Below are 72,089 nucleotides of genomic sequence, written 5' to 3'. Positions count from 1 at the left end.
TCTTTCTGCCATTCATGAGCTCTGAAGACTATTGATGAGCGGATAATTTATACGCATTTTGGCATTGTTTCTACTTAGTTTTTAGTATGATTTAGTTGGTTTTTAGTATAATTTTGTTAGTTTTTAATTAAAAATCACATTTCTGGACTTTACTATGAGTTTGTGTATTTTTCTGTGATTTCAGGTATTTTCTGGCTGAAATTGAGGTAGCTGAGCAAAAATCTGATTCAGGCTGCAAAAGGACTGCTGATGCTGTTGGATTCTGACCTCCCTGCACTCAAAGTGGATTTTTTGGAGCTACAGAACTTTAATTGACACGCTCTCAATTGGGTTGGAAAGTAGACATCCAGGGCTTTCCAGCAATATATAATACTCCATACTTTGCGCAAAGATAGACGATGTAAACTGGCGTTCAACGCCAGTTCCATGTTGCAGTTTGGCGTCCAGCGCCAGAAACAGGTTACAAGTTGGAGTTCAACGCCCAAAACACGTTACAACCTGGCGTTCAACTCCAGAAACAGCCCAAGCACGTGAGAGGCTTAAGTCACAGCCCCAGCACACACCAAGTGGGCCCCAAAAGTGGAATTCTGCACCAATTATCTTAGTTTACTCATTTTCTGTAAACCTAGGTTACTAGTTTACTATTTAAACAACTTTTAGAGACTTATTTTGTATCTCATGACATATTTAGATCTGAATTTTATACACTTTGATGGCATGAATCTCTAAACTCCATTGTTGGGGGTGAGGAGCTCTGCAGCATCTCGATGAATTACTGCAATTGTTTCTATCTCTCCATTCAAACGTGTGTGTTCCTATCTAAGATGTTCATTCGCGCTTAATTATGAAGGAGGTGATGATCCGTGACACTCATCACCTTCCTCAATTCATGAACGTGTGCCTGACAACCACCTCCGTTCTACATTAGATTGAATGAGTATCTCTTAGATTCCTTCATCAAAATCTTCGTGGTATAAGCTAGATTGATGGCGGCATTCAAGAGAATCCGGAAAGTCTAAACCTTGTCTGTGGTATTCCGAGTAGGATTCAAGGATTGAATGACTGTGACGAGCTTCAAACTCGCGATTGCTGGGCGTGATGACAAACGCAAAAGGATCAATGGATCCTATTCCAACATGATCGAGAACCAACAGCTGATTAGCCGTGTTGTGACAGAGCATCTGGACCGTTTTCACTGAGAGGATGGGAGGTAGCCACTGACAATGGTGACACCCTACATACAGCTTGCCATGGAAGGAACTTTGCACTTTGGAATTGAGTTGAATATTACATTACAGGAATTCAGAAGACAAAGCATCTCCAAAACTCCAACATATTCTCCATTATTAAAGTAACAATTATTTATTTCACGCTCTTTTATTTTTCTAATAATTCCTACTGATAATTTCAATTGATATCATGACTAAGAATAATAAAATAAACATAGCTTGCTTCAAACCAATAATCTCCGTGGGATCGACCCTTACTCACATAAGGTATTACTTGGATGACCCAGTGCACTTGCTGGTTAGTTGTGCGGATTGCAAAAGTGTGATTGCAATTTCGTGCACCAAGTTTTTGGCGCCGTTGCCGGGGATTGTTCGAGTTTGAACAACTAAAGGTTTATTTTATTTCTTAGATTAGGAAGATTTTGGCAATTGGGTCAGAGTCTTTTATTTTCTTTTCAAAAATATTAATTTTCTTTATTAATTTTTAATTTTTCTTTGAGTCTAGTGTCTTGTTATAAGTTTGGTGTTAATTGCATATTTTATATTTTTCTTTTATATTTTCGAATTTCTTTTCTTTGATCTTTAAGTTGTTCTTGTTTATTTTTCTTGTTTGATTTTTAGTTTTTCTTGTTCTGTGCCTTTTCTTGTTTTTCTTGTTCTTTTCCAAAGCATTAGTCTTCCAAAAGGAATAATCCAAATATACCTATTCGAAACAAATGTTACATTTATAACTCAGTTGGTTAGAGCATTGGCTTATGTTCTTGGCAATTGGGTATCTTCTTTTTAAAATCTTTTTTAAAAATAATTTTTCTTGATTTAATCCTGTGCCAAACTTTAAGTTTGGTATTTTCTTGCTAATTTTGATATAATTTTCGAAAATTATTTTGATTTCTAAAAAATTTTTAAGTTTAGTGTTCTTCCTTTTGTTCTTGGTGTTCTTGTGAGTCTTCAAAGTGTTCTTGAGTCTTCTTTGTGTTTTGATCTTAAAATTTTTAAGTTTGGTGTTCCTTGGTGTTTTTCCTCCAAAATTTTCGAAAATAAGGAGCATTAGATCTAAAAATTTTAAGTCTTGTGTCTTTTATGTGTTTTTCTCTTTCATCATAAAATTCAAAATTCAAAAAAATATCTTTTCTAACTAATTTTAAACTATGTTTTCGAAATTTTTATATAAAAATTCAGATTTCAATTTCAAAATTTTTCAATTCTTATCTTTTTAAGTTTTTAAAAAAAAAGATATTTTTAATATATATTTTATTATCTTTTCCAAAAATATCCTAACCACTTTCTCTTTTTCCTCAAATTTTTTGAAAATCTTCATTAACTTTTTCAAATTTTTATAAATTTTAATTTTTAATTTTCTTTCTTTATTTATTTTATTTTTATTTCGGTTTTTGTTTTATTTTATTATTTTGAAAATTATTCTTATAATAAAATAGACAATATCAACATCCATACCATCTCCCTTGCTCCATCATGGAACTAAGTGGAAATGAACAGTCCAGGAGGACTCTGGGGTCATATGCTAACCCCACTACTGCTTCATATGGGAGTAGTATCTGTATACCCTCCATTGGAGTTAGTAGCTTTGAGTTGAATCCTCAGCTCATTATCATGGTGCAGCAAAGTTGCCAGTATTCTGGTCTTCCACATGAAGAACCTACAGAGTTTCTGGCACAATTTTTACAAATTGCTGACACATTGGTGGACGAAATTGTGATCCATGTTCTAACTATTTTGAGATGAAGGCTTCTTATGGCACTGGTTGAATTCACAACTCCGTTCAACTAACCAGCAAGTGTACTAGGTCGTCCAAGTAATAAACCTTACGTGAGTAAGGGTCGATCCCACAGAGATTGTTGGTATGAAGCAAGCTATGGTCACCTTGTAAATCTCAGTTAGGCAGATTAAAATTGTTTGTGGGTTCGAAAATAGAAATAATAAAATAGAAATAGATGATATAATAAAAAGGGATAGAATACTTATGTAGATTCATTGGTAGGAATTTCAGTTAAGTATATGAAGATGCTGTATGGCCCAAGGACGCCTGCTCTCCTACTGCTTCAACTCAATCCTTCTTAATCCTTTCCATGGCAAGCTGTGTATAGGGGTTCACCATCAACGGTGGTTACTTTCAATCCTCTCGGGAAAATGGTCCTCTGCGGCTGTCACTCGCATGGCTAATCGTCTGGAGGCATCACCCATGGTTGATGGCTACATCCCATCCTCGCAGTGAAAACTACGCTCACGCACTCTGTCACAGCACGGCTAATCACTGGTTGGTTCCTGCGCCTACTGGAATAGAATCCCTTGATTCTTTTGCGTCTGTCACTAACGCCCAGCACTTGCAAGTCTGAAGCACGTCACAGTCATTCATTACCGGAATCCTACTCGGAATACCACAGACAAGGTTAGACTTTCCGGATTCCCAGGATCCTACTCGGAATACCACAGACAAGGTGAGACTTTCCGGATCCTCATAAATGCCGCCATCTATCTAACTTATACCACGAAGATTCTGTTGGGGAATCTAAGAGATACACATTCAAGCTCGGTTGCATGTAGAACGGAAGTGGTTGTCAATCACGCACGTTCATAGGTGAGAATGATAATGATGGTTATCTAATCATCACATTCATCATGTTCTTGGGTGCGAATGAATATCTTGGAATAAGAATAAGAGAGAATTGAATAAAAGAAACTAGAATTGCATTAATACTTGAGGTACAGCAGAGCTCCACACCCTTAATCTATGGTGTGCAGAAACTCCACCGTTGAAAATACATAAGTAAGAGGTTCAGGCATGGCCGAGAGGCCAGCCCCCTAAAACGTGATCACTAGATTCAAAATACAATCCCGGATGAAACTATGATAGTAAAAAGTTCTATTTATAATAAACTAGCTCCTAGGGTTTACATGAGTAAGTAATTGATGCATAAATCCACTTTCGGGGCCCACTTGGTGTATGTTTGGGCTGAGCTTGTTCAATCCACGAGCTGAGGCTTCTCTTGGAGTTGAACTCCGAGTTATGACGTGTTTTGGGCGTTCAACTCCGGATCATGACGTTTTTCTGGCGTTTAACTCCAGACAGCAGCATGAACTTGGCGTTCAACGCCAAGTTACGTCGTCAATTTCCGAATAAAGTATGGACTATTATATATTGCTGAAAAGCTCTGGATGTCTACTTTCCAACGCCGTTGAGAGCGCGCCAATTGGAGTTCTGTAGCTCCAGAAAATCCATTTCGAGTGCAGGGAGGTCAGATTCCAACAGCATCAGCAGTCCTTTTGTCAGCCTTTTTTTTAGAGTTTTGCTCAAATCCCTCAATTTCAGCCAGAATTTACCTGAAATCACAGAAAAACACACAAACTCATAGTAAAGTCCAGAAATGTGAATTTATCATAAAAACTAATGAAAACATCCCTAAAAGTAGCTTGAACTTACTAAAAACTACCTAAAAACAATGCCAAAAAGCGTATAAATTATCCGCTCATCACACAGTACATGATAAAGAAGTAGATCAGGATGTCTACAGATTATTACTGTTTCCATTTGCTGTAAAAGATCAAGCTAAGAGGTGGTTAAATAACCAACCTAAGAACAGCATAAGGACATGGAAACAGCTGTCAGAAAAATTCCTGAATCACTATTTTCCTCAAAAACGGATGACACAGCTAAGGCTGAACATCCAAGGCTTCAAACAAGGAGACAATGAATCTCTTTATGATGCTTGGGAGAGATACAGAGAGATGCTGAGAAAATGCCCCTCTGAAATGTTTTCAAAGTGGGTGCAATTAGACATCTTCTACTATGGGCTTACAGAAAAAGCTCAGATTTCTCTAGATCACTCAGCTGGTGGATCTATACATATGAGAAAAACAATTGAAGAAGCTCAAGAGCTTATTGATACAGTTGCCAGAAATCAGCATCTGTACCTAAGTAGTGAATTTTCCATGAAAGAAGAAGCTAAAACAGTAACTGCTGAACTCAGTCCTGTAGATCAGGCTAATGAATTCAATCAGCAATTAGACTTTCTAACTCAGCAGCTAGCCGAATTCAAGGAAATACTACAAGAAATAAGAAAGGCTAACAGAAATATGGAAGTACAGTTAAAGCAAACAGAAAAGCAACTGTCAAAACAAATAACAGAAGAATGCCAAGCAGTTCAATTAAGAAGTGGAAAAACATTAAATACCTCACTTCAAAGCAGCAGGAAGCCAAGAAATGAACAAATGGCTACTCAAAATCCCCCTGAGGACAATCAGAGCCCAGAGAGGAATAATGCTGGCGCTGAACGCCCAAACCATGCTCATTCCTGGCGTTCAACGCCAGAAACAAGCAAGGATTTGGCGTTGAACGCCCAAAGGGAGCACAGTTCTGGCGTTCAGATGCCAGAAACAGATAAGGAGCTGGCGTCTAACGCCACTCCAGCTTCCACCCCTGGTATTCAAATGCCAGTGGGGGATCAGACACACACAAGTGCTGATAACAACCCTTCTAAAAAGGCTTCCCAATCCACATCTGTAGGCAATAAACCTGCAGCAACTAAGGTTGAGGAATATAAAGCCAAGATGCCTTATCCTCAAAAACTCCACCAAGCAGAACAGGATAAGCAATTTGCCCGATTTGCAGACTACCTCAGGACTCTTGAAATAAAGATTCCGTTTGCAGAGGCACTTGAGCAAATACCCTCTTATGCTAAGTTCATGAAAGAGATCTTAAGTCATAAGAAGGATTGGAGGGAAACTGAAAAAGTTTACCTCACTGAAGAATGCAGTGCACTCATTTTGAAAAGCTTCCCAGAAAAGCTTAAAGATCCCGGGAGCTTTATGATACCATGCATATTATAGGGTAACTGCACCAAGACAGCTCTATGTGATCTTGGGGCAAGCATCAACCTAATCCCTGCATCCACTATCAGAAAGCTTGGCTTGATTGAAGAAGTCAAACCAACCCGGATCTGTCTTCAACTTGCTGATGGCTCCATTAAATACCCATCAGGCATAATTGAGGACATGATTGTCAAGGTTGGACCATTTGCCTTCCCTACTGACTTTGTAGTGCTGGAAATGGAGGAGCACAAGAGTGCAACTCTCATTTTAGGAAGACCATTCCTAGCAACTGGACGAACCCTCATTGACGTCCAAAAAGGGGAGATAACCCTGAGAGTCAATGAGGATGAGTTTAAGTTGAATGTTGTCAAAGCTATGCAACATCCAGACATATCAGACGACTGCCTGGGCGTTGATATTATTGACTCCCTGGTGGAAGAGGTCCATATGACTGAGAGTCTCGAATCAGAGCTAAAGGACATTTTTAAAGATGTTCAGCCTGATCTGGAGGAACCAGAGGAAATAAAAGAACCTCTGAAAACTCCTCAGGAAGAGGAGAAACCTCCTAAACTCGAGCTCAAACCACTACCACCATCCCTGAAATATGCATTTCTGGGAGAAGGTGACACTTTTCCTGTAATCATAAGCTCTGCTTTAGGGCCACAGGAAGAGAAAGCACTAATTCAGGTGCTAAGGATACATAAGACAGCTCTTGGGTGGTCCATATGTGATCTTAAGGGCGTTAGCCCAGCCAGATGCATGCACAAGATCCTATTGGAGGATGATGCTAAGCCAGTGGTTCAACGACAGAGGCGGCTAAATCCCGCCATGAAGGAGGTGGTGCAGAAAGTGGTCACTAAGTTACTAGAGGCTGGGATTATCTATCCTATTTCTGATAGCCCCTGGGTGAGCCCTGTCCATGTTGTCCCTAAGAAGGGAGGAATGACAGTGGTTCATAATGAAAAGAATGAACTGGTTCCTACAAGAACAGTTACAGGGTGGCGTATGTGTATTGACTACAGAAGGCTCAATACAGCCACCAGGAAGGATCATTTTCCTTTACCATTCATAGACCAGATGCTAGAGAGACTAGCAGGTCATGAATATTACTGCTTTTTGGATGGCTATTCAGGTTACAACCAAATTGCAGTAGATCCTCAGGACCAAGAGAAAACAGCATTCACATGTCCTTCTGGAGTGTTTGCCTACAGAAGGATGCCTTTTGGTCTGTGCAATGCACCTGCAACCTTTCAGAGGTGCATGCTCTCTATCTTCTCTGATATGGTACAGAAGTTTCTGGAAGTCTTCATGGATGACTTTTCAGTATTTGGAGACTCATTCAGCTCTTGCCTTAACCATTTAGCACTTGTTCTGAAAAGATGCCAAGAGACCAACCTAGTTTTAAACTGGGAAAATGTCACTTTATGGTGACTGAAGGGATTGTCCTTGGGCATAAAATTTCAAACAAGGGAATAGAGGTGGATCAAGCTAAAGTTGAAGTAATTGAAAAATTACCACCACCTGCCAATGTTAAGGCAATCAGAAGCTTTCTGGGGCATGCAGGATTCTATAGGAGGTTTATAAAGGATTTTTCAAAAATTGCAAAACCTCTGAGCAATCTACTAGCTGCTGACACACCATTTGTGTTTGACACAAAGTGTCTGCAGGCGTTTGAGACCCTGAAAGCTAAGCTGGTCACAGCACCAGTTATTTCTGCACCAGACTGGACATTACCCTTTGAACTAATGTGTGATGCTAGTGACCATACCATTGGTGCAGTATTGGGACAGAGGCATAACAAGCTTCTGCATGTCATTTATTATGCTAGCAGTGTTTTAAATGATGCCCAGAAAAATTACACAACCATAGAAAAAGAATTACTTGCAGTGGTTTATGCCATTGACAAGTTTAGATCCTACTTACTAGGATCAAAAGTGATTGTGTACACTGACCATGCTGCTCTTAAATATCTACTCACAAAGCAGGATTCAAAGCCCAGGCTCATAAGATGGGTGTTGCTTCTGCAAGAGTTTGATATAGAAATAAGAGACAGAAAAGGAACAGAGAATCAAGTAGCTGATCACCTGTCCCGGATAGAACTAGTAGCAGGAGCATCCCTTCCTCCTACTGAGATCTCTGAAACCTTTCCGGATGAGCAATTGTTTGCTATTCAGGAAGCTCTGTGGTTTGCAGACATTGCAAACTATAAGACACAAGGTTTTCCTTCTGTAACCATGGAGAGGAAGCATGAAAAGCTTCTCTCACTGCAGAGTCAACCAAAGCCCCCACAGTCAAACTCTAAGTTTGGTATTGGGAGGCCACAACCAAACTCTAAGTTTGGTGTTGAACCCTCACATTCAAACTCTAAGTTTGATGTTGGGAGGTCCCAACCTTGCTCTGATTATCTGTGAGGCTCCATGAGAGCTCACTGTCAAGCTATTGACATTAAAGAAGCGCTTGTTGGGAGGCAACCCAATATTATTTAATTATATCTATTTATTTTCCATGGCTATTTTATGTTTTCTTTAGGTTGATGATCATGTGAAGTCACAAAAACAAATGGAAAATCAAAAACAGAATGAAAAATAGCATGAAAAATAGCACACCCTGGAGGAAGATCATTCTGGCGTTTAACGCCAGAAACAAGCATCAGTCTGGCGTTAAACGCCAGAAACAGGCTACATTTGGGTGTTTAACGCCAGAAACAGGCAGCAGTCTGGCGTTAAATGCCAGAAACAGGCTACATTTGGGCGTTTAACGCCAGAAACAGGCAGCAGTCTGGCGTTAAACGCCAGAAACAGGCTACATTTGGGCGTTTAACGCCAGAAACAGGCAGCAGTCTGGCGTTAAACGCCAGGATTGCACAGTAAGGGCATTTTGTACGCCTAATTGGAGCAGGGATGCTAAATCCTTGACCCCACTGGATCTGTGGACCCCACAGGATCCCAACCTACCTCACCATTCAAATTCAAACCATTTCCCTCCTAAACCCACCCATTCACACACTTCCATCTCCTCCATCTTCTCTACTTCTTTCTTCTTTTGCTCGAGGACGAGCAAACCTTTTAAGTTTGGTGTGGTAAAAGCATTGCTTTTGTTTTTCCATAATTCAGTGGTAGAGCAATTGACTGCAGATCAAAGAGCTTTGAGGAAAGAGCAACAAAGGCAAGGAAGAGACATAGAGGAGCTCAAAAGCACCATTGGTTCTTCAAGAAGAGGAAGACGCCACCCTCATTAAGGTGGACCCATTCCTTAATCTCCTTGTTCTTATTTTCCTGTTTTTCGTTTACTATGCTTCATGTTTAATTATGTTTGTGTCTTTACTATATGATCACTAGTATCTAAGTGTCTATGTCTTAAAGATATGAATGTCCTATGAATCCATCACCTTTCTTAAATGAAAATTGTTTTCTGAAAAAGAAAAAAAAGTACATGAATTTCGAATTTTAAAATAGTTTAATTATTTTGATGTGGTGGCAATACTTTTCATTTTCTGAATGAATGCTTGAACAGTGCATATGTCTTTTGAATTTGTTGCTCATGAATGTTAAAATTGTTGGCTCTTGAAAGAATGATGAAAAAGGAGAAATTTTATTTGATAATCTGAAAAATCATAAAAATGATTCTTGAAGCAAGAAAAAGCAGTGAAGAACAAAGCTTGCAGAAAAAAATGCGAAAAAAAGAGCAAGAAAAAGAAAAGCAAGCAGAAAAAGCCAAAGCTCTTTAAACCAAAAGGCAAGAGCAAAAAGCCAATAGCCCTTAAAACCAAAAGGCAAGGGTAATAAAAGGATCCAAGGCTTTGAGCATCATGGATAGGAGGGCCTAAAGGAATAAAATCCTGGCTTTAGCGGCTAAACCAAGCTGTCCCTAACCATGTGCTTGTGGCGTGAAGGTGTCAAGTGAAAACTTGAGACTGAGCGGTTAAAGTCGAGGTCCAAAGCAAAAAATAGAGTGTGCTTAAGAACCCTGGACACCTCTAATTGGGGACTTTAGCAAAGCTGAGTCACAATCTGAAAAGGTTCACCCAGTTATGTGTCTGTGGCATGTATGTATCCGGTGGTAATACTGGAAAACAGAGTGCTTAGGGCCACGGCCAAGACTCATAAAGTAGCCGTGTTCAAGAATCAACATACTGAACTAGGAGAATCAATAACACTATCTGAATTCTGAGTTCCTATAGATACCAATCATTCTGAACTTCAAAGGATAAAGTGAGATGCCAAAATTGTTCAGAAGCAAAAAGCTAATAGCCCCGCTCATCTAATTAAGACTGATCCTCATAGATGTTTTTGGAATTCATTGTATATTCTCTTCTTTTTATCCTACTTTATTTTTAGTTGCTTGGGGACAAGCAACAATTCAAGTTTGGTGTTGTGATGAGCGGATAATTTATACGCTTTTTGGCATTGTTTTTACTTAGTTTTTAGTATGATTTAGTTGGTTTTTAGTATAATTTTATTAGTTTTTAATTAAAAATCAAATTTCTGGACTTTACTATGAGTTTGTGTATTTTTCTGTGATTTCAGATATTTTCTGGCTGAAATTGAGGGAGCTGAGCAAAAATCTGATTAAGGCTGCAAAAGGACTGCTGATGCTGTTAGATTCTGACCTCCCTGCACTCAAAGTGGATTTTTTGGGGCTACAGAACTTCAATTGACGCGCTCTTAATTGGGTTGGAAAGTAGACATCCAGGGCTTTCCAGCAATATATAATATTCCATACTTTGCGCAAAGATAGATGACGTAAACTGGCGTTCAACGCCAGTTCCATGTTGCAGTTTGGCGTCCAGCGCCAGAAACAGGTTACAAGTTGGAGTTCAACGCCCAAAACACGTTACAACCTGGCGTTCAACTCCAGAAACAGCCCAAGCACGTGAGAGGCTTAAGTCTCAGCCCCAGCACACACCAAGTGGGCCCCAGAAGTGGAATTCTGCACCAATTATCTTAGTTTACTCATTTTCTGTAAACCTAGGTTACTAGTTTACTATTTAAACAACTTTTAGAGACTTATTTTGTATCTCATGACATTTTCAGATCTGAATTTTATACACTTTGACGGCATGAATCTCTAAACTCCATTGTTGGGGGTGAGGAGTGGTGGACGAAATTGTGATCACTACAACTTCGCACAACTAACCAGCAAGTGCACTGGGTCGTCCAAGTAATAAACCTTACGTGAGTAAGGGTCAATCCCACGGAGATTGTTGGTATGAAGCAAGCTATAGTCACCTTGTAAATCTTAGTCAGGCAGACTCAATTGGGTATAGATGATGAATAAAACATAAAGATAAAGATAGAGATACTTATGTAATTCAATGGTGGGAATTTCAGATAAGCGTATGAAGATGCTTGGTCCCTTCCGTCTCTCTGCTTTCCTACTGTCTTCATCCAATCCTTCTTACTCCTTTCCATGGCAAGCTTATGCAAGGGTTTCACCGTTGTCAGTGGCTACCTCCCATCCTCTCAGTGGAAATGTTCAACGCACCCTGTCACGGCACGGCTATCCAGCTGTCGGTTCTCGATCGGGTCGGAATAGAATCCAGTGATTCTTTTGCGTCTGTCACTAACGCCCCGCCCTCAGGAGTTTGAAGCACGTCACAGTCATTCAATTATTGAATCCTACTCAGAATACCACAGACAAGGTTAGACCTTCCGGATTCTCTTGAATGCCGCCATCAGTTCTTGCCTATACCACGAAGACTCTGATCTCATGGAATGGCTGGCTCGTTTGTCAGGCGAGCGCTCGGTTGTCAGGCGATCAACCAAGCATCGTGTATCAGGAATCCAAGAGATATTCACCCAATCTAAGGTAGAACGGAGGTGGTTGTCAGTCACACGTTCATAGGTGAGAATGATGATGAGTGTCACGGATCATCACATTCATCAAGTTGAAGAACAAGTGATATCTTGGAATAAGAACAAGCTGAATTGAATAGAAGAACAATAGTAATTGCATTAATACTCGAGGTACAGCAGAGCTCCACACCTTAATCTATGGTGTGTAGAAACTCCACCATTGAAAATACATAAGAACAAGGTCTAGGCATGGCCGTGAGGCCAGCCCCCAAAACATGATCAAAGGATTCAAAGACCTAAAGATGATCTAAGATCCCAAGATGAAAATACAATAGTAAAAGGTCCTATATATAGAGAACTAGTAGCCTAGGGTGTACAGAGATGAGTAAATGACATAAAAATCCACTTCCGGGCCCACTTGGTGTGTGCTTGGGCTGAGCATTGAAGCATTTTCGTGTAGAGACTCTTCTTGGAGTTAAACGCTAGCTTTTGTGCCAGTTTGGGCGTTTAACTCTCACTTTGGTGCCAGTTCCGGCGTTTAACGCTGGGAATTCTGAAGGTGACGTTGAACGCCGGTTTGGGCCATCAAATCATGGAAAAAGTATGAACTATTATATATTGCTGGAAAGCCCAGGATGTCTACTTTCCAACGCCGTTGAGAACGCGCCAATTGGGCTTCTGTAGCTCCAGAAAATCCACTTCGAGTGCAGAGAGGTCAGAATCCAACAGCATCTGCAGTCCTTTTCAGTCTCTGGATCAGATTTTTGCTCAGGTCCCTCAATTTCAGCCAGAAAATACCTGAAATCACAGAAAAACACACAAACTCATAGTAAAGTCCAGAAAAGTGAATTTTAACTAAAAACTAATAAAAATATACTAAAAACTAACTAGATCATACTAAAAACATACTAAAAACAATGCCAAAAAGCATACAAATTATCCGCTCATCACAACACCAAACTTAAATTGTTACTTGTCCTCAAGCAACTGAAAATCAAATAAGATAAAAAGAAGAGAATATGCAATGAATTCCAAAAACATCTATGAAGATCAGTATCAATTAGATGAGCGGGACTTTTAGCTTTTTGCCTCTGAATAGTTTTGGCATCTCACTCTATCCTTTGAAATTCAGAATGATTGGCTTCTTTAGGAACTCAGAATCCAGATAGTGTTATTGATTCTCCTAGTTAAGTATGATGATTCTTGAACACAGCTACTTATTGAGTCTTGGCCGTGGCCCAAAGCACTCTGTCTTCCAGTATTACCACCGGATACATACATGGCACAGACACATAATTGGGTGAACCTTTTCAGATTGTGACTCAGCTTTGCTAGAGTCCCCAATTAGAGGTGTCCATGGTTCTTAAGCACACTCTTTTTGCCTTGGATCACAACTTTATTTCTTTCTTTTTCTTTCTTTTTCTTTTTCTCTTTTTTCCTTTTTTTTCGTTCTTTTTTTTTGTATTCACTGCTTTTTCTTGCTTCAAGAATCATTTTTATGATTTTTCAGATCCTCAGTAACATGTCTCCTTTTTCATCATTCTTACAAGAGCCAACATTCATGAACCACAAATTCAAAAGACATATGCACTGTTTAAGCATACATTCAGAAAACAAAAGTGTTGCCACCACATCAAAATAATTAATCTGTTATAAAATTCAAAATTCATGCAATTCTTCTCTTTTTCAACTAAGAACATTGTTTATTTAAGAAAGGTGATGGATTCATAGGACATTCATAACTTTAAGGCATAGACACTAAGACACTAATGATCATAACACACAAACATGGATAAACATAAGCATGAAAATTCGAAAAACAAGAAAATAAAGAACAAGGAGATTAAAGAACGGGTCCACCTCAGTGATGGCGGCTTGTTCTTCCTCTTGAAGGTCTTATGGAGTGCTTGAGCTCCTCAATGTCTCTTCCTTGTCTTTGTTGCTCCTCTCTCATGATTCTTTGATCTTCTCTAATTTCATGGAGGAGAATGGAGTGTTCTTGGTGCTCCACCCTTAGTTGTCCCATGTTGGAACTCAATTCTCCTAGGGAGGTATTGATTTGCTCCCAGTAGTTTTGTGGAGGAAAGTGCATCCCTTGAGGTATCTCAGGGATTTCATGATGAGTGGGGTCTCTTGTTTGCTCCATCCTTTTCTTAGTGATGGGCTTGAGGTCATGCCTTCTCAGTTGAACCAGCTTTCCTCTTGAATCTCACTTCCATTGAGCGCCCTCTTCATGAATGTTTGTGAGGACTTGGTCCAACCTTTGATCAAAGTTGACCCTTTTTGAGTTTGAAAGGGACCTCATGGATCACCTTCTTCATGGCCACAACTTCATAGAAGTGGTCTTGATGCACCCTTGAGATGAATCTCTCCATCTCCCATGACTCGGAGGTGGAAGCTTTTGCCTTCCCTTTCCTCTTTCTAGAGGTTTCTCCGGCCTTGGATGCCATAAATGGTTATGGAAAAACAAAAAGCAATGCTTTTACCACACCAAACTTAAAAGGTTTGCTCGTCCTCGAGCAAAAGAAGAAAGAAGAGAGTAGAAGAAGAAGAAATGAGGACGAAGGGAATGGCTTTGTGTTCGGCCAAAGAGGGGGAGAAGTGGTGTTTAGGTTGTGTGAAAATGAAGGAGTGAAGAAGGGTTTATATAGGAGAGGGGGGCTCATGGTTTGGTCATGTATGGGTGGGTTTGGGAGGGAAAGTGGTTTGAATTTGAAGGGTGAGGTAGGTGGGGTTTTATGAAGGATGGATGTGAGTGGTGAAGAGAAAGATGGGATTTGATAGGTGAAGGGTTTTTGGGGAAGAGGTGTTGAGGTGATTGGTGAATGGGTGAAGAAGAAAAGAGGGTGGTGGGGTTGGTGGGGATCCTGTGGGGTCCACAGATCCTGAGGTGTCAAGGAAAAGTCATCCCTGCACCAAGTGGCAAGAAAATTTGCGTTTTGTGCCAAAGCTGGCGTTAAACGCCGGGCTGGTGCCCATTTATGGCGTTTAACGCCAGGTTCTTGCCCTTTCCTGGCGTTTAACGCCAGTCTGGTGCCCCTTTCTAGCGTTAAACGCCCAGAATGGTGCCAGACTGGGCGTTAAACGCCCATCTGCTAGCCTCACTAGCGTTTAAACGCCAGTAGGTTCTTCCTCCAGGGTGTGCTATTTTTCTTCCTGTTTTTCATTTTGTTTTTTCTTTTTCAATTGATTTTGTGACTTCTCATGATCATCAACCTACAGAAAACATAAAATAACAAAGAAAAATAGATAAAATATAACATTGGGTTGCCTCTCAACAAGCGCTTCTTTAATGTCAGTAGCTTGACAGTGGGCTCTCATGGAGCCTCACAAATGCTCAGAGCAATGTTGGAACCTCCCAACACCAAACTTAGAGTTTGAATGTGGGGGTTCAACACCAAACATAGAGTTTGGTTATGGCCTCCCAACACCAAACTTAGAGTTTGACTGTGGGGGCTCTGTTTGACTCTGTCTTGAGAGAAGCTCTTCATGCTTCCTTTCCATGGTGACAGAGGGATATCCTTGAGCCTTAAACACAAAGGACTCCTCATTCACTTGAATGATCAGTTCACCTCTATCAACATCAATCACAGCCTTAGCTGTGGCTAGGAAGGGTCTGCCAAGGATGATGGATTCATCCATGCACTTCCCAGTCTCTAGGACTATGAAATCAGCAGGGATGTAATGGTCTTCAATTTTCACCAGAACATCCTCTACAAGTCCATAAGCTTATTTTCTTGAATTGTCTACCATCTCCAGTGAGATTCTTACAGCTTGCACCTCAAAGATCCCTAGCTTCTCCATTACAGAGAGAGGCATGAGGTTTACACTTGACCCTAAGTCACACAGAGCCTTCTTGAAGGTCATGGTGCCTATGGTACAAGGTATTGAAAACTTCCCAGGATCTTGTCTCTTTTGAGGTAATTTCTGCCTAGACAAGTCATCCAGTTCTTTGGTGAGCAAAGGAGGTTTGTTCTCCCAAGTCTCATTTCCAAATAACTTGTCATTTAGCTTCATGATTGCTCCAAGGTATTTAGCAACTTGCTCTTCAGTGACATACTCATCCTCTTCAGAGGAAGAATATCATCAGAGCTCATGAATGGCAGAAGTAGGTCCAATGGAATCTCTATGGTCTCATTTTGAGCCTCAGATTCCCATGGTTCCTCATTGGGGAACCAGTGGAGGCTAGTGCAAGCCCATTGAGGTCTTCCTCAGTGGCGTTCACTTCCTCTCCTTCCTCTCCAAATTCGGCCATGTTGATGGCCTTGCACTCTCCTTTTGGATTTTCTTCTGTATTGCTTGGAAGAGTACTAGGAGGGAGTTCAGTAATTTTCTTGCTCAGCTGTCCCACTTGTGCCTCTAAATTCCTAATGGAGGACCTTGTTTCAGTCATGAAACTTTGAGTGGTTTTGATTAGATCAGAGACCATGGTCGCTAAGTCAGAGTGGTTCTGCTTAGAATTCTCTGTCTGTTGCTGAGAAGATGATGGAAAAGGCTTGCCATTGCTAAACCTGTTTCTTCCACCATTATTGTTATTGAAACCTTGTTGAGGTCTCTCTTGATCCTTCCATGAGAAATTGGGTGATTTCTCCATGAAGAATTATAGGTGTTTCCATAGGGTTCTCCCATGTAATTCACCTCTTCCATTGAAGGGTTCTCAGGATCATAAGCTTCTTCTTCAGATGAAGCATCCTTAGTACTGCCAGGTGCATTTTGCATTCCAGACAGACTTTGAGAAATCAAATTGACTTGCTGAGTCAATATTTTGTTCTGAGCCAATATGGCATTCAGAGTATCAATCTCAAGAACTCCTTTCTTCTGATTAGTCCCACTGTTCACAGGATTCCTTTCAGAAGTGTACATGAATTGGTTATTTGCAACCATTTCAATTAGTTCTTGAGCTTCTGTAGGCATCTTCTTCAGATGAAGAGATCCTCCAGCAGAGCTATCCAAAGACATCTTGGATAGTTCAGAGAGACCATCATAGAAAATACCTATGATGCTCCATTCAGAAAGCATGTCAGAAGGACATTTTCTGATTAATTGTTTGTATCTTTCCCAAGCTTCATAGAGGGATTCTCCATCCTTCTGTCTGAAGGTTTGGACTTCCACTCTAAGCTTACTCAATTTTTGAGGTGGAAAGAACTTTGCCAAGAAGGCATTGACTAGCTTTTCCCAAGAGTTCAGGCTGTCTTTAGGTTGTAAGTCCAACCATATTCTAGCTCTGTCTCTTACAGCAAAAAGGAATAGCATAAGTCTGTAGACCTCAGGGTCAACCCCATTAGTATTGACAGTGTCACAGATTTGCAAGAACTCAGCTAAGAACTGATGAGGATCTTCCAATGGAAGTCCATGGAACTTGCAATTCTGTTGCATTAGAGAAATTAATTGAGGCTTAAGCTCAAAGTTGTTTGCTCCAATGGCAGGGATAGAGATGCTTCTCCCATAGAAGTCGGGAGTAGGTGCAGTAAAGTCACCCTGCACCTTCCTTGCATTGTTGTTGTTTTCGGCTGCCATGTGTTCTTCTTCTTTGAAGAATTCGGTTAGGTCCTCTACAGAGAATTGTGCCTTAACTTCTCTTAGCTTTCGCTTCAAGGTCCTTTCAGGTTTAGGGTCAGCTTCAACAAGAATGCCTTTGTCTTTGTTCCTGCTCATATGAAAGAGAAGAGAACAAGAAAATATGGAATCCTCTATGTCACAGTATAGAGATTCCTTGAGGTGTCAGAAGAAAAGAAAAATAGAAGAAAGAGGTAGAAGAATTCGAACTTAGTGAGACAGAGTTCGAATTGTGCATTGAGGAGGAGTGATACTCCATAAATAGAAGGATGTGAGAAGAGGGGAAGAGACTTTTCGAAAATTAACTAAAAAGATTTTTTTTAAAAAAAAAACATTTTGAAAAACTTTAATTTGATTTTCGAAAATCAAGAGTGAGAAAGAGATCAAGTAATTTTTGAAAAAGATTTTGAAATCAGAAATCAAAAAGATATGATTAAAAACTGTTTTGAAAAAGATGTAATTGAAAAGATATGATTTGAAAACAATTTTAAAAAGATTTGATTTTAAATATTAATGACTTGCCTAACAAGAAAAGATATGATTCAAACATTAAACCTTTCTCAACAGAAAAGGCAACATACTTGAAATGTTGAATCAAATCATTAATTGATAGCAAGTATTTTTGAAAAAGGAAAGAAATTGATTTTGAAAATATTTGATTGAAAAGATTTGATTTGAAAAAGATTTGATTTTGAAAAACTTTGAAAACTTGAAAAATAATTGATTTGAAAACAAAATCTTCCCTCTTGTGCCATCCTGGCGTTAAACGCCCAGAATGGTGCACATTCTAGCGTTTAACGCCCAATGCACTACCTTTTTGGGCGTTAAACGCCCAACCAGGCACCCTGGCTGGCGTTTAAACGCCAGTCTGTCCTTCTTCACTGGGTGTTTTGAACGCCCAGCTTTTTCTGTGAAATTCCTCTGCTGCATGTTCTGAATCTTCAGTTTCCTGTACTATTGACTTGAAAATAGAACCAAGATTATATATGATGAGCGGATAATTTATACGCTTTTTGGCATTGTTTTTAGTATGTTTTTAGTATGATTTAGTTAGTTTTTAGTATATTTTTATTAGTTTTTAGCTAAAATTCACTTTTCTGGACTTTACTATGGGTTTGTGTGTTTTTCTGTGATTTCAGGTATTTTCTGGCTGAAATTAAGGGATCTGAGCAAAAATCTGATTTAGAGGCTAAAAAGGACTGCAGATGCTGTTGGATTCTGACCTCCCTGCACTCGAAGAGGTATTTCTGAAACTACAGAAGCCCAATTGGCGCGCTCTCAACGGCGTTAGAAAGTAGACATCCTGGGCTTTCCAGCAATGTATAATAGTCCATACTTTGCCCGAGATTTGATGGCCCAAACCGGCGTTGCAAATCAGCCTCAGAATTTCCAGCGTTTAACGCTGGAACTGGCATAAAAATTGGAGTTAAACGCCCAAACTGGCATGAAAGCTGGCGTTTAACTCCAGAAAAGGTCTCTACACATGAAAGCTTCAATGCTCAGCCCAAACACACACCAAGTGGGCCCAGAAGTGGATTTTTCTGTCATTTACTCATTTCTGTAAACCTTAGGTTACTAGTTCACTATTAATAGGATCTTTTGACATTGTATCTGTACCTCATGACACTTTACACATTTCTTTGTGTACTTCTTACAGCATGAGTCTCTAAACCCCATGGTTGGGGGTGAGGAGCTCTGCTGTGTCTTGATGGATTAATGCAATTACTACTGTTTTTCATTCAATCATGCTTGCTTCCATTCTAAGATATTACTTGTTCTTAAACTGGATGAATGTGATGATCCGTGACACTCATCATCATTCTCAACTATGAACGTGTGCCTGACAACCACCTCCATTCTACCTTAGATTAAGTAGATATCTCTTGGATTCTTTAATCAGAATCTTCGTGGTATAAGCTAGAACTGATGGCGGCATTCAAGAGAATCCGGAAGGTCTAAACCTTGTCTGTGGTATTCTGAGTAGGATTCAATGATTGAATGACTGTGACGTGCTTCAAACTCCTGAGGGCGGGGCGTTAGTGACAGACGCAAAAGAATCACTGGATTCTATTTCGGCCTGATTGAGAACCGACAGATGGATAGCCGTGCCGTGACAGGGTGCGTTGAACATTTCCACTGAGAGGATGGGAGGTAGCCACTGACAACGGTGAAACCCTTGCATACAGCTTGCCATGGAAGGAGCCTTGCGTGTTTGAGGAAGAAGACAGTAGGAAAGCAGAGATTCAGAAGATGGAGCATCTCCAAAACCTCAACCTATTCTCCATTACTGTGAACAAGTACTTATTTCATGTTCTTTTGCTTTGCACAATCAATCTTGATAATTATTGATATCCTGACTAAGATTTACAAGATAACCATAGCTTGCTTCAAGCCGACAATCTCCGTGGGATCGACCCTTACTCACGTAAGGTATTACTTGGACGACCCAGTGCACTTGCTGGTTAGTTGTGCGGGATTGCAAAGGTGTGATTGCAATTTCGTGCACCAAGTTTTTGGCGCCGTTGCCGGGGATTGTTTGAGTTTGGACAACTGACGGCTTATCTTGTTGCTTAGATTAGGACTGTTTTATTTTTGTTGGTTTAGAGTCTTTTAGTTGAGTCTAGTGTCATATTTTAAGTTTGTTGTCAATTGCATGCTTTTGTTTTTCTTCTAATTTTCGAATTTGCATGTCTTTAGTCCCTTTTTGATCCGTAAAAATTCTAAGTTTGGTGTCCTCTTTGTGTTTTTCCTTTGAAATTTTCGAAAAATTGTGTTTGATTTTCTAAAAATTTTACGTTTGGTGTCATTTTGTTGTTTTTCTCTGTCTTCTTTTCAAAAATCAAATCTTTTTCATAAAAATTTTTCAATCATATCTTTCTAATTGCTAATCTCAAAATCTTTTTAATTAACTAATTGATTCAGTTTTCAATTTGCTTTGATCTTATTTTCTTTTAATTTTCGAATTTTTTTATTTTATTTTCCTTTTGTTTTATTTTATTTTATTATTTTCGGTCACTTAAAAAAGAAAAAAAAAACAAAATTTATCTATTTGCAATCCATATCAGTTCCCTTTATCCACTATGGACCTAAGTGGGATTGATCAATCCAGAAGGACTCTGGGGTCATATGCTAACCCCATTACAGCTGCTTATGGGAGTAGCATTTGTACACCTCTCATCAAAGCAAGCAGCTTTGAGCTAAATCCTTAACTCATTATCATAGTGCAGCAAAATTGCCAGTATTCCGGTCTTCCACAGGAAGAACCTACTGAGTTTCTGGCACAATTCTTACAAATTGCTGACACAGTACATGATAAAGAGGTGGATCAGGATGTCTACAGACTATTACTGTTTCCATTTGCTGTAAAAGATCAAGCTAAAAGGTGGTTGAATAACCAACCTACAGCAAGCATAAAGACATGGAAACAGTTATCAGACAAGTTCCTGAATCATTTTTACCCTCCAAAGAGGATGACACAGCTAAGGCTGGACATCCAAGGCTTTAAACAAGAGGATAATGAATCCCTTTATGATGCCTGGGAGAGGTATAGAGGTATGCTAAGAAAATGCCCTTCTGAAATGTTTTCAGAGTGGGTACAGTTAGACATCTTCTACTATGGGCTTACAGAAAAAGCTCAGATGTCTTTAGACCACTCAGCTGGTGGATCTATACACATGAGGAAGACAACTGAAGAGGCTCAAGAGCTTATAGACACTGTTGCTAGAAACCAATATTTATACTCTAGCAATGAGTTCTCTCCAAAAGAGGAAATCATGGCAGTAGTCACTGATCCTAATCCTCAAGAACAGATGATTGAGCTTAATCAACAATTGCTCCTGATGACAGAACAGTTAGCAGAATTTAAAGAGATGCTCCATGAAACTAAAGTTGCTAACAAGAACATAGAACTGCAGTTGAATCAAGCAAAACAGCAGATATCTAACCAGATAACAGGAGAGTGTCAAGTAGTTCAACTGAGGAGTGGGAAGACACTAAACAACACCACTCAAAAGAGCAAAAAGTCAAATAAGGAACAATTGACAGAGGGTAACCAAGCCACTGCCCAAAATCCCTCTGAGGACAGTAAGAGCCCAGAGAGGAATACTTTTGGCGTTCAAACGCCAGAAAGGGAAGGAAAGCTGGCGTTAAACGCCCATTCCTTGCCCAGTTCTGGCGTTCAAACGCCAGAAAAGGGGGAGAAGTTGGCGTTAAACGCCCAATCTTCACCCATTCCTGGCGTTCAGACGCCAAGGGAGGATCAGACACCTGAGAGTGCTGACAGTAATCCCTCAAAAAAGGATTCTTCAACCACTTCTGTAATGAATAAGCCTGCAGCAACTAAGGTTGAAGAATATAAAGCCAAGATGCCTTATCCTTAGAAACTCCGCCAAGCGGAGCAGGATAAGCAATTTGCCCGCTTTGCAGATTATCTAAGGACTCTTGAAATAAAGATTCCGTTTGCAGAGGCACTTGAGCAAATACCTTCTTATGCTAAGTTCATGAAAGAGATCTTAAGTCATAAGAAGGATTGGAGAGAAACTGAAAAAGTATTTCTCACTGAAGAATGCAGTGCAGTCATTCTGAAAAGCTTACCAGAAAAGCTTCAAGATCCAGGAAGCTTTATGATACCATGCACATTAGAAGGTGCTTGCACCAAGACAGCCCTATGTGATCTTGGAGCAAGCATCAATCTAATACCTGCATCCACTATCAGAAAGCTTGGGTTGACTGGAGAAGTCAAACCAACCCGGATATGCCTCCAACTTGCTGATGGCTCCATTAAACATCCATCAGGCATAATAGAGGATATGATTGTCAAGGTTGGGCCATTCGCCTTTCCAACTGACTTTGTGGTGCTGGAAATGGAGGAGCACAAGAGTGCAACTCTCATTCTAGGGAGACCTTTCCTAGCAACTGGACGAACTCTCATTGATGTACAAAAAGGGGAAGTAACCCTGAGAGTCAATGAAGATGAGTTCAAGTTGAATGCTGTAAAAGCTATGCAGCATCCAGACACACCAAATGATTGCATGGGCGCTGACATTATTGACTCTTTGGTGGAAGAGATCAATATGACTGAAGGCCTAGAATCAGAGCTTGAAGACATCTTCAAGGATGCTCAAACTGATCAAGAAGAACCACAGGAAACAAAGGAATTTTCAAAAATTCCTCAGGAGGAGGATAAGCCTCCCAAACCTGAACTCAAACCACTACCACCATCCCTGAAGTATGCATTTCTGGGAGAGGGTGATACTTTTCCAGTGATTATAAGCTCTGCTTTAAATCCACAGGAAGAGGAAGCACTGATTCAAGTGCTAAGGACACACAAGACAGCTCTTGGGTGGTCCATAAGTGATCTTAAGGGCATTAGCCCAGCTAGATGCATGCACAAGATCCTGTTGGAGGATAATGCCAAACCAGTGGTCCAACCACAGAGGAGGCTAAATCCAGCCATGAAGGAGGTGGTGCAGAAAGAGGTCACTAAATTACTAGAGGCTGGGATTATTTATCCTATTTCTGATAGCCCCTGGGTGAGCCCTGTCCAAGTTATCCCCAAAAAGGGAGGCATGACAGTGGTTCATAATGAAAAAAAATGAACTGGTTCCTACAAGAACAGTCACAGGGTGGCGTATGTGTATTGACTACAGAAGGCTCAATACAGCCACCAGAAAGGATCATTTTCCTTTACCATTCATAGACCAAATGCTAGAAAGACTAGCTGGTCATGATTATTACTGCTTTTTGGATGGCTATTCAGGTTACAACCAAATTGCAGTAGATCCTCAGGACCAAGAGAAAACAGCATTTACTTGCCCTTCTGGCGTGTTTGCCTACAGAAGGATGCCTTTTGGTCTGTGTAATGCTCCTGCAACCTTTCAGAGATGCATGATATCCATCTTCTCTGATATGGTGGAGAAATTTCTTGAAGTCTTCATGGATGACTTCTCAGTATATGGAGACTCATTCAGCTCCTGTCTTAACCACCTATCACTTGTCCTGAAAAGGTGCCAAGAGACTAACCTGGTTTTAAACTGGGAGAAATGTCACTTTATGGTGACTGAAGGAATTGTCCTTGGACACAAAATTTCAAGAAGGGGAATAGAGGTGGACAAGGCAAAGGTAGAGGTAATCGAAAAATTACCACCACCTGCCAATGTTAAGGCAATCAGAAGCTTTCTGGGGCATGCAGGATTCTACATAAGGTTTATAAAGGATTTTTCGAAAATTGCAAAACCTTTGAGTAACCTACTAGCTGCTGACACACCATTTGTGTTTGACACACAGTGTCTGCAGGCATTTGAGACCCTGAAAGCTAAGCTGGTCACAACACCAGTCATCTCTGCACCAGATTGGACATTGCCATTTGAACTAATGTGTGATGCCAGTGACCATGCCATTGGTGCAGTGTTGGGACAGAGGCATAACAAGCTTCTGCACGTCATTTATTATGCTAGCCGTGTTCTAAATGATGCACAGAAGAATTACACAACCACAAAAAAAGAGTTACTTGCAGTGGTCTATGCCATTGACAAGTTTAGATCCTATCTAGTGGGATCCAAAGTGGTTGTGTACACTGACCATGCTGCTCTTAAATACTTACTCACAAAGCAGGATTCAAAACCCAGGCTAATAAGGTGGGTGTTGCTTCTGCAAGAGTTTGATATAGAAATAAGAGACAGAAAAGGGACAGAGAACCAGGTAGCTGATCATCTGTCCCGAATAGAACCAGTAGCTGGGGCGTCCCTCCCTTCTACTGAGATCTCTGAGACTTTCCCAGATGAGCAACTCTTTGCCATTCAAGAAGCTCCATGGTTTGCAGATATTGCAAACTATAAAGCTGTGAGGTTCATACCCCAGGAGTACAGCAGAGTGCAAAAAAAGAAATTAATTTCAGATGCCAAGTACTACCTATGGGATGAACCATATCTCTTTAAAAGATGTGCAGACGGAATGATCCGCAGATGTGTACCCAGAGAAGAAGCACAAAGGATCCTATGGCATTGCCATGGATCACAGTATGGAGGACATTTTGGAAGTGAGCGAACAGCCACTAAAGTCCTCCAATGTGGCTTCTACTGGCCTACTCTCTATAAAGATTCCTGAGAGTTTGTGCGAAACTGTGACAGTTGCCAAAGAGCTGGTAACTTGCCTCACGGATATGCCATGCCTCAACAAGGGATATTAGAGATAGAATTGTTTGATGTATGGGGAATTGACTTCATGGGTCCATTCCCACCATCATACTCAAACACTTACATTCTGGTAGCAGTAGACTATGTATCTAAGTGGGTAGAAGCAATTGCTACACCCACTAATGATACCAAGACCGTGCTGAAATTCCTCCAGAAACACATCTTCAGCAGGTTTGGTGTTCCCAGAGTACTAATCAGTGACGGGGGCACTCACTTCTGCAATAGACAGCTATACTCTGCTATGGTCAGATATGGAATTAGCCACAAAGTGGCAACTCCGTATCATCCACAGACAAATGGGCAAGCTGAAGTCTCTAACAGAGAACTAAAAAGAATCCTAGAACGGACTGTGATAGCCCGAAGAAAGGATTGGGCAAAGAGTTTGGATGATGCTCTGTGGGCATACAGAACAGCATTCAAGACTCCTATAGGAACCTCTCCATACCAATTGGTGTATGGGAAGGCCTGTCATCTGCCCGTGGAACTGGAACATAAAGCCTACTGGGCAACCAGATTCCTAAACATGGATGCTCAGTTAGCTGGTGAAAAAAGATTGCTCCAGCTAAATGAGCTAGAGGAGTTCAGACTCAATGCCTTTGAAAATGCAAAAATTTATAACGAAAAGGCAAAGAAGTGGCATGACAAGAAGCTGTCAACCAGAGTCTTTGAGCCAGGACAAAAAGTTCTGCTCTTCAACTCTAGGCTCAGATTGTTTCCAGGAAAACTTAAATCCCGGTGGAGGGGTCCGTATATGATTACAGGAGTGTCACCATATGGATATGTTGAGCTTCATGATATTGATTCTGACAAAAAGTTCATTGTTAATGGACAAAGAATCAAGCATTATCTTGAAGGCAATTTTGAGCAGGAATGCTCAAAACTGAGACTTGAGTGATTCTCAGTAAAGGTCCAGCTAAAGACAGTAAAGAAGCGCTTGCTGGGAGGCAACCCAGTCATTAGCAGGTTATATGTTTCGATTTTACAAAGGCAAGTATCAAAAATGAAGGAATTCACAGAGTTACAGAAGGATTCAGCGCAAAAAGCAGAGAAAAAGAGCTTACTGGCGAAAAAACGCCAGTAAGGGGCATTTTGGGCGTTAAACGCTAGAATGGGCACCATTCTGGGTGTTTAACGCCAGTAAAGGTGCCATTTTGGGCGTTAAACGCCAGAATGGGCACCATTCTGGGCGTTTAACGCCAGGTGTGCAGCATCCTGGGCGTTTAGCAAAACGCCCAGTGATAAAGGGAATTCTGGCGTTTAACGCCAGCCAGGGCACCTGGCTGGGCGTTAAACGCCCACAATGGGCAACAAATGGGCGTTAAACGCCAGAATGGATGCCATTCTGGGCGTTTAACGCCAGAAAGGTGGGGGACCAAGATTTTGTTTTCCAATAAAATTTTTTTCAAACTTTCCTTTTCTTACCCATACTTTTCTACATAAACACACTTCAACCTTTCATTATTCACTTTCAAATCTCTCTCAAATCAATCCCAAATCTTGTTCAAAAACTCACCCTTCTCTCAAATTCTCTCCATATCTTCTCAAATCTCTTTTCAATTTTTTTCGAAATCTCCTTCCCCCCTTATAAAAACACGTTCGGCCTCACCATTCCCCCACACCATTCGAATTTGCTCTTCTCATCTCTCTCTTCTTTCCTTTCTTTTGCTTGAGGACAAGCAAACCTCTAAGTTTGGTGTGCTTTTCCGTGATCACTAAGCCAAGATTCATCAAGATCATGGCTCCTAAGGGAAAACAAACCAATTTAAGAGGAAAGAAAGAGAATAATCCAAAGAATCTTTGGAATCAAGAGAAATTCTTAACCAAAGAACATGAAGACCATTATCACAAAATAATGGGTCTGAGGTCAGTGATCCCGGAAGTTAAATTTGATCTGAAAGAAGATGAATATCCGGGGATCCAAGAGCAAATTCGAAACAGAGGATGGGAAGTTCTAACCAATCCTGAGATAAAGGTTGGAAGAAATATGGTTCAGGAATTCTACTCAAATCTGTGGCTAACAGATAAGCAGAGAATGACTGGAACTGCTTACCATACCTACAGAACCATGGTCAGAGGGAAAGTTATGTACTTCCATCTGGACAAAATAAGAGAGATCTTCAAGTTACCTCAACTGCAAGATGATCCTGAATCCTTTAATAGGAGAATGGTGAGAGCAGATAAAGGGTTGGATCAAGTTCTAGAGGACATATGCCTCCCTGGAACTAAGTGGATAACCAATTCAAAGGGTGTCCCAAACCAACTCAAGAAGGGAGACCTCAAACCACTTGCAAGAGGTTGGCTAGACTTTATTGGGCGTTCCATACTGCCCACTAGCAACCGTTCTGAGGTCACTATCAAGAGAGCAGTGATGATTCATTGCATTATGCTTGGAAAAGAAGTGGAGGTTCATCATGTGATTGCTTGTGAGATCTACACAATTGCAAATAAGAATTCCACTGAAGCCAAACTGGCTTACCCAAGCTTAATCTCCTTGCTCTGTAAAGAGGCTGGGGTAAAGATGGGAGTAGATGAATTCATACCCATTGAACATCCAATCACCAAGAAGTCAATGGAAGGACAAATGCAAGACAACTCCATCAAAAGGAGGGCGCAGGAGTTCCTCCCTGAATTTCCTGAAATTGGCTACTGGGCCAGCCTAGAAGCATTTATCACCAAGTTGCAAGAGACTATGGAGTAAATTAAGGAAGAACAGCAGAATCAGAACTGCATGCTCTGCAAATTGCTGAAGGAACAAGAGAAGCAGGGGCGTGAGCTTCAAGAATTGAAACGCCAAAAGTTCTCCCCTCAATTTGAGGGAGCATCCACTTCTCAAAATCAAGGTTGTTGAGTCCTTACTCTGTGAAAACCTCTATCATTAGAAGCCTATTTAAACTTTTTGTTTTCTATTTTTTTCTCTAGTCTCATCTTATATCTATTTTTGAGTCTTGTTCTTAATTCATAATTAATAAAATTTAAAATTCATATTTTAAAGCTATGAATGTCCTATGAATCCATCACCTTTCTTAAATGAAAAATGCTTTAATCACAAAAGAACAATAAGTACAGGATTTCGAAATTATCCTTGAAACTAGTTGAATTAGTTTGATGTGGTGACAATAATTTTTGTTCTTCCGAATGAATGCTTGAACAGTGCATATGTCTTTTGAATTTGTTGTTTTGAGAATGTTAAAATTGTTGGCTCTTGAAAGAATGAGGGAAAAAGAGAACTGTTATTAAGGATCTGAAAAATCATCAAATTGATTCTTGAAGCAAGGAGAAGCAGTGAATTCAAAAAAAAATCGAAAAAAAAAAAGAAGAAAAGAAAGAAAAAGAAAGAAATAAAGTTGTGATCCAAGGCAAAAAGAGTGTGCTTAAGAACCCTGGACACCTCTAATTGGGGACTCTAGCAAAGCTGAGTCACAATCTTAAAAGGTTCACCCAATTATGTGTCTGTGGCATGTATGTATCCGGTGGTAATACTAGAGGACAAAGTGCTTTGGGCCACAGCCAAGACTCATGACATAACTATGCTCAAGAATCATTATACTTAACTAGGAGAATCAATAACACTATCTGAGTTCTGAATTCTTATAGATGCCAATCATTCTGAACTTCAAAGGATAGAGTGAGATGCCAAAACTGTTCGGGAGCAAAAAGCTACTAGTCCCGCTCATCTAATTGGAGCTAAGTTTCCTTGATATTTTGGAGTCTATAGTATATTCTCTTCTTTTTATCTTACTTTGATTTTCAGTTGCTTGGGGACAAGCAACAATTTAAGTTTGGTGTTGTGATGAGCGGATAATTTATACGCTTTTGGCATTGTTTTTAGTATGTTTTTAGTATGATTTAGTTAGTTTTTAGTATATTTTTATTAGTTTTTAGCTAAAATTCACTTTTCTGGACTTTACTATGGGTTTGTGTGTTTTTCTGTGATTTCAGATATTTTCTGGCTGAAATTAAGGGATCTGAGCAAAAATCTGATTTAGAGGCTGAAAAGGACTGCAGATGCTGTTGGATTCTGACCTCCCTGCACTCGAAGAGGATTTTCTGGAGCTACAGAAGCCCAATTGGCGTGCTCTCAACGGCGTTGGAAAGTAGACATCCTGGGCTTTCTAGCAATGTATAATAGTTCATACTTTGCCCGAGATTTGATGGCCCAAACCGGCGTTGCAAATCAGCCTCAGAATTTCCAGCGTTTAACGCTGGAACTGGCATAAAAAATGGAGTTAAACGCCCAAACTGGCATGAAAGCTGGCGTTTAACTCCAGAAAAGGTCTCTACACATGAAAGCTTCAATGCTCAGCCCAAGCACACACCAAGTGGGCCCAGAAGTGGATTTTTCTGTCATTTACTCATTTCTGTAAACCTTAGGTTACTAGTTCACTATTAATAGGATCTTTTGACATTGTATCTGTACCTCATGACACTTTACACATTTCTTTGTGTACTTCTTACAGCATGAGTCTCTAAACCCCATGGTTGGGGGTGAGGAGCTCTACTGTGTCTTGATGGATTAATGCAATTACTACTGTTTCTCATTCAATCATGCTTGCTTCCATTCTAAGATATTACTTGTTCTTAAACTGGATGAATGTGATGATCCGTGACACTCATCATCATTCTCAACTATGAACGTGTGCCTGACAACCACCTCCGTTCTACCTTAGATTAAGTAGATATCTCTTGGATTCTTTAATCAGAATCTTCGTGGTATAAGCTAGAACTGATGGCGGCATTCAAGAGAATCCGGAAGGTCTAAACCTTGTCTGTGGTATTCTGAGTAGGATTCAATGATTGAATGACTGTGACGTGCTTCAAACTCCTGAGGACGGGGCATTAGTGACAGACGCAAAAGAATCACTGGATTCTATTCCGGCCTGATTGAGAACCGACAGATGGATAGTCGTGTCGTGACAGGGTGCGTTGAACATTTCCACTGAGAGGATGGGAGGTAGCCACTGACAACGGTGAAACCCTTGCATACAGCTTGCCATGGAAGGAGCCTTGCGTGTTTGAGGAAGAAGACAGTAGGAAAGCAGAGATTCAGAAGATGGAGCATCTCCAAAACCTCAACCTATTCTCCATTACTGTGAACAAGTACTTATTTCATGTTCTTTTGCTTTGCACAATCAATCCTGATAATTATTGATATCCTGACTAAGATTTACAAGATAACCATAGCTTGCTTCAAGCCGACAATCTCCGTGGGATCGACCCTTACTCACGTAAGGTATTACTTGGACGATCCAGTGCACTTGCTGGTTAGTTGTGCGGGATTGCAAAGGTGTGATTGCAATTTCGTGCACCAATATAAACAATGCATGCAAGACACCAAACTTAAAATTAGACACTAGACTCAAACAAGAAACATAAAATATTTTTGGTTTTTATGATTTTGTAATTTTTTTGTGCTTTTTCGAAAATTATATGAAAATAGAAAATAAAGGTTTCAGAATTCTTAATTTGGATTCCAGGAATCATTGCAATGCTAGTCTAAGACTCCGGTCCAGGAATTAGACATGGCTTCACAGCCAGCCAAGCTTTCAAAGAAAGCTTCGGTCCAAAACACTAGACATGGCAAATGCCAGCCAAGCCTTAGCAGATCATTGCTCCAATAGCAAGATTGATAGAAATCAACAAGCTCTTGTGATGATCAGTTGAAACCTCGGTCCAATAAGATTAGACATGGCTTCACAGCCAGCCAGACTTCAACAGATCATCATGAAACTCTAGAACTCATTCTTAAGAACTCTAAAAAAAATACCTAATCTAAGCAACAAGATGAACCGTCAGTTGTCCATACACGAAACAATCCCCGGCAACGGCGCCAAAAACTTGGTGGACGAAATTGTGATCACTACAACTTCACACAACTAACCAGCAAGTGCACTGGGTCGTCCAAGTAATAAACCTTACGCGAGTAAGGGTCGATCCCACGGAGATTGTTGGTATGAAGCAAGCTATGGTCACCTTGTAAATCTTAGTCAGGCAGACTCAATTGGGTATAGATGATGAATAAAACATAAAGATAAAGATAGAGATACTTATGTAATTCAATGGTGGGAATTTTAGATAAGCGTATGAAGATGCTTAGTCCCTTCCGTCTCTCTGCTTTCCTACTGTCTTCATCCAATCCTTCTTACTCCTTTCCATGGCAAGCTTATGCAAGGGTTTCACCGTTGTCAGTGGCTACCTCCCATCCTCTCAGTGGAAATGTTCAACGCACCCTGTCACGGCACGGCTATCCAGCTGTCGGTTCTCGATCGGGCCGGAATAGAATCCAGTGATTCTTTTGCGTCTGTCACTAACGCCCCGCCCTCAGGAGTTTGAAGCACGTCACAGTCATTCAATCATTGAATCCTACTCAGAATACCACAGACAAGGTTAGACCTTCCGGATTCTCTTGAATGCCGCCATCAGTTCTTGCCTATACCACGAAGACTCTGATCTCACGGAATGGCTGGCTCGTTTGTCATGCGAGCGCTCGGTTGTCAGGCGATCAACCATGCATCGTGTATCAGGAATCCAAGAGATATTCACCCAATCTAAGGTAGAACGGAGGTGGTTGTCAGTCACACGTTCATAGGTGAGAATGATGATGAGTGTCACGGATCATCACATTCATCAAGTTGAAGAACAAGTGATATCTTGGAATAAGAACAAGCTGAATTGAATAGAAGAACAATAGTAATTGCATTAATACTCGAGGTACAGCAGAGCTCCACACCTTAATCTATGGTGTGTAGAAACTCCACCGTTGAAAATACATAAGAACAAGGTCTAGGCATGGCCGTGAGGCCAGCCCCCAAAACATGATCAAAGGATTCAAAGACCTAAAGATGATCTAAGATCCCAAGATGAAAATACAATAGTAAAAGGTCCTATATATAGAGAACTAGTAGCCTAGGGTGTACAGAGATGAGTAAATGACATAAAAATCCACTTCCGGGCCCACTTGGTGTGTGCTTGGGCTGAGCATTGAAGCATTTTCGTGTAGAGACTCTTCTTGGAGTTAAACGCCAGCTTTTGTGCTAGTTTGGGCGTTTAACTCCCACTTTGGTGCCAGTTCCGGCGTTTAACGCTGGGAATTCTAAAGGTGACTTTGAACGCCGGTTTGGGCCATCAAATCTTGGGCAAAGTATGGACTATTATATATTGCTGGAAAGCCCAGGATGTCTACTTTCCAACGCCGTTGAGGGTGCGCCAATTGGGCTTCTGTAGCTCCCAGAAAATCCACTTCGAGTGCAGGGAGGTCAGAATCCAACAGCATCTGCAGTCCTTTTCAGTCTCTGGATCAGATTTTTGCTCAGGTCCCTCAATTTCAGCCAGAAAATACCTGAAATCACAGAAAAACACACAAACTCATAGTAAAGTCCAGCAAAGTGAATTTTAACTAAAAACTAATAAAAATATACTAAAAACTAACTAGATCATACTAAAAACATACTAAAAACAATGCCAAAAAGCGTACAAATTATCCGCTCATCAAGGAGCTCTGCAGCGTCTCGATGAATTAATGCAATTGTTTTTATCTCTCTATTCAAACGTGTGTGTTCCTATCTAAGATGTTCATTCGCGCTTAATTAAGAAGGAGGTGATGATCCGTGACACTCATCACCTTCCTCAATTCATGAACATGTGCCTGACAACCACCTCCGTTCTACATTAGATTGAATGAGTATCTCTTAGATTCCTTCATCAGAATCTTCGTGGTATAAGCTAGATTGATAGCGGCATTCAAGAGAATCCAGAAAGTCTAAACCTTGTCTGTGGTATTCCGAGTAGGATTCAAGGATTGAATGACTGTGACGAGCTTCATTCCCGTTCTTTGCTCCTATTTTCTTTAAAAAAAATACTCCATCCTCTCTCCATTTTCATTGTAAATTCCTCTTTAATTATCCCCTTAAAGAATGCAGATACCCATAGTTATCTATAGATATTTTTTAAATTTTCTTTTAAATAAAAAACTCATAATATAATAATCATAAAATAATTAATTCAATATAATTCAACACAATTCATAATAACATTTCAAAAAAAATAAAAATATCTTCCAACAAATTACATAACATAATTTTTTAGAACGAAATAGAATGATATAGTGACAAATTTAAGAGGTAGAGAATGTAAGTTAGAGAGAGATGCAAAATCAAGACTAAGGATGTGCCTAAAAAAAATTTTTGAATTGGAGGCAAGAATTAAGGTCACTAAATTCAAAAATATATATATTAGAAAAAATCGGTAATTTTGTATTTGCGTTGTTTTAACAGGTCTTAAGAAGGGGGTAACTATATCCCCGTCCCTATTCATTTCATGTGGATAGGTTCCCACAATTCCACCCATAAAAATTTGACATATTTCTATTAAGTCCCAAATTGCGATTAATCCCTACGAATATATATTTGGCTATTTTTTTATCATTTTAATTACTAGCATTCGTCGGTTCATGACGTGGAATTATACCAGCCACTTAGTCAGTTTTTAGATAACCAAAGTTCAGGTTATATCATTTTTATAAAATTATATGTATCTTATTATAATAATATTAATAAAAAAATAAATATTTAAATACTAAATGAGTCACATTTTTTGTATATATAACAATGACTAATATCACATTTTATAACTTGTGAAATCATATTATAAACTATTGATAAGTTTGGATTATAAATATAAATTGAAAAAATTTAACTATAAATTTAAATGGCCTTATTTTTAAACTGTATAGTTTAATAATTTTTCTTCAATTACTATATATACTAATAATATTAATTCTTCTAACTTTTTTAATATATGTTCCCCAATATATTGTTCTTTTAGAAATATTCAATTACATAAATACTATCTACTTCGTTATACAACAGTCTAGAATCTTAATTATTTGGCTTCTATGGCAACGACCTCTACATTTTTAAGAATGTGATGAAATTTTTTTATCTATATCACCATATTATAGCAAAATACACCAACATCTAAATGGAGATCGAAATCAATAACCAAATAAAAAAAAGCTAAATACATGAATGTCTAACTACTATGATACATAGATAAATGTGAAAGTACAATTACACAAAAAAATTTCTAAGTCATAATTCAAAATTCACTTATCCGTTCTGTCAATCAAACAATATATTCGAGTGTTACAATCTCTGTAGACTGCCACGTAGACTTTCGAACACCAAAAAAGTCCTCATTTTCTTTAATGAAAGTGATGCAAACCTCCCAGTTTATAAATTTTCCCATGCTCTCAAGCTCATTAATTACCTCAACAATATCTCGAACAATAAGCGTACTTTTGGGGTCTCAAAATTTGATCAATCTCAGCCACAATAACTTAAAAATTACACCTAACAGACCAATAAATATATTAGCAAAATGACACATATAATTATTGTCTATTGATATGATCTGACAAACTATTGGTTTTGATGAATGAGAAATAAAATAATTATACACACATTTTCTTGAGTCTTGAAAACATATAATCTACATGGAAAAAATCGTAAGACCTAGGATAAGTGCTAAACGATTTATACCAATCGTAATACATGCCAAAAAGACTGCGTTCATAAATAATAGGAAGTGTATCTGGAGTATCTACTGAAACTAACTACATTCATGATCTAAGTATTCAATTATTTTATAGCTGCAGTAAACCTGGAGACTAAAAAATAATTATAAAACAAAGATAATGACACCGATAAATTTATATAATTCGGATTAACATTTCAAAAGTGATTTTTTTTTACCCTCTGTAAATTGATCTTATATCCATAACATTTTGAATATTTGGCCATTAAATTTTTATCCCAACACATTTTCAGTGTTCATAGTCCATGTTAAAATTGTCAGGAACAGATTTTTCATAAACTCCAACTTGAGAATTTGTCAACCATGGTTCATGAATACTTCATGGTTAACATATTATATATAGTTTCGAATGGGAGTTGGAGGGTCTGATGGCTTATATCCACGATAAGTTGATAATTGCCCTCTTGCCACGACGTCTCATAGGAAGAAAAAAATTGTTATAAAAACTATCAAATAAAAGAGTCATTGATAAAAAAATGAGATCCTCTTCTAATATATATGACCTTTTATAATGATAAAATAAAAATAGAAGGAATAAAATTTAATATTTTTATATTAGAAATAGAATTTAATATTTTTTTTTAATAAAATTAAATAATGGATTAGTTATAATTAATATATTTAAATTTAAATAAATAAAATTAATCAAATAAAAATATTTTTAAGAATTAATCAAATTAATTAGTTAATACAAATAATTAATATAATTGATTTCATTTAATTTATTGAATTCAAAAAGATAAATCAAGAAATAGTTTATTAAATTTAATGAATTAAAAAGACAAATAGAAAAATACTCTCGTAGGAGATAATGATTTTCTTAACTAAATTAATCTGTGTATGTGTATTATATTGAATTAGAATAAATAATAAATTATCTATTTTAATATGCACCTTATAAATTAACAAATTAAAATAATCGATATAATGAATTATAATTAATTAATTGATATAAATTATAATGAATTGTGTGATATTTAAATATCTAATCAAATCAATTAACTGATATAATTAATTTACTGTAATGAATTGTATTTAATGAATTAAAAGAAATAAATTGAAAACACTTTCACAATTAATTGTTTGATATAAATTATAATAAATGGTGTGCTATTTAAATATATAATCAAATTAATTAGTTGCTATAATTAATTCATCGTAGTAACTTGTATTTAATGAGTTAAAAGAAATAAATCGAAAAATACACGTCAACTCCATCATTAAGTGTAAAAATCCGATTGTTATAAATAGAATAGATATATAATTAAATTTAATGAATTCAATTAGAATAAGCAATAAACTATTTATTTTATTTTAAACTTTACAAATAAATAAATTAATTAACTAATATAACGAATTACAATTAATATAGTACAATTATAATAAATTATATTAATATTTAAATATCTAATCAAATTAATTAGTTGATATAATTAAGTCATTGTAATAAATTATATTGAATGAATTAAAAAAATTAAATCGAAACACTCTCCGGAGCATGTCACGTCAGCGCCATCATTAAGTTCAAAAATCCAATTTTTAAATAATAAAATAGATAGATTGATCAAACATATCTATTTTAAAAAATTTTAAATTAAATTATGATCCAATTGGATTGATTTAAATTTAAAAAATAAAAATAACCGTTTGCTAATTGTTAAGAGAGATTGATGGGATAGTGGGGAGAGAATTGAACGGTTATCTCTCACTATGAGAGATAATAGTTTTAATTTCTTTTTATTATCCCATCAACTTTTTTAGTATTAATTAATCAAATATATCTATTTTAATCTCTTCTACCAACGTTTTGTTTGTACTAATTACATGCTAAAAGTTTAGATTATTGATAATATTAATATTTTTTATTATTTTTAATTTTTTTTAAAAATACATGTAAATAAAATACATACAAAATTATCTCGTTTATAGTGTAAATGAGATAAAAGAAAAATATTTATTTCGGTAATTAGTATAATTAATTTATTTATTAAAATAAAAAAATCCTATATTTGGACAGAGGTCATATTTATTTATTTTCAGTAAAGGATAGTTTTGGCACTCAAATGGGGCCTCGGCCTAGTTTTGTTTGCTGAAGGAAGTTAAGTTAGCCTACCCTAATAAGTTTAGAAAAATCAACCATATTTATTTTAATCTTTTCTACCAATGTCTTTTATGTATTAATTACATGCTAAAAATTTAGATTATTGATAATAATATAATATTAATATTTTTTATTATTTTCAAATGTTTTTTAAAAAATATATATAAACGAGATACATGTAAAATTATCTCGTTTATAATGTAAACGAGATAAGAGAGATATTTATTTCTATAATTAGTATAATTAATTTATTTATTAAAATAAAAATCCTATATTTGGACAGAGGTCATCTTTATTTATTTTCAGTAAAGGATAGTTTTGGCACTCAAATGGGGCCTGGGCCTAGTTTTGTTTTCTGAAGGAAGTTAAGTTAGCCTACCCTAATAAGTTTACAAAATTCAAAGTGGAGAGGATATCTTTTGCAACACGAAAAGCGCGAAAAAGTAAAAAAAAAAAAAAAACATTATCCAACTCACTTCCATGTCGTCGCTGATTCTACTGAGACCCTCCCCGGTGGCGGTGGCGGTGGCCGCCACCCCCACCACTGGCGGCGTTCCTCTAACACCAACTTTCACTTCCGCAGCACCTCCACGTCAGAAACCCTCTCCTCCTTCAAAACGCTCCACCAAAACCAACAGCAACCACATCATACCCATAACACCACCCACTCCGTCGCCGTCAACGACATCCACAACAGAAGGTTCTAATTCCTCTTCCGTTCCTCTGAAGAAGGTTCTGGTTCCCATCGGCTACGGCACCGAAGAAATGGAAGCGGTTATCTTGATTCACGTTCTGCGCCAAGCTGGTGCTGACGTCACTGTAGCCTCCGTGGAGCCTCAGCTTCAAGTTGAAGCTGCTAAGGGCACCAAGTTGGTCGCTGATACTTCCATTGAAGCATGCTCTGATCAAATTTTCGATCTTGTCGTTTTACCTGTTAGTTATTACTTATCTTGTTGGTCTTTTAAGTGATTTCATGACACAAGTATAATTACTATGCAGAGAAATAAAGAAAGGGTTAATTGATTTTTAAAATTACATTTTTGCATTTTATTTATAGGATGATATATCATTATTCTTATATATTTACTTGTAAAGTATTTCATTGTATTATGATATATGAATTTTTTATGAAAATGGTTCAAACCAAGTTTCATGATGAATTCATAATTAGGCAGCATATCGCATACCAATTCATCTACGTACCGGAACGTCATATGTATATTTTCCACACAATATTTTACATATGGCTACATATCTGTTTCGTATCGGAACATATTGTATTCCATGTAACTATGGTTCAAACTCTTTTCAAGACATGGCTATAGTGAGTAATTGTGTGTGGCTTGTTTGCATTGCAGGGAGGAATGCCTGGCTCAGTGAGGTTAAGGGATTGCGAGGTGCTGCAAAAAATCACATGCAAGCAAGCTGAGGAAAATAGGCTCTATGGTGCTATTTGTGCTGCTCCAGCCATTACCCTTTTGCCATGGGGTCTACTAAGGAGAAAGAAGGTACTAAACTTGGTTGGATCAATATCTGTTACTGTTTGAGGATTTTTCTTAAGTTAAAAATGTATTTGCATGGCTAATTTTCTCTAGCTTGTTATGCAAGACTACATGTCACCCTGCATTCTTTGACAAGCTGCCGACATTTTGGGCCGTTAAGTCAAATCTTCAGGTTTCAGGAGGGCTTACAACGAGCCGTGGACCTGGAACAACTTACGAGTTTGCTTTATCCTTGGCTGAGCAGCTGTTTGGGGAGTCTGTTGCCAAGGACATTGCAGGATTGTTGGTAAAGTGTTTGCTTGATCCTAGCAATAATGGCAATAAAACTCAATTACGAATTTTTTTAATTATCTGATGTAGAATTCTAAACTGGATTCTATTTCCATTTATTTTATGATTTATTCGAAAGCCTCAAATTGTAATCCAACTATCAAGTGCTAGGTTTTAGCAGGCTGTACTGCCAACGATACTAGATGATATTAGATAGTTGAACTAGTTGAAGTGAAGAATGTTAACTAGAAGTAGAAATGGGGAGAAGTGATTACCAACAGAAAAGGAGGAGCCGAAGAAATTAAGTTGTAGAGTGACAAATCTGCTTAAATCTATGTATTTCATTCTAGATCCTAAACTTTTATTGTAATTTTCTTTCTTAAAAAAATATGGTGTGTCTAAAGTTCTATGTCTGACCAAATTACTCTCCCCCCTCTTTTTTTATTTTTCAGTTTATGAGAACTGCCGATGATAATGCAGTGAAGAAGGAGTTCAACAAAGTTGAGTGGTCTGTTGACCACCATGCCCCTAGTGTAATTTACTGTCGTATCATCATAATTTGGCAAGACTTCTGCTGTATCATCCTTCTGCGACATGTATCTTAACTATATGTTATGATATTCAGGTTCTTGTACCAGTTGCTCATGGGTCTGAAGAGATTGAAGTTGTGACTCTGATCGATATTCTAAGGCGAGCAAAAGCTAATGTCATAGTTGCATCCATTGAAAAGACTCATGAAGTTTTAGCTTCCAAAGGAACCAAAATTGTTGCTGATGTATTAATTAGTGATGCTCAAGAGTCCTCACATGATTTGATAATTCTACCGGTAAGATAAATTTCTGGAAATATATATGAAGACATCTACACTTTTTATTGTGCTGGTATTCTGTACCCTTGAAGTCTACACTGCACAAAACAAATAAATAAATAAATAAAATCATAAAAACTGCTTGGAGCATAGGGTGAAAACCGAGAATAAATCATCACGTACTTACACCTGCTATTGTTATTTTGCTGGGATTAGAGTAGGGTTGATTATCGCAGTTGATTGAACAATTGCTTTAGCTTATGGAACTCAATGGACGATTATTTTTTTTGTCCCACGTATAATTTGTAGTTGCTTATCATGAATTGTTTAGGGAGGTACTGCTGGAACTGAAAGGCTAAGCAAATCTAGAATTCTGAAAAAGCTCCTTAAAGAACAGAACTCAGCTGGAAGAATATATGGGGCTATCTGCTCTTCGCTTTCCATTCTGCATAAACAAGGTTTACTGAAGGTATTTGACATGCTACTGTTCATATTCCAGATAAGTAATGCCCTATTGAAATGATGAAATTTCTTGTTACAGAACAAGAGGGCTGCAGCTCATTCGTCGATTATCGATAAAGCTGAAGATGAAGCAATCAATGGTGCTGCCGTAGTTATTGATGGCAAACTAATCACTAGTGAGGGACTTTCTACTGTAACTGATTTTGCATTGGCTGTTGTAAACAAACTATTTGGTAATGGAAGAGCAAGAAGTGTAGCAGAAGGCCTTGTTTTTGAGTATCCTAACAGTTAGGGCATCTGATTTAAAGTACTTATAGAGGAGGTGGAAAAAAGTTATATCTAGGGCTTGCATGGTTGGAAGTAGTAAAATATGGTGGAAATTTTCATGGTGGAGCTCACAAGTAAAGTTACACGTGAAGTTCATCCAGGAAAATTTGCCCTTTATTTTCACTCTCCAACCGAACACACCCTTAGTCTAAAGAGATGAGGACCATACCGCGTCCAATAGCTTCATATTATGAGTTGTCTGGTCCATATCACTTCACAAAACATGGATAAGTTGAAGTTGTTTGGACAAATCTCTGATGGATTTGTAATCTTGTACACAACCATGTTGATATCACTTATCAGAAAAGTCTATGATCTGAATATGAAAGGGTTCATCGTTTCATCCATGTTGATGGTAACAATTTGGTATCACCATCTTCCTTGAGTGTCATCTTTATGGAGAGGATGTTGCTGACGCGGATGGGAATGCCATTTGCCAGAGACTCAAACCGGAGCTTCTCGGATTTTACTATGTAATGTGTGTGGAAGAGTAAATTTGAACAGATTCAACTTTCTAATGTGTCTCGAGAGGTAGTATTCAAAGTTGAAACTCTTCATTGTTCACTGATTTGTTCTCTTTATAAAGCTCTGAATTTTTCAGTTTAGAAAGGTTTGTTAGCAACTTATTTGTTCATATCTAATCTTATTTCTTATTTAGGATGAAATGAAAATGTTGCATTTGTAAGCTTAGGCCAAATGACGAATGTATTGTAATAATAAAAAATGATAGGTTAGAAAGGGAGATTGAAATAATTTTCTCATATTCTTTTGGAAGTCCTTCAATAACTTCCGTTAGTGTTAAATCAAGAAGGACACCTACTTGTCTTTGATAAGCAGATCAGAATTCAGAATAATAAAAGTGTTGTCTTATATTTTTGGAATTGATTTAAGTTGAAATGAATGGAAATAAATTGAATTAGAAATGAATGAATGTTTAGAATCAATTATGTATAAGAGAAATTGATTTGATTTACAAATTGATGTAATGATTTTACTTTATATTTTTATTTTTTGTTTACCACAATTTTCTATCACCATTGCTAAGTGTGCTAATAATTGCAACCATCGCCGTCAGACCATTGCCTCTGGTGGCTGGACCGCTGTCGGATTCTTTTAGGTACTCAATCCCTTCTGTTTTATATTCATACATAACGGATAAAAATGACTCTTATATTTAGTAATGTTACAGTTTCAAGTTTTTTTATGAAAATCCAACCAAGTTAAACAATAAAACTTGGAATAATGTTAGCCATAATTAATTTTTGTTATATTAGACCAACTTGATTAACAAAAATATTTGAATGTATAATATTATTCTATATTTAACACACCAAATCGTTTTAATCCCAATTAAATTTTCCAAAAGATGAGAAAATTTGTGTCAAGTGTTTAAGTAAATTCATAGTATTTACAAACCAAACTTGGATTGATTAAGTCACTCGTCTATTTAAACAAGTGTCGAGAGAGAAAACCAAAATTCATAGTATTTAGAATTAAATTTAATTTCTATGTTTTATCCATTCCAAAAAAATAATTTGATTTTGAAATTAAATCAAATCCGTTTAATACACACTCTTAAATAAATGACAACGAAATTGGTGGGACTCCATATCTGGCCTTTGGTATATCTTGCAATATGAAGTATATCATTTATAAAATCAAATTTTAATTGTCATTTTCTCATATACTTTTGATTCTGTTTCCAAAAAGGAAGAAGGAGACCAAATATAAGCCACATCAACACACTTTGGTTTTTGGGTATTAACATCAACACTTGATCAAGATGACACCCCTAATCAGCATTTAACTTTGAGAATTGACAAATCAAGATTACATATAATGACAAGACGACAACCAAATTTTTTTAGGATGTTCATTATGTTGACCTTTGATAAGTACTTGAAAAAAAATGTAATTGTAACCAAAATTCCAGACGCAACACACTCCTTTTTCTTGACCCAAAAAAGGAATTGTGTGTTGTGACTGCAAATTGAATTCAGCAAAAAGGGGTTAGAAACTTAAACGGGAACTTAAAAGGGACACTACAAAGATCCAATTTAATTGGCTTGTCTCAACATCCTCCAACATAAGAAAATAGAACTAACATTCAACCAAATACAAATAGTTTATTATACAAGATGCAAGTTTTTCTAATGTACATCTCAACTCTCTCCTACTTCCTATACATAAGAAAGCTACCACCCCTATTATCTATGTAAGACTCAATTCCAATTACATCAGACACATGAAAATTATATATCATATCATTGGATTTATGTGGAACCAACATAAAATTTAATGGTTGAAATTCTTCTACCGGAAGAATAGACTCCTCCCCCTAAAAGAGCATAATAAGAACTTTTTCCACATGCAATAGTCCAATCCTAGTGACATAAAGATGCCTTCCTTTTTATAGCAGTCGCTTTAAACAAAGACCAAATTTGGTCTACCATGGACCTGTAACTGTCCTTCTCAAGCACTGTCTTTTATTTCCCAATGGCCAAAATGAAGAATCCATATTCTGCCAAAAATAAAACATGTGAATTTTTTTTTTCTTTTTTTTTTTTCAGTCTTATATTAAGAATTATAAATTATAATCATATAAATCCAAGAAGTCACCCTCCCTCCCAAGTCCCAACCCAATATATATAAAGCAAAATAGATAACTTACCTGATTTTTCTGCATTTCCATCATTTCTTCCTGTATTAAAGAATATTAAAGAAAATTAGTCAAAAAAATATTACAAAAACCACAGTTGAAAACAAAATTATTATTAAGGATGTATTGCACAGTGACAACATGTAACATACCTGCTTTTTTTGCAATTCTTTGTTTATTTCCTTAAGCTTCTGAACTTCAGCTTCTAGTTCAAAAGTATAGGCCTGCGAAAAATCGATAGAAACAGAATTTAACAGTTGCTTGCACTATGAAACATGAAACATCAAACCAATTTTCTCTTAATGCTGATATATAAGACATGGAAGAACATAAGAATTTAATGTGTTCCCTATTTACAAGAATGCATAATGATAATTTAGAATTAGAAGGCTAACCTGCTTGCGAGCCCTTGACCTTGCAGCTGATTCTCTATTTTTGATCATTCTCCTCTGTCTCCTCTCCACAACTTTCTCTATAGCACTGCACTTCCTTCCCCTGTTGATTACATAGGGAACCGGTGACAACGACATTGAAGAAGTATCCACACTGCTCTTGGCAATCATGTCCGGTGACATTTTATTTGCAGGAGTGGCACCCGGAGCTGTTACATTGGTCGGGACTAAACCAACAATTCCAACACTCACCAGCCCATTGCTTTGAACTACTGCGCCATTCATTGAACGCTCCGGCACTCCAATCATCCCACCCCTTGTACCAGGGCTAGCAAGCTGAGCATTGTTCAACATATGCATAGGAGAAGCAAAAGCCACATTTGCAGGCTTGGGGAAAAGGGGTGGCGGCTGTGGGTGCTGCTGCTGTGCTTGTTGCTGCTGAGTATGGTTCGAGTTTAGCGACAGCGGAGGAGGAGGAGGCTTGGGAACCAAGTTATTACCAAGATTGTTCCCGTTACTTCTATTTGGTTGCTGAAAACCAAGAAGTAAACCATTGCTATTGTTTGATCTAGCAAAGTCACCAGCACCATACCAACCATTGTTGTTAGCATCAGGCCTTGCCATTTGTTGAGCTTGTTGAGGAGCATCTTCTCTCACAACACCAGCTCTCACCAAGAACTCCTCCAATGTCATTTCTCCTAATGCTGGTTGCCCTTGTGTTTGAGGCACAGATGAAACCCCATTGCTACTTCCATCTTTGGCTCCGGCTCCAGTGCTGCTGCCACTGCCACTATCTTTCATCAAATCCCTCCAAACCTCATCAACTGTTTTCTGACTAAGAGTCCTCGGAAGCGTCAAAGAGCCCTGTCTTTGCAAGTTCCCATTCGGGTTGTTGGAATCACCACCACTGGCGCTGGCATTTATACCGGCTGAAGAAAACGCCAACGCCTGAGACTCCTCGGCGGTCCATATATTCTTCAAGAGCTCATCCATGTTCATGGATCCAAAATCCTTCCCAAACCCCCCTATTGTGTTCTGGAACTCGTCAAAAGTAAGCGAATAAACCGAAGGCTGCCTCACCAGAGTGACATTTGCCGGTGGTGGCTTCCCACCCATTCTATCACCATTATTGGTGAGGTTATCACCATAGCCCCTGAAGTTCATTTTTTTATTGAGACCCCACTTTTTTTTCCTTTTCTCCTTCTAAAACTTGAAGTGGAAGCAAAGAGTTTAACTTAAGCAAACAGTGTCTTACGTATCAATCATTCCCAAGTAGATCATATGGTATTTTCAGCGTGCTTTGGAATGATTATCCTTCTGATTCAGATCTAACTATTCACAACACTGAAGAAAAACATTAAATTAACAACGTTACTTGCAGCAGATAATTAAATCAAACCCTTAAAACTCCTACCCCACACTATATTATAGTCTACAAAAACCAATAATCAAGTATACATTAAAAGTAGAAAGGAGAACAAAAAAATCTTTCAGGTAGTAGAGTTCTGTCTCAAATTAAAATATCTGAAGTGAAACTTAGATACATGTTAAGTTAAACAGTTAAAACTTCTTGTAACAGTTTCAGAGTTATAAATGCAACCGCCTCTGCAAGAATCCAAAGCAGTTGGAGAACGGTAAAGTAAACATTGATTATTACCCAATAGAGAGTATAGAAATACCAGATCAACACTTCCACTTTTTATGCTGCATCAGATCCACACTACTCTCACTCGACTCATTGCCTTTTAAGAAATTCACAATATCACACTTTAAAGAGGTTAAGTTTTTTGTCCGAATTTGGTTAAATTAGATTTGAGTTGGTCACTTAACTAGTACTACTTACTTACTTAGCCCAAATCTGATGTAAATGGAACTTAAGATTTATTCATATTTTCTCTAACAAAAACCCAACCTTTTTTCTCCGAGTTAAACCACTTAAACTGGAAAAAGAAACCACAAAAAAAAATCTCTCCGATGCGTCACTCAACCCCTAAAGACCTGCTTTTTATTTTATTTAAACCATAAATTAACTAATTAATTAATTTTAATTAATTAAATAATTGTTAGAATATCTTCCAGAATTTCACGCCCAATTAAGGAAAGTCTTTCCCCTTTTGCTCAACCACTCTCATCCGAAAATTAAACAACTCGCAGCGAAGAGGAACTCCAAATTCCTCAGTTTCTCGCCATAATCGTGCTTCGCGGAGATCATAAACCCCAAATTTGGTCAAATTAAAAAAAAAAGAGTCAAAATGTCTCGAAGAAGATTTTGACACACTTAAAATGTTAATTAAATAAGAGTTTAATCACACGAGAGACAAAATAATAATAATAATTTAAGAAAAAACAGAATAAGATCAATCAATCGGTTAAGATACGGGGAAAAAAAAGTTGGCGGCATTTAAAAAAAAAAAAAAAAAAGAGGTAAGGTGAAGAGAGTGAAATAAAAAGAACACGAAGGAAGAAGGACAAGGGTTAAGGGGTTAATTTTACCTTTGGAGAGTGTGTTGAGTTGGTTCGAATTGGAAGAGAGAGTGAGTGTGAGAGAGAGAGAGAGAGTCGTGTCGCAGGGAGCTTTGAGGTTATGAATTGTGGTGCTTTCGACAAGTGTCTTTGTGCGAACAACACAGACACGAGGCGCCATTTAAGCACTGCCTCCAATCTCAGGCATTCTCTCCTTCGCTATGGCTTTTTCTTTCTTTTTTATTTGGAATTTAGCGATTTTAGATAAAAGTATTTGTTTAAGATATTATAAATAAAAAGAACAAAAATATTATTGATTTACAGGAAAATTTGGACCCTCGGATAAAAATAAAAAATATTTCGGATACATAAAAAATAGTTATTAATTGAGTTATTAGATATTGGCGTATATAACTATATTAAATATACAAAAAAATATTAACAATTTTATAACGTGTATATTTTTTTATAATAAATATTATTTTGACACTAATTTTTTTAACAACTAAGTATGTGTTATCTTTATTTTGTTAATTAAAAATAATATAAATATATAATTAATTAATAATAATTATCTTCTTATATAGGTATTAAGAATATTTAGTATATAAATAGTATTTTTTTAAAATTAATTAATAAATTAATTATTAATATTTTGTGTAAAGTATATAATAAAATATAAAATATATATTAAAAATAAATTTAACAATATATATATTTACATACAACATATAGTTATAAATTTTTTATATATACATAATATTTTTATTGTATTTAAATACATATATTATTTAATTTATTTTTAATATATTTTATACTTTAATACATATTTTATATAAATGACTAATTTTTAATATGAGTAAACTATTTTTATCTATTAAAACTCTAAACGCTGACAAATTTATCCACAAAACAATAAAATTAAAGTTGTATTTACGAAAAATCGACTCCATTTGATAAAATTATTCAAACCCTAAAAAATCGCCCAAAATTTTCAAATTATCATTCTCTCTACTGTTACTACCATCATTCTCACTTTTCTGAAGTTAGCATTCTTCTACTCTCTTCCTTTTTCTTAGGTCATTTTCACCCAAGATTATTTGAAGAAAACCACTGCCTACAAAACTGTCGAATCCGGCATAGTTTTTGGCTTTAGAACCGGCTCCACTATCAAACATGATATCGACCGAATCAGCGAGCTTCTCTATCAAAGCAAGCTCAAGGACATCGTCCGAATCCCCACTTCCAAAAAAATGCACGAGCAAGTCCTCTCTTATGAGATTCTCTTATCGGATCTAGACTCTTACCCGTTGTTGATCTCGTCATTGACGATGTTGACGAGATTGATCCTTACCTTAACCTCGTCAAGCGGCGCGGTGGCTTCCTCAAGGAAGAAGATGGTTGAAGGTGCTTGTAAGAAGTTTGTTGTAATTGTCAATGAGTCCAAACTCGTTAACTATATTGGTGATAGCGGTTTGGCCATGTTCATTGAAGTTATTCAATTTTGTTGGAAGTTCACTGTTTCTAAATTTCAGAATCTATTTCAAGAATCTAGTTGCATTGGAAAGCTCAGAACTTTGGGAGAAAAGGTTGAGCCTTATATCACTAATAATGATAATTATATTTGATTTGTATTTCAAGCAAAGTATTAGAAATTTGAAAGTCTAGCGATTCTATTTTATAAATCGTTAGTATTGTGGAGCATGGAATGTTCATTGACGTTGAAGAGAGAGAGAAGGATAATTTGAGGATTTTGAGTAGTTTTTTAGAATTTGGATAGTTTTGCATGACGGAACTGCGATCTTTTATCGGTACAATTTTAATTTTGTTGTTTCGTGAGTAGATTTATCAATGTTTAAAATTTTTGTAAGTAGAAATAATAGTTTATTCAATTGATAAAAATAATTTTTTATGTCTATTTTTAATTATCTAAAAAAATAAATGTAATGAATTAATTATTCAAAAATTTTTGCATGTGTAGTTTTCTTTTAAAAATGTAAAATAGATATAAAATTTTATTCTTATTGTTTAAATAAATTTTTTACATTTTTAATTAGTCTAATTTATTAATTAATAAAGAAAATAAATAGAATTTAATTAAATTATTGAGAGAGAAAAAAAAGAGAGATGATGGGAGATGGTAATGGTGTCGAAACGTGGTCCAATAGTTGGAGAGTTAAATCGATGATGTGATGTTGGATCAATGAGAGCGCGAAATGTGGGATCATCTCCAACAATGGATGCTGCTTTCCGACAAAGTATTGTACATGCTCATCAACTCTTGCCTTTTTTTTTTGGATTTTTCTCTCTGTTAAACTATATTTATATTTAGACCTTGCAATTTATTAAAATTAAGTACACACTACATTTCTGTTTGACCAGTATATGCTTTTCTCCTGTTGCGTCATTAAATTTGAAATCAAGTTTAAAATAAATTATATAAAATCATTTTTAACCCTCACAACCAAGGCATACAAATTTATGTAAATGACATTTTTGTAATTTCAATTAAATAAAATTGTTTCACTCGATTTTTATAATTTCAACGGAGTGTCTTGACAGAACGTCGAAATCGAATTTAAATCAAGATCTCAAGTATCGAAGAGTAGATACGACTTCACTAAAAAAAGAGTGGACTCGATTCGAAAATTACTTGATTATGGTGTCAAACAATTTTATGTTAGAATCACTAGTGATAGAATATCTAAAAAATAAACAATTAAATAAAAAAGACAATGAAAGTCATAAAATATTGATTAAAGCAAAATAATAACAAATTTTAAATATAATAAATGATATAATAAACCAAATAAGTAAAAGAAAAACAAATTAAAAATTGAATTTTAACACGCACATGCACTTGCACTCTATTTCTTTTGTTGCATTGCATGGATCGAAAATTTTATGACTTTATGTGATGATTTAGTGTTCTTGATTGAAGTCTTACTCTTCTAAATTTCTACTATTTATAAGTCATGGAGATAGACTTGCCTTGGAGCATGTTGTCCACTATCTTACTTCCTCCTTTTTTTCAGCCATAATCTGTCTTGACCATGATGAATCTTGATCCTGAAGTTTTGACGCCCACGTCTCCCTTAATCTTGAAGTCTCATGTTTCTTCAACTTGCTTCTCGAATCCTGTACCCATGTTTTTCACTTGGTTTTGATGATCGAGTAGCAAATCTTGATACTCAAAAAAAGGCAATAACTATCTTTCAACTTCGACGCTCTTTGTACCATTTTTCTTCGACTTCAACTTACCTGTCTCTGCTACTATAGTCGAAATTATTGGCAGTTGAAACGTCCTCTTGTAAAAAAAAAAATCCATTTTTGTACCAACAAGAACAAAGTAAAATAAAAAGAAAAACAATACTATTTCAATTGAATTTGTTAATTTAGATTAATACAATGAATCTACGTTTTTTTTTTGTTTTGCAATTGGCGTAACATAGAAGAGACAAGTATATTTTCATCGAATAGAAAAGTGGTGTGTGTAATTTTGGTAAATTCAAAGGACGTAAGTGTAGTTTCATTTATCATGTCATGAGTCATCACTCAATTTTAAGGATTTTTTTTTCAAAGAAATAGTTTGATAGTGATAAATATGAGCACAAGGAGATTTAGTGAGATATTTTTAGAATCATGTATTATGATGTTGGTCGATATTCTACAAAAAAAAAAAAGATATTGCGATCGATGTACAGATAAATGAGAATTGAAAAAATCTTTGTTAAAGTTTTGAAGATCGAGTGCCGTAAGGTTAATGAAAGATAGCGTACCGATATAGAGATGTGTGATTCGATGAGGCTTCTTTCGAAGAAGAAAAGGGACAGAGATCTTATAAGCGGTTATGTGATCTTGTGTACTTGGCGAAAACAGTTACATTTCATAATCTCTAGAGAAGGTAGGTGGCAGTTCAGGATTGGTTGAAAAAATTATAAATAAACAAAATTTAGAAGAAATAAAGATTGAAATTCGATTAAAAAACACTTTCGTGCACTTACATTTTCAGTGACTTTTTGAGTCTGCCAAAAATTTTTTTTTTCTGTAAGATTCTTTTCATATTTTTATATTTCTTTTTAAATTTATCTGTAATTTTCTTTCATGTAAGTTATTTCCATTTTGCAGGGTATTCTTTTTCTTCTTTTTTAAATTTCAAATTAGCAATTTTAATTTCAAAATCCTTTGATTTTGTCGAAGTCTTTTGTTTGTTTACTTTCATTTCTCAATTTTGTCGTCTTGTATTTACTTTTTATTTAATTAAACCATTTAATGCCAATTTTTTCTTCTTTTTTTTTTTATTTTGTTCAAAAATAAAATTTTTTGGTGTACATTTAAAAATTGATACTTGTTTAAAAAGTGAATAAATTTCATTTTCAGATCATTAGGTATTAAACTAATCAAAATTTATTAAAATTTTTCATAACAAAATATTTTTTTATCGAAAATAATTATGATGTTTGAATATTTTAATTTTTATAAAAATTACTTTTCTATTCATTTTTTCTTTGTTTAGAATTCAAATTTAAATTTACTTATTAAAAGAAAGAGTATTATCTATCATTCTAATCGATCATGTGTTGGTAATTTAATGGGATGTATGATTATCAATAAAAAAATTATTTTATATCAACGTATATTAGTCAAGCTTAGAATAATGCTTTATGAACACAAAAGTTAAAGAAGTATTTGAATATATTATTATGTCATATATATTTATTTTAATTATTAAAATAATCAAATATTTTACCGGAATACAGTCAAATTTATCATAACATATCAAACTATTTTACAGTAATATAATCAAACTTTTTTCATAAATACTAAATAGGTTTAGTTATTTTGCTAGCCTTTATAATTTTATTCTAATTTTAGTTAGTTTTTTATCATTTAAAAATTTGTAATTAAATTCTTATAATAAATTGTTTCGGAGGTTACTTGAAAGGGTGATTTTGGCCTGAACGTGAGATCCAGACTCTTTATAAGGCAGCGTCTGATTTGTGCTAGTGCCGAGGTGCTGCCGTCCGAGTTTTTCATGAGGAGATGGAATGGTACCTGCAAGAGACTCCGATGCTTAAGTTAGTAGGAGTTTTAAGCAGGTTTTTTTTTTTAGATTGGGTCCTGAATATACCTAAGAGTGTCAATGTATTTATAGTAGAATAGATAACCACCTTTTATAATAGTTCCACCTTTAAGGGTGGATAACCATTCCCTTTTGTTGGGAAATTTGTTGAGATATTCCTTTTAGATAAATAAAAGATATCTTGGGAGACAGTTACTTATTTAGATAAGTGGAAGAGAACTCATGTCGCTGTGTCCAACCTTTATGAGGTCGAGTAGGGGTAGATCAGAACGATGTCTGTAGGTTGAGCTTTATTCATTTTGGGCCTGACTAAATTGTGGACCAGTGCATGAACAGTGCCCCTACTTGAGGTCAAGCTTTACAAAGTCGGGCTCGAGCAATTAAATGACCAAGGCAAAATGTTAAGCTATAGATAAGTTGTTTAGTAGTTTTGAGGTCTAAAACCAAGAAGATCGGTCGACTCAACATAATTTGAATCATGTAACGCTTTCGTATCATTACTCAGTAACTATTTGTGCGCTTTCTCCGTGCGGCTATAATTTTGTTGTAGTGTAGTTGTTACTTTGTCATTTTATAATCAGATATTACAAGTTGTTTTTATGTTCTGTGCGACTTGCTCTCTTTATACGACTTATTTTTGGCCAAGTTTTTTTTCTAGAACTGATTTGTACAACTCATTCTTTCCGAGTTATTTAAGGCCTATAGGCTCTGTATGACTGGTTTTATCACATCTTGTTTAACAAGAGAATACTTCTTGTCCTAGTTTCGTATAACTTGTTCAGTTCGAGTTGTTTTGAGGATGCATGACTTGTTTTAATACAATCACCTTTCTAAAACTTATTTTGATTTTGTACAACTCGTTTTATATCGAGTTGTTTTGAAGGTTGTAGATTTGTTGTACGGCTTTGTTTTTTATACAAATCACTTATTTTGAGACATGATTATTTCTTGATCGGATTTCATGAAACTCGTTTAGTTTGAGTTGCAGCTTAATGACTTGTTTTAATACAAATTATTTGAAACTTATAGTACTAATTTTGTACGACTTGTTCTAATACAAATCGTTTATTTCAAAACTCGTAATTATTTCTGAGTATAACCTTGTCTAGCTTGTTCGATATGAGTAATTTTAAGGTTTTACGATTTGTTTCATTTCAAATCGCTTAATTAAAACGTGGCTATTTCTTGATCCGATTTTATACAACTCGTTTAAATCCGAGCTGTTTTTAGGACTTCACAACTTAGTTTTACAACTTGTTTACTTTAAGTCCTTTTAAAGTATTAGATCATCTTTATAGCCATCGGACTTTGTTGCTTTATCCATTGTGCCCCTGCTCGAGGTCGAGCTTTATGAAGACGGACTCGAGCAATCAAGCGGATAGGATTATCGATTGAAGCCTTTCAATGATTTGTTCAGCTCATTTGATTCGAGTTGTTTCTAGAGTGATAGAATTTTATATGACTTGTTTTTAATGCAAATCGCTTAGATCATATGGTTATGTTTTACTCAATTTCATTCAAGTCATGAGCTTGAGTTGTTTTAAATCATCAAGCCATGTTATAATTATTAGACACCAATTTGAACCTTGTCGCTTTATCTGAGCGACCATTAAAAACGTTGGCTTATGATTTTTGTGCTTTGTCGAGCATAAATTGGCGCCTTAAGTGAAGGGATGATATGCTTTTTCCTCCCTTTTCGAGTTTTTACAAGGTTGTCATCCTTGTGTATGACTGATGAGCGGATAATTTATACGCTTTTTGGCAATATTTTTAGGTAGCTTTTAGTAGGATCTAGCTAATTTTTAGTATATTTTTATTAGTTTTTATGAAAAAACTATATGTCTGGACTTTACTATGAGTTTGTGTATTTTTCTGTGATTTCAGGTATTTTCTGGCTGAAACTAAGGGACCTGAGCAAAAATCTGATTCAGAGGCTGAAAAAGGACTGCTGATGCTGTTGAATTCTGACCTTCCTGCACTCGAAATGGATTTTTTGGAGCTACATAAGTTCAAATGGCGCGCTCTTAATTGCGTTGGAAAGTCGACATCCAGGGCTTTCCAGCAATATATAATAGTCCATACTTTGCTCGAGTTGTGACGACGCAAACTGGCGTTCAAACGCCAACTTCCTGCCGTATTCTGGCGTTAAACGCCAGAAACAGGTTACAAGCTAGAGTTAAACGCCCAAAATAGGCTGCAAACTGGAGTTTAACTCCAAGAAAAGTCTCTACACATGAAAACTTCAATGCTCAGCCTAAACACCAACCAAGTGGGCCCGGAAGTGGATTTCTGCATCATTTACTTATTTCTGTAACCCTAGTAACTGGTTTAGTATAAATAGAACCTTTTACCATTGTACTCACATCTTTGGAACATCTTTTGGAATTTATCATCTTAGATATTGGGGGCTGGCCTCACGGCCATGCCTGGACCATCATCACTTATGTATTTTCAACGGTGGAGTTTCTACACACCAAAGATTAAGGTGTGGAGCTCTGCTATTCCTTGAGTATTAATGCAAAGTACTACTATTTTTTATTCAGTTTATACTTATTCTTATTCTAAGATATCCATTCGCACAAAAGAAAATGATGAATGTGATGATTATGTGACACTCATCACCATTCTCACTTATGAATGCGTGATTGACAACCACTTCCGTTCTACATGAAAACAAGCTTGAATGTATATCTCTTGGGTTTCTAATCAACGATTCACATTGACTCCCCTCTGACAATGGGGCATCTGAATCCGAGATTAGAATCTTTGTGGTATAGGCTAGAATCTATTGGCAGCATTCCTGAGATCCGGAAAGTCTAAACCTTGTCTGTGGTATTTCGAGTAGGATCTGGGATGGGATGACTGTGATGAGCTTCAAACTCGCGACTGTAGGGCGTGGTGACAGACGCAAAAGGATAGTAAATCCTATTCCGACACGATCGAGAACCAACAGCTGATTAGCCATACGATATCTGTGCATGGTAGTTTTCATCCGAGACGAGAAATCCGACAGTTGATTAGCCGTACAGAAACCATAAAGGACCATTTTCACTGAGAGAACGGTAAGTAGCCATTGACAACGGTGACACCCAACATACAGCTTGCCATAGAAAGGAGTATGAAGGATTGGATGAAGGCAATAGGAAAGCAGAGATCCAGAAGGAACAAACGCATCTCCATACGCTTATCTTAAATTCCCACCAATGAATTACATAAGTATCTCTATCTTTATTTTATGTTTATTTGTCTTTTAATTATCAAAACTCCATAACCATTTGAATCCGCCTGACTGAGATTTACAAGATGACCATAGCTTACTTCAAGCCGACAATCTCCGTGGGATCGACCCTTACTCACGTAAGGTTTATTACTTGGACGACCCAGTGCACTTGCTGGTTAGTTGTGCGAAGTTGTGAAAAAGAGTCGAGATTACAATTGTGCGTACCAAGTTGTTGGCGCCATTGAGATACAATTTCATGCACCAAATTTTTGGCACCGTTGCCGGGGATTGTTCGAGTTTAGACGACTGACGGTTCATCTTGTTGCTTAGATTAGGTAATTTTCTTCTTGTTTCAACCTTTATTTTATTTTAAAAAAAAAAATTTTCAAAAATTTTTTCCTTGTTTTCGTTTTTCCAAAACGATATTTTCGAAAAATCTAAAAAAATTAATAAAATCATAAAAATAAAAAAATTTTGTGTTTCTTGTTTGAGTCTAGAGTCAATTTTTAAGTTTGGTGTCAATTGTATGTTTTAATTTTTCTAAAAAATTTTCGAAAACTCATGCATGGTGTTCTTCATGATCTTCAAGTTGTTCTTAATAAGTCTTCTTGTTTGATCTTCATATTTTCTTGTTTTGTGTCTTTTGATATTTTTCATATGTATTTTTGCATTCATAGTGTCTAAACATGAAAAATCTCTAAGTTTGGTGTCTTGCATGTCTTTCTTTTCTTGAAAATTTTTCAAAAATAAGTTCTTGATGTTCATCATGATCTTCAAAGTGTTCTTGGTGTTCATCTTGACATTCATAGTGTTCTTGCATGCATCATTTGTTTTAATCCAAAATTTTTATGTGTTGAGTCATTTTGTGATTTTTCTCTCTCCTCATTAAAAATTCAAAAAAATAAAAAATATATTTTCCTTATTTTACTCATAAATTTCAAAATCTTTGGGTTGACTTAGTCAAAAATTTTTAAAATAAGTTGTTTCTTGTTAGTCAAGTCAAGTTTTCAAATTTAAAAATCCTATCTTTTCAAAACTTTTTTTCAAAAATAAAATCTTTTTCATTTTTATTTCATGTTTTTCAAAAAAATTTTAAAAAATTGTTTTTCAAAATCTTTTTCTTATTTTCATTTCAAATTTTCAAAAACTTTACTAACAATTAATGTGATTGATTCAAAAATTTCAAGTTTGTTACTTTCTTGTTAAGAAAGGTTCAACCTTTAAATTCTAGAATCATATCTTTTAGTTTCTTGTTAGTCAAGTCATTAACTTTAATTTTAAAAATCAAATCTTTCTAAATTTCTTTTTCAAATCTTTTTCAAAATAAATTTCAATCATATCTTTTCAATCATATCTTTTCAATCATATATTTTCAAACACATATTTTTTAAATCATATCTTTTTCAAAATCAATTTCAAAATCTTTTCTAACTTCTTATCTTTCCAAAAATTGATTTTCAAATCTTTTTCAATTAACTAATTGACTTTTTGTTTGTTTTACTATTTCTTATCTTCTTCAAAACCACCTAACTACTTTTCTCTCTCTAATTTTCGAAAATTCTTCACCCTTTTTCAAAATTCTTTTAATTAACTAATTGTTTCAAACTTTAATTTTAATTTTATTTCTTCTCTTAATTTTCTAATTCTAACTAAATTTTAAAATAAAAACAAAAATATTTTTCTTTTATCTTAATTAAAATTTGAATTTTCTCCTCTCTATCATCTCTTTCTAATTATTTATTTATCTACTAACTCTTCTCTTCTTCTTATAATTTGAACCCTCTCTCCCTCTCTGTGTTTGAATTCTTCTCTTCTCCTTTTCCTATTCTTATCTTCTTCTACTCACATAAAGGAATCTCTATACTGTGACATAGAGGATTTCTCTTCTTTTCTGTTCTCTTGTTTTTCATATGAGCAGGAGTAAGGACAAGGACATTCTTGTTGAAGCAGATCCTGAACCTGAAAGGACTCTGAAGAAGAAGCTAAGAGAAGCTAAAGCACAACAATCCAGAGAAAACCTTACAGAGAATCTCGAAAAAGAAGGAGACATGGCCGAACCCAATAACAATACAAGGAAGATACATGGTGACTTCACTGCACCAAATTCCAACTTCCATGGAAGAAGCATCTCAATCCCTGCCATTAGAGCAAACAATTTTGAGCTAAAGCCTCAATTAGTTTCTCTGATGCAACATAATTGCAAGTTTCATGGACTTCCATCAGAAGATCCTTTTCAGTTCTTAACTGAATTCTTGTAGATCTGTGATACTGTTTAGACCAATGGAGTTGATCCCGAGGTCTATAAGCTTATGTTTTTCCCTTTTGCTGTAAGAGACATAGCCAGAATATGGTTGGACTCTCAACCTAGAGATAGCCTGAACTCTTGGGATAAGCTGGTCACGGCTTTCTTAGCCAAGTTCTTTCCTCCTCAAAAGCTGAGCAAGCTTAGAGCGGATGTTCAAACTTCAGACAGAAAGAAGGTGAATCCCTCTATGAAGCTTGGGAAAGATACAAGCAAATGACCAAAAAGTATCTTCTGATATGCTCTTAGAATGGACCATCCTGAATATATTATATGAGGTATGTCTGAATTATCTAAGATGTCATTGGACCATTCTGCAAGTGGATCTATTCACCTGAAGAAAACGCCTACAGAAGCTCAGGAACTCATTAAAATGGTTACAAATAACCAGTTCATGTACACCTCTGAAAGGAATCCTGTGAGTAATGGGACACCTCAAAGGAAGGGAGTCCTTGAAATTGATACTATGAATGCCATATTGGCTCAGAACAAAATGTTGACTCAGCAAGTCAATATGATTTCTCAGAGTCTGAATGGTTTGCAAAATGCATCCAACAGTACTAAGGAAGCATCTTCTGAAGAAGAAGCTTATGATCCTGAGAACTCTGCAATGACAGAGGTGAATTACATGGGTGAAGCCTATGGAAACACCTATAATCCCTCATGGAGAAATCATCCAAATTTCTCATGGAAGGATCAACAAAAGCCTCAACCAGGCTTTAATAATGGTAGAAGAAACAGGTTTAGCAATAGCAGGCCTTTTCCATCATCCTCTCAGCAACAGACAGAGAATTCTGAGCAGAGCCCCTCTAGCTTAGCAAACATAGGCTCTGATCTATCTAAGGCTACTCTAAGTTTCATGAATGAAACAAGGTCCTCCATTAAAAATTTGGAGGCACAAGTGGGCCAGCTGAGTAAAAGAGTACTGAAACTCCTCCTAGTACTCTCTCAAGCAATACAGAAGAGAATCCAAAAAGAGAGTGCAAGGCCATAACCTTACTTGGTGTGGCCGAACCTAGAGAGGAGGAGGAGGATGTGAATCCCAATGAGGAAGACGTCATGGGACATCCTCTGGACAAAAAGGAGTTCCCATTTGAGGAACCTAAGGAATCTGAGGCTCATCTAGAGACTATAGAGATTCCATTGAACCTACTTCAGCCATTCATGAGCTCTGATGAGTATTCCTCCTCTAAAGAGGATGAAGATATTACTGAAGAGAAAGTTGCCAAGTACCTTGGACCAATCATGAAACTGAATGCCAAGTTATTTGGTAATGATACTTGGGTGGATGAACCCCCGTTGCTCACCAATAAACTGAATAACTTGGTTAGGCAGACATTACCTCAAAAGAAAGAGGATCCCGAAAGGTTCTTAATACCTTGTACCATAGGCACCATGACCTTTGAGAAGGCTCTGTGTGACCTGGGGTCAGGCATAAACTTAATGCCACTCTTTGTAATGGAGAAACTGGGAATCTTTGAGGTACAGGCTGCCAAATTCTCATTAGAGATGGCAGACAAATCCATGAAAAAGGTTATGGACTAGTAGAGGACGTGCTAGTGAAGGTTGAAGGCCTTTACATCCCTGTTGATTTCATAATCCTAGACACTGGGAAGGATGAGGATGAATCCATCATCCTTGGCAGACCTTTCCTAGCCGCAGCAAAAGCTGTGATTGATATTGACAGAGGAGAATTGGTCCTTCAATTGAATGAGGACTACCTTGTACTCAAGACTCAAGGTTCTCCTTCTGTACACATGGAGAGGAAGCATGAAAAGCTTCTCTTAATCCAGAGTCAAACAAAGCCCCCACATTCAAACTCTAAGTTTGGTGTTGGGAGGCCACAACCAAACTCTAAGTTTGGTGTTGAACCCCCCCCCCCATTTAAACTCTAAGTTTGGTGTTGGGAGGCCCCAACAATGCTCTGAACATCTGTGAAGCTCCATGAGAGCTCACTGTCAAGCTATTGACATTAAAAAAAGCGTTTATTGGGAGGCAACCCAATTTTATTTATCTATGTTATTTTCTTTTCTTTTAGGTTGATGATCATGTGGAGTCACAAAAATTACTGCAAAAATTAAAGAAAAATAAAAAACAACATTAAAAATAGCACACCCTAGAGGAGAAACTTATTGGCGTTTAAACGTCAGTAAGGGTAGCAGAATGGGCGTTTAATGCCCAGTCTGGCACCATTCTGGGCGTTAAACGCCAGAAAGAAGCACCAGACTGGTGTTAAACGCCAGAAAGAAGCAACAAACTGGTGTTAGACGCCATAAACAGGTTGCAGCTTGGCGTTTAACACCAGGAAAGGAATAAAAGCTGGTGTTTAACGCCAGAAATAAGCAGCAGTCTGGCGTTAAACGCCAGGATTGCACAATAAAGGCGTTTTGAACGCCTAAAAGGAACAGGGATGGGAAATCCTTGACCCCTCAGGATTTGTGGACTCCACAGGATCCCCACCTACCCCACCTCTCTCTCTCTCCCCCTTACACATCTCTATAACACTATACCCAAAACACCACTCACCTATCAAATCCTATTCTCTTCCCCATATTCTCTTCACCAATCACCTCCATATCTCTTCCCCAAAAACCCCACCTACCTCACTTTCAAATTCAAACACTTTTTCCTCCCAAACCCACCTAATTCCATTCGGCCATACTCCCTCTCTTTCCCTATAAATACCCCTCTTCACTCTTTCATTTTCACACATTACAAACACTCTCCTACCCCCTTGGCCGAACCTCTATCTCCCTCCATCTCCTTCATTTTCTTCTTTTCCCCTTCTTTCTTTCTTCTTTTGCTCGAGGACGAGCAAACCTTTTAAGTTTGGTGTGGTAAAAGCATTACTTTTTGTTTTTCCATAACCATTTATGGCACCTAAGACTGGAGAAACCTCTAGAAAGAGGAAAGGGAGGGCAAAAGCTTCCACCTCCGAGTCATGGAAGATGGAAAGATTTATCTCAAAGGTCCATCAAGACCACTTCTATGAAGTTGTGGCCAAGAAAAAGGTGATCCCTATGCAATTCAGCTGGAATTGTCATAGAGGAAGACATCCTCATTGAAGAGGACAAGCCCATCAATAAAAAGAGGATGGATCAAACAAGAGAGCCCACTCATAGACCTTAACAAGAGCATGAGAAAATTCCTCATGAAATCCCTGAGATGCCTCAAGGGATGCATTTTCCTCCACACAACTATTGGGAGCAACTCAATACCTCTTTGGAATGCTTGAGTTACAACATGGACCAACTAAGGGTGGAGCACCAAGAGCACTCCATCATTCTCCATGAGATTAGAGAAGATCAAAGAGCTATGAGGGAGGAGCAACAAAGGTAAGGAAGAGACATAGAGGAGCTTAGGCATTCCATTGGATCTTCAAGAGAAAAAACTAGCCGCCATCACTAAGGTGGACCCGTTCTTTGATTTCCTTGTTCTTATTTTTTCTGTTTTTTGATTTTTATGCTTTATGTGCTATCTATGTTTGTGTCTTCATTACATAATCATTAGTATCTAGTGTCTATGTCTTAAAGCTATGAATAACTCCATGAATCCTTCACCTCTCTTAAATAAAAAATGTGCCTAATTACAAAAGAACAAGAAGTACTTGAATCTTAAATTTTATCTTGAAATTAGTTTAATTATTTTGATGTGGTGGCAATACTTTTTGTTTTCTAAATGAATGCTTGAACAGTGCATATTTTTTATAGTGAAGTTTATGAATGTTAAAATTGTTGGCTCTTGAAAGAAAGATGAACAAAGAAAAATGTTATTGATAATCTGAAAAATCATGAAATTGATTCTTGAAGTAAGAAAAAGCAGTGAAAAAGAGAAAATATTCAAAAAAAGTAAAATGGCAAAAAAGAAAAAGAAAAAGCAAGTAGAAAAAGCCAATAGCCCTTTAAACCAAAAGGCAAGGGTAAAAAAGGATCCAAGGCTTTGAGCATTAATGGATAGGAGGGCCCAAGCAAATAAAATCCAAGCCTAAACGGCTAAATCAAGTTGTCCCGAACCATGTGCTGGTGTCATGAAGGTCCAAGTAAAAAGCTTGAGACTGAGTGGTTAAAGTTGTGATCCAAAGCAAAAAGAGTGTGCTTAAGAACTCTGGACACCTCTAGCTGGGGACTTTAGCAAAGCTGAGTCACAATCTGAAAAGGTTCACCCAGTTATGTGTCTGTGGCATTTATGTATCCGGTGGTAATACTGGAAAACAAATTTCTTAGGGCCACGGCCAAGACTCATAAAGTAGCTGTGTTCACGAATCAACATACTGAACTAGGAGAATCAATAACACTATCCAAAATTCTGAGTTCCTATAGATGCCAATCATTCTGAATTTCAAAGGATAAAGTGAGATGCCAAAACTGTTCAGAAGCAAAAAGCTACTAGCCACGCTCATCTAATTGGGACTAAGTTTCATTGATATTGTGAGATTCATTGTATATTCTCTTCTTTTTGTCCTATTTGATTTTCAGTTGCTTGGGGACAAGCAACAATTTAAGTTTGGTGTTGTGATGAGCGGATAATTTATACGCTTTTTGGCATTATTTTTAGATAGTTTTTAGTAGGATCTAGCTACTTTTTAGTATATTTTTATTAGTTTTTATGCAAAAACCATATTTATGGACTTTACTATGATTTTGTGTGTTTTTTTGTGATTTCAGGTATTTTCTGGCTGAAATTGAGGGACCTGAGCAAAAATCTGATTCAAAGGCTGAAAAAGGACTGCTGATGCTGTTGGATTCTGACCTTCCTGCACTCGAAATGGATTTTTTGGAGATACAAAAATCCAAATGGCACTCTCTTAATTGCGTTGGAAAGTAGACATCCAGGCTTTCTAGCAATATATAATAGTCCATACTTTTCTCGAGTTGTGACGACGCAAACTGGCATTCAAACGCCAACTTCCTGCCGTATTCTGGCGTTAAACGCCAGAAACAGGTTACAAGCTAGAGTTAAACGCCCAAAACAGGCTGCAAACTGGAGTTTAACTCCAAGAAAAGTCTCTACACATGAAAGCTTCAATGCTCAGCCTAAACACCAACCAAGTGGGCCTGGAAGTGGATTTCTGCATCATTTACTTATTTCTGTAACCCTAGTAACTAGTTTAGTATAAATAGAACTTTTTACCATTGTACTCACATCTTTGGAACATGTTTTGGAATTTATCATCCTAGATATTGGGGGCTGGCCTCACGGCCATGCTTGGACCATCATCACTTATGTATTTTCAATGGTGGAGTTTCTACACACCATAGATTAAGGTGTGGAGCTCTGCTGTTCCTCGAGTATTAATACAAAGTACTACTATTTTCTATTCAGTTCATGCTTATTCTTGTTCTAAGATATCCATTCGCACACAAGAACATGATGAATGTGATGATTATGTGACACTCATCACCATTCTCACTTATGAATGCGTGATTGACAACCACTTCCGTTCTACATGAAAACAAGCTTGAATGTATATCTCTTGGGTTTTTAATCAACGATTCACATCGACTCCCCTCTGACAATGAGGTATCTGAATCCGAGATTAGAATCTTCGTGGTATAGGCTAGAATCCATTGGCTGCATTCCTGAGATTCGGAAAGTCTAAACCCTGTCTGTGGTATTTCGAGTAGGATCTAGGATGGGATGACTGTGATGAGCTTCAAACTCATGACTGTAGGGCGTGGTGACAGATGCAAAAGGATAGTAAATCCTATTCCTACACGATCGAGAACCAACAGCTGATTAGCCATAAGATATCTGTTCATGGTAGTTTTCATCCGAGACGAGAAATCCGACAGTTGATTAGCCGTACAGAAACCGTTGAGGACCATTTTCACTAAGAGGACGGGAAGTAGCCATTGACAATGGTGACACCCAACATACAGCTTGCCATAGAAAGGAGTATGAAGGATTGGATGAAGGCAATAGGAAGGCAGAGATTCAGAAGGAACAAACGCATCTCCATATGCTTATCTGAAATTCCCACCAATGAATTACATAAGTATCTCTATCTTTATTTTATGTTTATTTGTCTTTTAATTATCAAAACTTCATAACCATTTGAATCCGCTTGACTGAGATTTACAAGATGACCATAGCTTGCTTCAAGTCGACAATCTCCGTGGGATTGACCCTTACTCACGTAAGGTTTATTACTTGGACGACCTAGTGCATTTGATGGTTAGTTGTGCGAAGTTGTGAAAAAGAGTTGAGATTACAATTGTGCGTACCAAGTTGTTGGCGCCATTGAGATCACAATTTTGTGCACCAATGATACAACTCATTTCACCCATGCTGTTTTAATTGGAGGATTTTTTTACATTTTGATTTTGTTCAAAACGTTTACAATCCTTTCTTTCCTTTCCAACTCATTTCTGTACGAGTCATTTGGTTGAAGGATTGTTGTTCTTGTCATTTTTGTTTTTACCCTTTTGATTTTTTACAACTCATTTTATATCGAGTTGTTTAAATTTTGCTATAGTAATTCATTTTGATACAAATCCTTTTTTGATGCTTTGCTTTACTGATTTATTTTGATACAAATCACCTTTAAAACTTTGTTCTCGGGCAGATACAACTTGTGCTTGATACAAGTTCATTGAAAATATGGTTGACTGGCACAACTCGTTTAAACCGAGTTGTCTTTACATTGTTGTAGCTACTGGAACAAGTTTTCTTCGCACAACTTGTTTTTGTGAAGTTGTTCACATTTTATATGACTAGGTAGCTTATTTCTGCAACTTGTAGAGATGAGATCGTGGGATTGGAATTTTGTATGATTTATTTGTTACTCGTGTGGGTCGAGTTGTTAAATCGTATTTATGCCTCGAGGGGTATATTTAGTTAAGTTACTTTTGCAACTTGTTCTAAACACAACTTTTTCTCATCAGGATTGGGTGTTTTTCGGTGAATCTTGACATACATCGTAGCCATTCTTTGTCTCAAAACTGATTTTCTTATCCGAGTTTGCTCTCAAATTTTTGGAAAGAGGTTGAGTTCTTTTTTTGAGCTTAAATGTTACCAGCTTCGTTGTAGAATTTCTCAAAGCCTCTTATCTTATCTGAATTTTCTCTCAGATTCCTGGAAGGAGGTCGAATTCTTCTTTTTGTTCTCTGAATTCATTGCAGAATGTTTCCTTTGATTTTTATTTATTTATGTCGATGGGAGTCATGGCTTTTATGCCATATGCATGTCGAAAGGGAGATTCTTTAGTGGTAGTTGGAGTTGTTCCATATCCTTATAGCATTTGTGTGAGCTTTGAAATGTCGGTCAGTAGACGCGAGCTCGTAACACCTTTTGCCGGTGACTTGTCCCCAGATGAATTCCGCAAATTTCACTGTGGGTTTCATTCAGAACCTCTTGTATTTAAAGTCAGGAAGTACTTTAATAGAGGTGTTGAGATTCCTCTTTTATAGAGAATATTACAAACTAAGACGTAGTATTGAGCTTCTTTCATTAATCTCCTTGCCTTCCTTTGCTCTTGAGAAAGGATGTCGAATTTGTATACTGAAGGTGTCTATAGTATTTCTGGAATCAGGATTTTATTATAGTCCCAGGCTTTATACTGGCTAGCTTGGAGAGGACATCAGCTTGGCCATTCTCCTCTCGAGTTATATGCCTGACCTCTCTTTCTTGAAACTTGGCTAGTTTTTCCCAAATACCTCTTCATATTAGGATTTTTAGGTTGGTAATCACCATTGATTTGTGAAGTTATTACTTGTGAGTCGCTTAAACACTGTGCCCATCAAGGCGCTAAGTACTTTGGCCATTTGAAGGCCGACAAGCACGGCTTCATATTCAACATGGTAGTTGGAGGCTGGAAAGTCGAACTTTAATGAGAGTTCTATCCGTGTTCCTTTTTCATTCTCGAGGATGATTCATGCCCCACTACCAACTTTGTTTGATGATCCATTTTCCAGTGGTGGAGCTCCCTTTTTGCTCCTCAATATATTCGCAAGGAAGTCAGCCAAGTATTGTGACTTGATGACTATTTGAGCTTCGTACTTCAAATCGAACTCTGATAGCTCCATGACCCATTGTAACATCTACCCTTCATATCCATTTTTTTGGAGGATATGCTTTATGGGTTGATTAGTTTGGGCTTTGATGGTGTGAGCTTGAAAGTGGGATCACAATCTCCAAGATGCTAGGACCAAAGCATATCCGACTTGCTTAATTTTCTAATAATTGAGCTTAGCTCCTTGTAGTGCCTTATTGGTGAAGTAGGCGAGCTTTTGTCCAACGTCATCTTCTTTGAATAGTGCAGAGGCTACTGCTTTCACAACTAAATATAGAACAAGCTCTTTGGTCAGTTAAGAATTGGATGCTAAGACAAGAATTTTACGAACTCTTAGAATACTTGTTCACATTTCTGGGTCCACATGAAGTCGTGCCTTTTTCGTAGTAGAAGGAAGCTAGGGCTGCAAGTCTACCATTTAATTATTGAACCTGCTTTCGAGCAGGCCGGGTTAGCTTCAATGCCACCTTTGTGCAAGCATAAACACCAGGAATTTTTCTACTTCTACGCGAGGGTGCACTTTGTGGAATTTAACCTCATCTCGTGTGCCTTATTGTTTGGAATACTTCTGTCAAGTCGGATAACAAGTCGACTTCACTCTTTCTTGAGGAGACTTTAATTGTTCTATCTTCTGCAAGTCCTTTTTTGATAACGTGGACACGTCGATTTAGAGTGCTTGTAGACTTTTGGTGATCTTTCTCTATCTTTTCACTCCTATCTTCTTTTGCAGTCTAGCGTCATTGTAGAAATGTATAGTAACCTTGGAGGTTGATTAGAACTCTTGTCTTTTTGTTTTTGAATACCTTAGGACTTGTTTTTCTTCTGGTAATGACTTGAATGTCCCTTTATAGAAGTGATTGGTTGTGCAATTATATTTTCTACGCCAGCAAATCCGTCAAACGAAATCTTTCTACAAGACTTTTTGGTAGATTCTTCCATTAAGTATTTAATCAGACCATTTGTTTCGTTTGAAGTAGTAGGATCTTGTTTACTCCTTTTCTTCTCATGTATTTTCTCTCGCCAATTGAATTTTCTCTGAGTTGAACATTCTTTTCTTCAGTTGGCTTTCGAGTTCGTTTTGGTTTGCTTTCTACAATGATCTTGGGACGGTGCTTTCATCTCCTTTGTTTTGGTTGTGCTATACTTTCTTCCTGGATGCCATCCATCTTTATATGTGTGCAAACATCATCAAATTCTAAGACAATATTTTTTTTTATATTCATTGATAATGATGCAATTTGTGAGCAACTAAGGAAAGATGTACCTGAGGATCTTTTGATTAGGTTGCATTCAAATTGGCTAATGCTGCATTTTTTAGCATAAGTTGGAAAGAAAGGTTCATTATTTTTACCAATATTGTTTTTCATTCTTCTTTCAATTACTGACCGATGTTAGACATTTTATGTATTTAATTTTTCTTCATAAAACATGTGTATTTAGAACATGCAACTACTCCATTACCATGAGTGGATATGGTAATTCTTTTTGAAGTTGTAAGTTGACAGAGTAGAGATAGATTCCAAGTTTGAAAAGAAGCCAAGTACTATGTCGTTGCCCATCCTATTCCACGAGAAGATTAAGATCAGTGTTTGTAATGACGGAGATGGTAGGGAATTCCCATTCCCTTTTTCTTGTTTTTTTTTACGATGGTGATGAATTTGTAGTTTACAATCCACCATGGTTGGTGTTGTCATCATCATATTGAGAAAGTGCATTGGGGGCTGGTATGTTAGCAGCGGCTATGGGTGCATTATCCTCGTCTTTGCCGTTTGGTATATTTAATCCAATTTAACTGTAGAAGCAGAATCATCATCCCTATTTGATATCTTCTTCCCATTAGAAAAAGTTTTTACGGGATTTCTGGTATTTGTAGAAATTGTATTCCAGTCTTTTTTTAATATGCTTGAATCCTATTCATGTCGAGTGGTTGTCTGACCCTCTTGTTGATCATCTGCCATTATCAATGGTTGAGCTTCAAGTCCCCGGTAGTGGCGCCAATATTTCTGGGATTACCTGAAACGGTGATTTGGACCTGAACGTGAGGTGCAGACTCCTTCTAAGGTAATGTTTGACTTGTGCTAGTGTCGAGGTGACGCCGTCCGAATTCCTCGTGAGAAGGTGGGGTGGTACCTGCAAGAGACTTATATACTTAAGTTATCAAGGGTTTTAAGCAGGTTTTTTGTAGATTAGATCCTGAATATGCCTGAGGGTGTCAGTGTATTTATAGTAGAATAGATAACTACTTTTTAGAATAGTTTCACCTTTAAGGGTGGATAACCATTCCCTTTTGTTGGGAAAGTTGTTAAGATCTTCCTTCTAGATAAATAGGAGATATCTTAAAAGACAGTTACTTATTTAGATATGTGAGACCGAACTCGTGTCACTGTATCCGACTTCTATGAAGTCGGGTAGGGGTAGATTGGAACGATGTCTATATATTGGCCTTTATTCATTTTGAGTCTAGTTAAATTGTAGGCTAGTGCATGAACTTAGATAAAGATTTGTAATTAGATTTTTAGTAGCTATTTTTAAAAAAATACACATCCTACATATTTTACTTTTAGAATATTTTGTAATTCATTCTATATTAAATACAAAAATGAATATTTCAAAAAGAATTTATATTTAACAAAAAAAAGTTTAAAATAACTTAATTAAAAACTTTTATCTAATATAGAGACCCACTTAAAAATTTTTGAAATATAAAAATATAATTAACAATTTGATAAAATTATAAAATTAATAGAGTAACTAAACACACCAAGTATATATCCTTAAATAATAGTTGATTAACGGTTATTTTTACATACTAAGTTGAAATGGCTCCACATTCTTCAACTTCTTCGAAAAAAAAATCCATAATACATTTTCTTAGGTATAAAATTGCTAATACCTTTGATTTGAACATATCATTTAAGAAAGTTTTGAGAACCTTTAATTTAGGAATTGCAAAAAAATTCATTAAAACTGAGTATTTATGGAAAGTATCTAAAGTGTGGACGAAAATAAAAATTTATCAAGTCTCTAGAAAGATAAAAATCCGCTCCACGAATAAACATGAATAGAAAAGGAAGAAAAGAACCCATCTCACAAAAACTCACTAAATTGTATGACGTGAAATTATAATATAATTATTGATTTATTTATATAAAAACCTAAAATTAGAATTATAGTTGTTCATACACTAACTTGATAAACCACTATTTTATGGTTTATTTTGTATTGAATTGAGTAGATTTTATCCATTATTCTCACACTTATTTATATAATTCGCATGTTTTACATTTTCCTTCCTAATTTTGTGCTATGATTGAAAACATGCTTCTTTGGCCTTAATTTTGCTTAATTTTAACCCTCTCTTATTACCATTCGATGTCGTGATGTGTTTGTTATGTGTTTTTAGGGTTTATAGGGCAGGAATGACTCAGAGGGTGGAAAAGAAGCATGCAAAAGTGGAAGGAACACAAGAAATCAAGTATTTCAGAATCTGGTAGCAACACGCACGCGTGCCTGACGCCTACGTGTGGACAGTGCCGAGTTCAGTCGATGCGTATGCGTGGGCGACGCGTACGCGTGATAGAGCGTCACGTGCTGCAATTACAGAGAATGCTGGGGGTGATTTCTGGGCCGCTTTTGACCTAGTTTCAGGCCCGAAAATACTGATTAGAGACTGCAGAGTGAAGTCGGAAGGGGGATTCATTTTCACTTTCATTCATTCACAATTATTAACTTTTAGATGTAGTTTTCTAGATAGAGAGAGGCTCTCTCTAGGTTTTATGGTTTTTAGTTTTATTTCTCCTCCAATTCAGATTTCCATCTTGCTTTAATTTAGTTTCTCTTCTACATTCTGTTATTCTAGCATCTTAGTTTATCTTCTCTTGTTGATTTATTTATCTTCCCAATTTAGTTTATGAACTCTTCATGTTAGATTCAATTTTCATGTTAATGCAATTTATGTTTTCATGTTTATGATTGCTTTCTTTAATTTGTTGTTATTGTTTCCTCTTACAATTGTTAGGCTTAGATTTTACTCTGTCTTGTTAGTTTTCTATGTTTCTATTTTATGCCTTCCAAGTATTTGATAAAATACTTCGGTGGATTTTAATTTAGATTTTTATGCTCTCGACTTGGGTTGATTAATTAGAGACTCTTGAGTTATCAAAAGTCTTTTGTCGAATGGTGATTGAAGATTGCCGGTTAGCTTGAACTTCACTAAAGCTAGTCTCTCACTATGAGTTGACTAGGACTTGTGAACTCAAGTTGATTGTATGTACTTGACTTTTCTTCATTAGTTAGAGGTTGAATAAGTGAAGGCAATTGATAAACCCCTATTTTATGATTCATCTTGTGCTTAAATTGAGTGTTTTTATCAAATCTTCACCCACTTATTCATGTAAATTGCATGGTTTTACTATTCCTTCCTTGTTTTATGATATATGAGAAAATATGTTTCCTATGCTTTAAAAATATCAAATTTAATTATCCTTTATTACCATTCGATGCCGTGATTTGTGTGTTGAATACTTTAAGGTTTTATAGGGCAAGAATGACTTAAAGGACGGAAAGGAAACATACAAAAATTGAAAAAAAGTACAAAATGGAGTTTTTGAAGAAACTGGCATCCCACGCAAACGCGTGCTTAGCGCAAAGAGCATCGACGCGAGCACATGCATGACGCAAATGCGTAACTCGCGTGAAACACAACTGATGCGGACGCATGACTGACGCGACCGCGTGGAAAAGCAAAACCCCAGATCACGCGACCGCGTGACCCACGCGGACGCGTGACTTGTACGATTTGCAGAAATTCCAGAATGCGCTGAAGATGATTTTGGGCCGCATTTTGATCCAGATCCAAGCCCAGAGAACACATATTAAAGGCTATAAATTGGGGAATTTATCCATCCATCAAGGGAAGATACAACATACATTCATACAAAGTTTTAGGATTTAGATGTAGTTTTTAGAGAGAGAGGTTCTCTCCTCTCTCTTAGGAATTAGGATTAAAAATTTCTATTATGTTCAGACTATTTCTCTTCATCACAGGTTCAATGTTCTTTTTAGTTATTTTCTCTTTTATTTGTTTATGAATTTTTCTATGATGGGATTAATTTTCTTAATTAATACACATTGAGGTATTTCAGACATATGAATTTTGTTTAGCTTTCTATATTCTTGGTTCTGGTTGATTAATTGGTGACTCTTGAGTTGTCAAACTCATCGTGATTGATAATTGTTATCTTTGCTGATTAATTTAGATTCCTATAACTCTAGTCTTTCCTTAGGAGTTGACTAGGACTTTAGGTGTTAAATTGATTTATCCACTTAACTTACCTTCATAGTTAGAGGTTGACTTAGTGGTAGCAAAAATATAATTCTCATCACCATTGATAAGGATAACTAGGATAGGACTTCTAATTTTCATACCTTGCCAAGAGTTTTATTAGTTATTAATTTATTAATTCCTGCAATTTATTTCTCTTGTTCAAACCTTTTAAAAAACCCAAAAATATTGTTTTCCATAACCAATAATAAATCATACTTCCCTGCAATTCCTTGAGAAGACGACCCGAGGTTTGAATACTTCAGTTTATAAATTTTATTGGGTTTGTTACTCGTGACAACCAAACGTTTGTACGAAAAGATTTTCTGTTGGTTTAGAAGCTATACTTACAACGTGATTATATTTGTGAATTTCTTTACCGATAGAAAATCCGATCGTCAACAATCTACATTTACCATTACAATTGACGATGATAATTAGGATAGGACTTCTATTTCTCGTTCCTTGCTAAGAGCTTACTTAGTCATTAGTTTATTTTTTTGCCATTTACATTCGTTGTTCAACATTTAAAAACCCCAAAAATACTTTTCCTTAACCAAAAATAAACTACTCTTCCCTGTAATTCCTTGAGAGACGACTCGAGGTTTGAATACTTCAGTTAATTTTATTGGGTTTGTATTTGTGACAAACAATTTAAAAGTTGATTGAGGTTTAATTGTTGGTTTAGAACTATACTTGTAACGCGACACTTTCGTGAAAATCTTTTCCGCCATTTTTCCTCCGTCAAAATTTTGGCGCTGTTGCCGGGGAGATTGATAAACCACTATTTTGTGGTTTATTTTGTATTGAATTGAGTGGATTTTATCCATTATTCTCACACTTGTTCATATAATTTGCATGTTTTACATTTTCCTTCCTAATTTTGTGCTATGATTGAAAACATGCTTTTTTGGCCTTAAATTTGCTTAATTTTAACCCTCTCTTACTAACATTTGATGCCGTGATATGTTTGTTAAGTGTTTTCATGGTTTATAGGGAAGGAATTACTTAGAGGATGGAAAAGAAGCATGCAAAAGTGGAAGGAACACAAGAAATCAAGTATTTCATAATCTGGTAGCGATGCGCACGTGTGGACGACGCGTACGCGTGACTGAGCCAATGTCCAAATGACGCGCACGCGTCGCTGATGCCTACGTGTGGACAGTGCCGAGTTCAGTCGATGCGTATGCGTGGGTGACGCGTACGTGTGACAGAGCGTCACGTGCTGTAATTACAGAGAATGCTAGGGCGATTTCTGGGCCGATTTTGACCTAGTTTCAAGCCCGAAAATACTGATTAGAGACTGCAGAGTGAAGTTGGAAGGGGGATTCATTTTCACTTTCATTCATTCACAATTATTAACTTTTAGATGTAGTTTTCTAAAGAGAGAGGCTCTCTCTAGGTTTTATGGTTTTTAGTTTTATTTCTCCTCCAATTCAGATTTCCATCTTGCTTTAATTAGTTTCTCTTCTATATTCTGTTATTCTAGCATCTTAGTTTATCTTCTCTTGTTGATTTATTTATCTTCCCAATTTAGTTTATGATCTCTTCATATTATATTCAATTTTCATGTTAATACAATTTATGTTTTCATGTTTATGATTGTTTTCTTTAATTTGTTGTTATTGTATCCTCTTACAATTGTTAGGCTAAGATTTTACTCTGTCTTGTTAGTTTTCTATGTTTCTATTTTATACCTTCCAAGTGTTTGATAAAATGCTTCGGTGGATTTTAATTTAGATTTTTATGCTCTCGACTTGAGTTGATTAATTAGAGACTCTCGAGTTATCAAAAGTCTTTTGTGAAATGGTGATTGAAGATTACCAGTTAGCTTGAACTTTACTAAAGCTAGTCTCTCACTATGAGTTGACTAGAACTTGTGAACTCAAGTTGATTGTATGTACTTGACTTTTCTTCATTAGTTAGAGGTTGAATAAGTGAAGGCAATATACATTTACCATTACAATTGACGATGATAATTAGGATAGGACTTCTATTTCTCGTTCCTTGCTAAGAGCTTACTTAGTCATTAGTTTATTTTCTTGCCATTTACATTCGTTGTTCAACATTTAAAAACCCCAAAAATACTTTTCCTTAACCAATAATAAACTACACTTCCCTGTAATTCCTTGAGAGACGACCCGAGGTTTGAATACTTCGGTTAATTTTATTGGGTTTGTATTTGTGACAAACAATTTAAAAGTTGATTGAGGTTTAATTGTTGGTTTAGAACTATACTTGCAACGCGACATTTTTGTGAAAATCTTTTCCGCCATTTTTCCTCCGTCAAAATGTTGGCGCTGTTGCCGGGGAGATTGATAAACCACTATTTTGTGGTTTATTTTTTATTGAATTGAGTGGATTTTATCGATTATTCTCACACTTATTCATATAATTTCATGTTTTTCATTTTCCTTCCTAATTTTGTGCTATGATTGAAAATATGCTTCTTTGGCCTTAAATTTACTTAATTTTAACCTCTCTTATTAACATTTGATGCCGTAATGTGTTTGTTAAGTGTTTACATCGTTTATATGGCAGGAATGGCTTAGAGGTTGGAAAAGACGCATGCAAAAGTGGAAGAAACAGAAAACATAAGGTATTTTAGAATTTGTAGCGACGTGTACGCGTGGACGACGCGCACACGTGATTGAGCGAATGTCCAAGTGACGCGCACGAGTGGCTGACGCCTATGCGTGGACAGTGCCGAGTTCAGCTGATGCGTACGCGTGGACGACGCCTACGCGTGACAGAGTGTCACGTGCTACAATTATAGAGAACACTGGGAGCGATTTCTGTGCCGCTTTTAACCCAGTTTCAGGCCTGAAAGTACTGATTAAAGGCTGCAGAGTGAAGCTGGAAGGGGGGATTCATTTTCACTTTCATTCATTCACGATTATTAGGTTTTAGATGTAGTTTTCTGGAGAGAGAGAGGCTCTCTCCTCTCTCTAGGTTTTAGGATTTTTAGTTTTATT

General features: G+C 36.7%; 2 protein-coding genes, 1 non-coding gene and 1 pseudogene across 4 annotated transcripts; 3 read left to right on the top strand and 1 right to left on the bottom strand.

Annotated features, from left to right (window-relative positions):
- Positions 1–16,864: 16,864 nt before the first annotated feature.
- LOC130959482 (small nucleolar RNA R71) lies at positions 16,865–16,972 on the top strand. Its single transcript, XR_009078559.1, has one exon. It is a non-coding gene; the product is annotated as a small nucleolar RNA R71 (small nucleolar RNA).
- A 19,753-nt stretch (positions 16,973–36,725) lies between these two features.
- On the top strand, positions 36,726–40,512 carry LOC130954459 (protein DJ-1 homolog C). 2 transcript variants are annotated; one of them, XM_057881200.1, is made up of 7 exons: positions 36,726–37,225; positions 37,651–37,800; positions 37,901–38,080; positions 38,517–38,597; positions 38,690–38,890; positions 39,204–39,341; positions 39,414–40,509. In XM_057881200.1, the coding sequence occupies exons 1-7, from the start codon at positions 36,773–36,775 to the stop codon at positions 39,624–39,626; spliced, it is 1,416 nt and encodes a 471-aa protein (XP_057737183.1). In that variant the 5' UTR covers positions 36,726–36,772; the 3' UTR covers positions 39,627–40,509. The 2 variants fall into 2 exon arrangements, with proteins under 2 accessions (XP_057737183.1, XP_057737184.1); XM_057881201.1 differs by lacking the exon at positions 37,901–38,080 and having other exon boundaries at positions 39,414–40,512.
- A 1,187-nt stretch (positions 40,513–41,699) lies between these two features.
- LOC130955718 (bZIP transcription factor 46-like) lies at positions 41,700–45,417 on the bottom strand. The gene is made up of 5 exons (XM_057882663.1): positions 45,206–45,417; positions 42,716–44,056; positions 42,473–42,544; positions 42,333–42,362; positions 41,700–42,182 (listed from the first exon to the last, which is right to left on the bottom strand). The coding sequence occupies exons 2-5, from the start codon at positions 43,874–43,876 to the stop codon at positions 42,108–42,110; spliced, it is 1,338 nt and encodes a 445-aa protein (XP_057738646.1). The 5' UTR covers positions 43,877–44,056; positions 45,206–45,417; the 3' UTR covers positions 41,700–42,107.
- LOC130957053 (probable ribose-5-phosphate isomerase 1) lies at positions 44,306–46,955 on the top strand (annotated as a pseudogene).
- The last annotated feature ends 25,134 nt before the right edge of the window (positions 46,956–72,089 follow it).

This window comes from Arachis stenosperma, chromosome 10 (assembly GCF_014773155.1).
Source record: "Arachis stenosperma cultivar V10309 chromosome 10, arast.V10309.gnm1.PFL2, whole genome shotgun sequence".
Lineage (NCBI taxonomy): Eukaryota > Viridiplantae > Streptophyta > Magnoliopsida > Fabales > Fabaceae > Arachis > Arachis stenosperma.
This window is presented reverse-complemented; position numbering and strand designations above follow the sequence as displayed.

Coding starts and splice junctions, on each gene's coding strand:
- LOC130954459 (XM_057881200.1), top strand. CDS start 36,773: ATGTCGTCGCTGATTCTACTGAGACCCTCCCCGGTGGCGGTGGCGGTG. Junction 37,226..37,650: donor TCGATCTTGTCGTTTTACCT/GTTAGTTATTAC, acceptor TTTGCATTGCAG/GGAGGAATGCCTGGCTCAGT. Junction 39,342..39,413: donor ATAAACAAGGTTTACTGAAG/GTATTTGACATG, acceptor TTCTTGTTACAG/AACAAGAGGGCTGCAGCTCA.
- LOC130955718 (XM_057882663.1), bottom strand. CDS start 43,876: ATGAACTTCAGGGGCTATGGTGATAACCTCACCAATAATGGTGATAGA. Junction 42,545..42,715: donor GGTCAAGGGCTCGCAAGCAG/GTTAGCCTTCTA, acceptor GATTTTTCGCAG/GCCTATACTTTTGAACTAGA. Junction 42,363..42,472: donor AAGAATTGCAAAAAAAGCAG/GTATGTTACATG, acceptor TCTTTAATACAG/GAAGAAATGATGGAAATGCA.